General features: G+C 38.7%; 1 protein-coding gene across 1 annotated transcript; it reads left to right on the top strand.

Annotated features, from left to right (window-relative positions):
* The first annotated feature begins 19856 nt into the window (after positions 1–19856).
* LOC100989442 (putative zinc finger protein 66) lies at positions 19857–56838 on the top strand. The gene is given in 5 exon segments (XM_008955513.6): positions 19857–20223; positions 36269–36395; positions 37518–37613; positions 48731–50303; positions 50305–56838. Coding segments are annotated over 5 exon segments (2190 nt in total). The 5' UTR covers positions 19857–20040; the 3' UTR covers positions 50516–56838.
* The last annotated feature ends 15251 nt before the right edge of the window (positions 56839–72089 follow it).

The raw sequence follows: 72089 nt of genomic DNA on the forward strand, positions 1-72089 counted from the left end.
ACCTCTTGGGCTTAAGCAATTCTCCTGCCTCAGCCTCCCAAGTAGCTGGATTACAGGCGCCCACCACTGTGCCTGGCTAATTTTTGTATTTTTAGTAGAGATGGAGTTTCACCATGTTGGCCAGGCTGGTCTCAAACTCCTGACCTCATGATCCACCTACCTCGGCCTCCCAAAGTGCTAGGATTACAGGCATGAGCCACTGTGCCTGGCTGAGAAGTGTCTATGTCTTTGCTCATTCTTTGATTGGATTGTTTATATTTTGCTTGTTGATTTATTTATGATTCTTTATAGATTCTGGATATTAGATCTTTTTCAGATGCATAGTTTGCAAATATTTTCTCTCATTCTGCAGGTTGTCTGTTTACTTTATTGATAGTTTCTTTCACTGTGTAGAAGCTCCTAAGTTTGATTAGGTCCTGCTTGTCAGTTTCTGTATTTGTTGCAATTGCTTTGGGAGTCAACATCATGAAATCTTTGTCAAGACCTATGTGCGGAATGGTATTTCCTAGGTTTTCTTCAAGGGATTTTACAGTTTTAGATTTTATATTTAAGTCTCCAATCAATGTTAGGTTGATTTTGTACATGGCAAGAGGGAGAGGTCCAGTTTCAAACTTCTGCATATGGCTAGTCCATTATCTCAGCACCATTTATTGAATAAGTTCTTTCCCCATTGATTGTTATTGTCAACTTTGTCAAAGATCAGATAGTTATAAATGGGTGGTTTTATATCTGGGTTCTCTAACCTGGTCCATTGGTCTATGTGTCTGATTTCTTACCCGTACCATGTTATTTAGATTTTTGCAGCCTGTAATGTAGTTTGAAGTCGGGAAGTGTGATGCCTCCAGGTTTGTTCTTTCTGCTTAAGATTATTTCAGCTATTTAGACTCTGTTGATTTTATGTAAATTTTAGAATGAATTCTGGGGATAATATTATTTGTAGTTTGATAGGAATAGCATTGAATCTGTAAATTATTCTGGACAGTATAGCCTTTTTAACAATATTGATTCTTTTTATTCATGAGCATGGAATGTTTTTCCATTACTTTGTGCTTTCTCTGATTTCTTTCAGCATTGTTTTGTGATTCTAATTGCAGAGATCTTTCATCCCCCTGACATAATTTTATTTGATATTTTGCATTCACAAATACTAATTTTCTCCATATAATTATGATAATTCAGTTTCTCTATGCAATATTTTACAAATTTTACATTCTACTCATGTTTCCCTTTTCTTTTCTCTTTTTTTTTGAGATGGAGCCCTGATGCCAGGCTAGAGTGCCATTCTCCTGCCTCAGCCTCCTGAGTAGCTGGGACTACAGGCATGCACCACCATGCCCAGCTAATTTTTGTATTTTTAGTAGAGACGGGGTTTCACCATGTTGGCCAAAATTGTCTCAGTCTCTTGACCCCGTGATCCGCCTACCTCAGCCTCCCAAATTGCTGGGATTACAGGCCATGGTGCCTGGCCTCAAGCCCCTTTTCTTAATAGGCATTCCATTATGTGCTCCTTCTTGGTTAAGTTGAAAAAGTCTTCTGTTTTAATTCCAAGAGGAAACCATTTTTGCATTTGATAAATTCCACTTATTTTAAGATGATGCTAAATCAGAACATTTATATTCTCCTTGAATCTTTGAATCATTATAGATAATATTTGCCAATAAATTATGCAATCCTATTTAAATTTTAAATTTTCATATTGCAATATTAAATAAATATGTACAAACATTCTTTAAACAACTAACAAGAGATACAAAAATGTTTTTAAAATATGTGGATTTTTAAAAAAATATGTCTGATGTTGAGACAGCATAATAGTTAAAAGCATCTTCAACTCCTGAAACTGCCTCCTACAAGGAGGTGATTTTAGAAATGTCATTTATCCTATTTTCGTCTAAGCCCTCCTCATAGGTAAAATCAGAATAATAAACCACTTCATAGAGTTGTTGTAAAAATTGTATGTAACATATTAATATAACACATTAATATAGTAGTTTTATAATGCTATATATATAAGGTTATCACACTATATATAGTTATAATAATAAAGAAAAGCCAATGGCATTCTCATATTAAGGGTTTTTCCAAGAAAAGCCAATGGAATCTTTCATATTAAAGGTTTTTCCAAGAAAAGCCAGTGAGATCTTTCATATTAAAGTTTTATATTTGATTCAAGTGTAAAATAATATAGGTGAAAACTAAATTACTAAAATAGAAAATGCCTGACAACATGTGAGCTAGATATCAACCACTGGAATTTATTTTGAAAAGCACAGGCCTAATGCAAATAATTTATAAATATATATATGTGTGTTTATGTGTGTGTGTGTATATATACACATATATATAGAGAGAGAGAATAGAAAAAATCTTAGTGAAAGAAAAGTGGAATTTAAAAACAAAGTTTTAAGTTGGAAACAATGGTATGTGAACAATAGTCCATTTCAGTTGCCACAATAAAACAGACCTTATGTGTCAATGCAGGATATTCTCACTCTGAATGAAAATATTAGTAATTGGAAAATAATGAAAGGCCTCCAAGAATTTGGAAATAGGAATGATCTTCTTTTCTCAGACAACAGTTGGATTATTGAGGAATTTATTTTTTTGCCACTTTGTTATACCAGGTGGATATTAAAGTCCACAGATTTGATTCTCAAGCACCTGGCTATAGCCAACATCTTGGTCATATTCTCCAAAGCAGCTTCACAGACAATGACTTCTTTTAATTTCAAGCATTTCCTCAGTGATATTGCATGCAAACATGTTTTCTATGTTCACAGAGTGGGCAGAGGTGTGTGCTTTGCCACCACCTCCCTCTTGAGTATCTTCCAGCCATCATTGTCAGCCCCATGAACTCCAGGTGGGCACAGTTGAAACTACAAACCCCCAAATATATTGGGTCCCCCAACATCTTGTCCTGGATTGGAAATACACTGATAAATACCATTTTTTCTATGCATGTGATTGGGAAATTGGACAGTAAAAACAATTCAAAGAAAAAAGATTTAAGATACTGTTCTTCATTAGATAATAACAGAATTACAAGATTACTATGCACAACATTATCATCATTCCATGGTGTTTGTGTGTTAGATACAGTTAGGTTCCCTCTTCAAATAGCTTATCCAGTTTCCCCATTCTCTATTCTATAATTCCAACTATTCCTTACCTCAACTGTGCACCAACTTACCTAACTATGCCTAGACATGCATGAAATTGCTACAACCCAAGTCCCAGTCTGCATTCTTTTCCTTATTAGAGAATAGGTTGCTTTCCTAGTTCCCACATAATGGACCCCATTCTCTCTCTCTTAACTCCCTTACGTGACTACCTTATCTAAAAAATTTGAAGTATTTAGCCAGTTGGGACTAGTTGAGACTGTGCAGTCCAACCCTAACTGATAGAGGAAAGACACAGAAGTAGAAGCTGCATTAGAGATAATAGAAACTCGCACTTCCTTTGTTTTGTGTGCCCTTGCCATTGCTTAATTTACGAGGTGCACCCTTTTATAGAAGTAAATTTGCCTTGCTGAGTGCTATTTCTTGTGGAGCACCGAAAATCTGTTTGTAACATGTGTTTGAGACTCATAATCTGGACCAGTGGCTCCAAGATTTTTATTCTGTGCAAGTGGCCAATGAGCACATGAAAAGATGCACAACACCTTTATTCATTAGAAAGATGTAAGTCAAAACCACAGTGATATGTCACTTCATACCTATGGGTACAGATATATTTCAGAAGACAGATCAGTGTGGGTGAAGATGTGGAAAAACTGAAACCCTCATAGAGTGCAAAATTAGGCAGCAGTTTTGGAAAACATTTTGGCAGTTCTTCCTGAGGTTAACATAAAGTTACTACATGTCTTAGCAATTCCACTTCTGAGTATATACTCAATTGAAACCAAAATAGGTCCACACAAAAACATGTATATGCATGTCCATAGAAACATTATTTGTTATGGCCAAAAGGTGAGAGCAGTGCAAATGCCTATCCATGGAGGACTAGATAGACAAATGTGATGTAGTATACAAGGCAATAGTATTCCGCCAGAAAAAGGAATGATGTGCCAATATGGGGCACAACATGGATACATATTAAAGACATTATGCTTGATGGAAAAAGCTATACAAAAAGGGTCATGTACTTTATGAATCCATTTGTATAAAATTCCCAAAATAGGCAAATCCTTTGAAACAGAAAGTGGATTAATGGTTGCCAGAGGCTGGTAGGGAAAATAGAAAGTGGCTGAATGATGGGTGTGGAGATTTTTTTTTGTTAATTATACAGTTCTAAAATTACATATTGGTAATGATTGTAAAGCATTGCAAATACACAAAAAGATACTGAAGTGTAAACCTGAAAATAATTAATATATTGAATTTGATGTTATGTGAATTTTATCTCGATAAACATAATTTTATAAACAAACTTCAAGCCACTGTTGCCAATGATAAAGACTAGATAATATGCTCTAAATGCAGCAGAAAAACACTGAAACACTAAGTTAGCTGAAAGGAAAATTGAAAGTAAAATGAAAACAGAGTCCACAAAGTTCTACTGAAGCTTTAGTCACCTAGATATTCAAATAAAAACACCCAGGTTCAACTGTGTAACCTTCTGTCATAGAAGTCTGGGTGCTTTTGGTAGATAAATCCATTGGGCATATCCGTGTGACATAAAAAGTGCTTAAAACATAGTTTTTTAAAAAAATTATAAATTCGTGACACTCATAAAGATAGGAACACATATTAAAATATTTATTTAACATCTGAGGAATCAGCCGATATGATAACCAGTGCAAAAAAGAGTCAAATGGCCAGGCTTACACCTGTAATCACAAAACTTTCAGAGGCCCAAGTGGGCAGATCACGAGTTCAGGAGTTCAAGACCACCCTGACAAATATGGTGAAACCTGGTCTCTACTAAAAATACAAAAATTAGCTGAGCATGGTGGCTGTAATCCCAGCTACTCAGGAGACTGAGCCTGTAATCCCAGCTACTCACACCTGTAATCCCAGCTACTCAGGAGACTGAGCCAGGAGAATCTCTTGAAGTCAGGATGCAGAGGTTGGACTGAGCTGAACTCATGCCACGTCACTCCAGCCTGGGCGACAGAGTGACACTCTGTCTAAAAACAAACAAACAAACAAACAAAGCAAAAAAATAGCCGGGCACGGTGGCTCATGCCTGTAATGTCAGCACTTTGTGAGGCCGAGGCTGGTGGATTACCTGCGGTTCAGAGTTCGAGACCAGCCTACCCAGCTACTTAGGCGGCAGAGGCAGGAGAATCATTTGGACCTGGGAGGCGGATGTTGTGGTGAGCCGAGATCGTGCAATTGCATTCCAGCCTGGGCAACAAGAGCAAAACTCGGTCTCAAAAAAAAAAAAAAAAAAAAAGAGGTCAGGAGCGGTGGCTCATGCCTCTAATCCAAACACTTGGGAGGCTGAGGCGGGCAGATCACCAGGTCAGGATATCAAGACCAGCCTGGCCAACATGGTGAAATCCCATCTATACTGAAAATACAAAAACATTAGCTGGGCGTGGCTGCGCACGCCTGTAGTCCCAGCTGCTCAGGAGGCTTAGGCAGGAGAATTGGTAGAACCTGGCAGGTGGAGCGTGCAGTGAGCCAAGATAGCGCCACTGCACTCCAGCCTGGGTGACAGAGAGAGACTTCTTCTCAAAAAAAAAAAAAGAAAAAAAAATGCAGATTCACCTTCTTAGCAAGAGCAGAGCTGCAGTTCTCCATGATATGTTTGGACACCTCTTGTGGGAGATCTGCTGTGCCCAGTGCCTGGACTCTTCCATGCTTATGTTTCTTGCTGCCACTCTTGAGTACCTGATGCCCCATATCCTGGAGCTGGTGACCAATGAAGCTCATAATAGCCACAGAAGGTACAGTTACATTACCATCTATATTACATATGATTATCTATGTGTGTATTATATATATACATATATTCTATATATTATATAAAATGTATATATATGTTTTGGACAAAGACATATTCAAACAATAGTTAATAGTTTGTAAATATTCAGAATCAAAATTATTTATAAATATATTTTATTACAAACACAATTATTCATCTTATTCATAGCCAAAACACCTGATCTGTCTAATAAGCACATATTTCACAGAACTACATAGAGTTGTCAATGGCTAAATACATTTTATAGGGAAAAGTATACTCTATAGAAATTCTGCCTTAATTGAAGAACTCAAAGCCCCAAATGTTATAAACACTTTTATGGCTGCACTAAGTTAAAAATAAGTGTTCCATCAAGTGTTGGGTCAATCTAACTCCTTCCTCCTGAGTATCAACATTTGAAATTTTCACCTATTCACCAAAGACTCAAAGGCCACCCTCTGGTATCTCTGGCCTTTTCATAGACAGATGGTAAGAAGCTGCCCAGCTCATTTCAAGTTCAAGGTCAGATGGTTTCTTCTAGAAGTTCCAGTTTACCGTGTATCAGCCATGTGATTCTGTATATTCATTTATTCTCTCTAAGCAGCAGTCTCCATCTGTGTAAAATCAGGATGATGAATTTCTCTATCTTTGGGTTATCCCAAATAAGAAGTCAATTTGAGCTTAAGTTTAAGCTTAATGCGATGCTTGGCACCACAAGGCATGACACAGGATGCTAAACTAGGCACCTGTATTTTACAAAACTAGAAAACTTTGAGTTTCTTCCCTCTCCTGCATTTTCACATGTATTTGGTTTAATCTCTAAATCTGTTGAAGTTGAATAGACGTGTAGACAGGGATTGAGATTAATAATCTCATTTACAAAAACATAAAAAAGAATAAAATACGTAGAAATAAATTTATTGAAAGAGGTAAAAGATCTATACACTAAAAACTCTAAAATATTAAATAAATTGAAGGAACTAAAAAATTGAAAGATACACCATGCTTATGAATTGAAAGAATTAATATTGTAAAAATGTCCATACTACCCAAAGTGATCTACAGATTTAATGCAATCCTTATAAAAATTCCAATTATATTTTTCTCAGAATTTAAAAAGTAATTATCAAATCTCTATCAATTCATGAAAGACCCAGAATAGCCTAAGCAATATTGAGGAAAAACAACAAAGCTGGAGGCATCATACTACCTGGTTTCTGAATATATTACAAAGCTACAGTAAGGCCAGGTGCAGTGGCTCACACCTGTGATCCCAGCACTTTAGGAGGCCAAGGTGGGTTGCTTGAGTCCAGGAGTTCTAGACCAGCCTTGGCACCATAGCAAAACACCATCTCTAGAAAAAATAGAAAAATTAGCAGAGTTTAATGGCACAAACCCGTAGTCTCAGCTACTTGAGATGCGGAGGTGAGAGGATTCCTAGATCCTGTGAAGTTGAGGCTGCAGTGAGCCACGGTGAAGCAACTGCACTCCACCCTGGGCAACAGACTGAAACCTGTCTCAAAAAAAAGCTACAGTAAGCAAATAGCATGGTACTGGATAAAAATAAACACACACAAATGAAGCATAATACCAAGTCAAGAAATAAATGTATCTACTTCATTTCTGGTAATGAAGGAACAACGTTTTCACCAGTAGGCTTCACCTTTCAGTGTTCTATCAATGAATATTTATCGGTAGATTATTTTTAATCTAACTTCAAGCATTCTGTAGCAGGCCAAATGAGGGCAGATCAGATGAATGTTAACATGAAAATTTTGTGGATTTATAGTTAATGAGTAATCATTTATGAAAGACTTACCCTATATTTCTGCAGTTGAATTATTTGCAATTAGTCTAGTGGTGAGCACAGTCAATAAGAAACAGATAAATAAATAAATAAATGTATAATAAGAAATTAAATCAGTAGCCTGAAGAAAAAGTAGAGTTCTATTTGAAACAATAAAGAAAGAGAGAGAATGCTTACTGATCTTTTTTTTAAAATCTGTGATGAAGAGTCAATCAATATTTCTCTCTCAGAAGGCAAAAAAAAAAAAAAAAAAAGGTAGTCAGGAGACAGGATTAATTTGTATCTCCTGCTTGGATGGACAGAACAGCATGTGGAGACTCTCATCATGAACTTTTACTCCAAGAACTACCATAGGAACATACCAGGAAAACCAAAAGAATGCACAGACTCTTTGAAAGAAGTGGCTTGCCACTGCAACCTCTGTGAGACAACTGAAAAACAGCAAGTGCCAAAAGTGTAAGAGAAGGAACATTCACCTCTAAACACACATACTCAAAACCTGAAAATCCAGATCACCAGAGAAGGATTTAGCCTTACCTAGGGCCGAAATGAATTTAGAGAGCCAAGCAAAATATAAAAGCAGAAGCAGTGGGAAGAGCCCCATAGGCACTCTTGATCCTCAGGGAAGCCATTTCTGACTTTATCTCACAGGGGTCCTTGGGAAGGGCTGCCAGTGGAATTGGGGAAGGGCCACAGGGAGAAGAAAACTTCCAGCTAAACCCTGTAAGAATTTTGACCTAGTGTCAATGTTCCTTGGCAGAATCGATGAGGGGACAGTGAATGAGAAGCACAGATACGGGCACAAAAGCCATGGCAGGTGGTGAGGGGTGGCGCCTGAAAGCCCAGGTTGCTTTCTCAATGGGGAGGCTTATAGCCTGGGGCAAGATCTCAGTACTGCTCACTGACTGGATACAAACTTGGTGCTGTTTGTGGGGTAGGGTGTGAGTGAAACTGGCCTTGCTGGCTTCATGGGAGCTGAGTGAGGCCTGTCACTGCTGGCTTTCCTTCACTTCCATCCTGACCTGTATGATACAGCAGAGGCAGCCATAATCCGCCTGGGAGCATAACTCCATTGGCCTGAGAACCATACTCCCAACCCCACAGCAGCTGCAGCAAGCCCCACCCAAGGAGGGTCTGAGCTCAGACATGTCTAACCTTGTCCTCGCCTGATGCCCTTACTCTACCCATGCTGGTAGCTGAAGACAAAAAACATACTCTCTTGGGAGCTCTATGTTCCCACCCATTGCCTGAGAAACCTGAATACTTATCCAGGTGACCCAATGGCAAGCTTGCCTACACCCTATACTACCACAGCTGATGCCGTATTGAAAATCCCACCTCCAGGTTGGAGGCCAACCAACTCAAGCCATTACATCAACTCATCAAAGAACCCCAACCAGGTGGTGTGGCTCACACCTGTAATCCCAGCATTTTGGGAGGCTGAGATGGGTGGATCACCTGAGGTCAGGAGTTCCAGACCCCCCTGACCAACATAGAGAAACCACATCCAGTTTCTACTAAAAATACAAAATTAGACAGGCTTGGTGGTGCATGCCTGTAATCCCAGCTACCTGGGAGGCTGAGGCAGGAGAATCCCTTGAACCTGGGAGGCAGAGATTGCGGGGAGCCAAGATCGCATGATTGCACTCCAGCCTGGGCAACAAGAGCATAACTCCATCTCAAAAAAAAAAAAAAAAAAAAAAAGAACAACCTCACTCCAATAAAGGAGAAAACAACAGCTAATTCCATCACCTGTAACATCCTGGCTAACCAGAAGTCCTCAGTCTTTCATGTGACAACTTCACTGCTAGAACAACCAGCATCCAAAAAAAGAAAAAAAAAAAAAAAAAACCAGTGCACTAAACAGAACTACAACCAACCACCCTCACAGAGTCCACTTTACTCCCCTGCTACCTCTACCAGAGCAGGTGGTAGAATCCATGGCTGAGAAACCTGAAGACAGATCACATCACAGGACTCTTTGCAGACACTTCCCAGTACCAGCCCAGAGCCCAGTAGCTCCACTGGGTGGTTAAACCCAGAAGATCAATAACAATTCCTGGCTCTCAGGAAGCCCCATCCCAAGGGAAAAGGGGAGACTATCATGTCAAGGGATCACCCCATGAAACAAAATAATCTGAACAGCAGCCTAGAGCCTCAGCTCTTTCCTCTGACATAGAAAACCCAAATGAGAAGGAACCAAAAAAACAATTTTGGTAACATAACAAAGGAAAAATTTTTTAACACCTTGGAAAGACCACACTAGCTCCCTAGCAATGGATGCAAACCAAGAAGAAATCTCTGAATTGCAGAAAAAAGAATTCATAAGGTCCATTATTAAGCCATTTAAAGAGGCACTGGAGAAAGATAAATACTAACTGAAAGAATTTTTTTTTTAAAATACAGGATATGGGTGAAAAACATTACCAGAGAAATAGATAGCATAAATAAAAAAAATCACAACTTCTGGAAATGAAAGGCACACTTAGAGAAATGCAAAACATAGTAGAAAATTACAAAAATAGATCCAAACAAGTAAAAGAAAGAACTTCAGAGCTCAAAGACAAGGCTTTTGAATTAACCCAATCTAACAAAGACCAAAAAGAATTTAAAAAATGAACCAAACCTCCAAGAAGCTTGGAATTATGTAAAAAACCAAACCTAAGAATAATTGGTGTCCCCAGGGAAGAAGTGAAATCTAAAAGTTTGGAAAACTTATTTGAGGAAATAACTGAGAAAAACTTTCCTGGCCTTACTAGAGATCTAGACATCCAAATACAAGAAGTTCAAAGAACTCCAAGGAAATTCATCACAAGAAGATCATCACCTAGGCACACAGTCATCAGGTTATCTGAAGTCAATATACAGGAAAGATTTTTAAGAGCTGTGAGAAAAAAGCATCAGGTAACCTATAAAGAAAAACACATCAGATTACCAGCAGATTTCTCAACAGAATCCCTACAAGCTAGAAGGGATTGGGGTCCTATGTTTAGCCTCCTTAAACAAGACAAGCATCAGCCCAAATTTTGTATTCAGTGAAACTAAGCTTCATAAATGAAGAAAGATACAGTCTTTTCCAGACAAACAAATGCTTAGAGAATTCACCACTACCAAGCCACCACTGTAAGAACTGCTAAAAAGTGTTCTAAATCTTGAAACAAAACCTCAAAATACACTGAAATAGAACCTCCTTAAGGCATAAATCTCACAAGGCCTATAAAACAATAACACAATATAAGAGGTATTCAGGAAACTACTGGCACAATGAATAGAATAGTCCTTCACACCTCAATACTAATGTTGAATGTAAATGGCCTAAATGCTCCACTTAAAACATACACAATAGCAGAATAGATAAGAGTTTACCAATAAAATATCTGCTGTCTTCCAGAGACTCACCCAACACATAAGGACTAACATAAACTTAAGGTAAAGGATTGGAAAAAGATATTCCATGTAAACGTACCCTGATACCCTGAAAGCAAGCAGTAGTAGCCATTCTTACATCAGACAAACAAGCTTTAAAGCAAAAACAGGTAAAAAATAAAAAACACAAAGAGGGACATTATATAATGATAAAAAAGGACTAGTCCAATAGGAAAATATCATAATCCTAAATATATATGCACCTAACATTGGAGCTCCCAAATTCACGAAACAATTACTACTAGATCTAAGAAAAGAGATAAATGGCAACACAATAATAATGGGGAACTTCAATACTCTACTGACAGCACTAGACAAGTCATCAAGACAAAGTCAACAATAACAACAAAAAACACAATGGACTTAAACTATACCCTAGAACAAATGGACTTGACAAATATTTACAGAACATTCCACACAGCAACTGCAGAATATACATTTTATTCATCAGCACATGGAACATTCTCCAAGATAGACATATGATAGGTCACAAAACAAGTCGCAATAAATTTAAGACAATCAAAATTATATCAACTACTCTCTCAGACTGCAATGGAATAAAATTCAAAATCAACTCTAAATGAACCATCAAAACAATGCAAATACATGGAAATTAAATAAATTGTAGAAATTAAATAAATACATGGAAATTAAATAAATAATTAAACTTAAGATCAACCTGGTTCTGAATGATCTTTGGATGAAATCAAGATTGAAATTTAAAAATTCTTTGAACTGAACAATAATAATGGCACAACCTATCAAAACGTCTGGGATACAGCAGAAGTGGTGCTAAAAGGAAAGTTCATAGCATCAAGTTCTTCCATCAAAAAGTCTGAAAGAGCATAGGTTGACAATGTAAGATAACACCTCAAGGAACTAGAGACACAAGAACAAGCCAAGCCCAAACCCAGCAATAGAAAAGAAATATCAAAGATCAGAGCAGAACTAAATGAAACTGAAACAACAACAACGAAAATCCAAATGATAAGTGAAATGAAAAGCTGGCTCTTAGAAAAGATAAACAAAATTGATAGACCATTAACAGCATTAACCAAGAAGAGAGAAGATCCAAATAAGCTCAATTAGAAATGAAACGGAAGATATTGCAACCGCTGCCACAGAAATACAAAAGATCATTTAGGGATACTGTGAACACCTTTATGTGCACAAATTAGAAAATGTAAAGGAGATGAATAAATTCCTGCAAATGTACAATCCTCCTAGATTAAAAAAAAAAACTCTGAACAGACTAATAACAAGAAGCAAGATTGAAATAATAATTTAAAAAATTGCCAACCAAAAAAAAATGTTCAGAATCAGGTGGATTCACAGCTGAATTCTATTAGCCTTTCAAAGAAAAATTGGTGGGGGTAAGGGAGGAGACCACCCCTCATATTGTCTTATGCCCAATTTCTGCCTCCAAAGAAAGAAAAAGTAAAAACTAAAAGGCAGAAATGAAATCCACAAGCAGACAGCCCAGCGCCACACCCTGGGCCTGGTAGTTAAAGATCAACCCCTGACCTAATTGGTTACGTTATCCATACATTACAGACATTGTATAGAAAAGCACTGTGAAAATCCCTATCCTGTTCTGTTCCATTCTAATTACCAGTGTATGCAGCCCCCAGTCATGTACCCCCTGCTTGCTCAATCGATCATGACCCTCTCACGCAGACCCCCTTAGAGTTGTGAGCCCTTAAAAGGGACTGGAATTGCTCACTCGGGGAGTTCAGCTCTTGAGACAGGAGTCTTACCGATGTCCCCGGCCGAATAAACCCCTTCCTTCTTTAATTTGGTGTCTGAGGAGTTTTGTCTGTGGCTCATCCTGCTACAGGGGCAGGGCCAAGATGGCTGATTAGAAGCGGCATCCCATAAAAAAGAGCCATAACAGTGTGTGAATGCTGTACCATAACCTGAGGTATCCATGTTCTTTCATCAGAACTGACTAGGTGGCTGGCGTGATCCATGGAGAGGAAGGAAGAGCAGTGTGGTGTGGCAGCCCACCTGACACCCATATGGGCCTGGGGAGCCCCCACCCCACAGCCAAGGGATGCAGTGAGTGAGCATGCTACCCATCCTGGGAAACTGCTTTTTCCATGGAACTATGCAACCCACGGATTAGAAGATTCCACTCATGAACCCACACCACCGGAACCTAAGGTCCCAACTGTTGGAAGCAAGAGCTCAGAGTCGCAAAGAACATGAGCACTGAAACAAGGAATTTCTCAGCAAGGCAAGGCACATTTACTTCTGCAGAAGGGTGCCAGTCATGTCTCTGGCTGTTTTGAGAGCACAGCATACAAGGGAGGGAAGGAGTTTTTATCCCTAACACAGTCCCTACTTCTGTGTGCTGCCCCCATCGGCTGGAGTCAGACCACACAGTCTAAGCTAACTTGATGGCTATTTTAAATCGAGACTGGCAGGAAGGTTGTTTACAGAGCAGGTAACTAGGAGTGAGGAGGACTTCTTCCAAATAAGGAAGAGATGTGGGGTACGGATTGCGACTGGGGAGAAGAGATGTTTACAGAGCAGGTAGCTAGGAGCGGGAAGGTATAAGGAAGTTGATTTTGAGAACAAACAACAAGGAAGTTACCCTTTGAAGAGGAACTTATTATGCCTGACACAACCCTGGAGCTGAGCAGATTATGAACAGCCTGTCAGGTAGAATCTGCTTAAGCCTGCCGAGTTCCCACGGTGGGGGAGACCAGCACCACCATTGCAGTTGGCTGCTGTCTAAGCTGTTTGAGCTCCTTGAGGGAGGGACAGCAGCCAGCACTGGGACTCGAAACTGCCTAACAGGCTAAGGTCCCTGGATGGGGAAAGGGAAGCAGCCATCTCTATAGCTCCTGGCCTCACTTTTCCTCTGCTAGATCCAGGAAAACTGGACAGCTTGGTCTAAAGAGGTGTCCCCCACAGCCCAACACATGGGCTGTGGCAGACTGTGGCCAGAATGTCTCTTCAGGCCTGACCCTCACCCATCTCTCCTCACTGGTCAGGGCCTCCCTGCAGGAACTCTAACATCTCCAGCCAGGGGCTCAGGGACATAACTCTGATCTCCCTGGGCCTGAACCCCTAGGGGGAGGGGTGGCTGCAGTCTCTGTGGACCAGCAGACTTAGCCTTTCCTCCTGCTAGCTCTGAGGAATTTGAGCAGCCCAGATGAGTGGGTTTCCCCCCAGCAAAACACCCCCCTCCACCAAGGAACAGTCAAAGTGCTTCATTAAATGGGTTCTGCTCCCCATGCCACCCAACTGGTGACACTTCAACAGGGGTTGTCAGACACCCTATACAGGAGCGATCTTACTGGCATCAGGTTGGTGCCTCTTGAGATCAGAGATCACAGAGGAAGGAGCAGACTCTGCTTTTCTCCAACCTCCTTGAGTGACATCTCCAGGCATGGGAGTGAACCAGATTAATAGGGCCTGAAGTGAACCCCCCTCAAACTGCAGAAGCCCTACAGAAGATGTACCTGACCATTGAAAGAAAAACAAACAAACAGAAAGGAACAACAGCATCAACAACAAAAAAGTACCCACAAAAACCTCATCCAAGGCCAGGCATGGTGGCTCACACCTGTAAAAAGGTTAACGTGTTTTTGTGATTGGCTATTGTTTTTCAGTAACTAACGTATAGGAATAGATTGAAACAGAAATTTCTCTGAAACAGTGCCGGATGAATGCCTAAAGGGGCTCACACAACCTGCTCTGAGACTTGGTGACCATTATTTTTGTCCACGTTCAATTGAGTTCAAATTTAATATTTAACTTTTCCGCTACATTCGGCCTCAATTGGATATTCAATTGTATTAAAATACCCTTACGGATACATCGGGAAGGCATAGTTGATATAGATTACAGATACAGGGTAAGCCCAGGAGAATTAAAGGCACAATTAATAAAAATTAAACCCCACATGGCATTGCAAGCAGAGTAATATTGTGAGACTTGCCAGGAATATACACACAACATTTAGTATGCAGTAAGGCGCAAACCCCTCCTTGGGCTGTGGTAAGCATATCTAATGCCATTTGATTTTGCAACACAACAATACACAGCTGAGCAAATTCATCTGATAACAACATAAGTCCAGTGCTACTATCATTAAGAGCTTTTTCTGCATGTAAGCTAAATATTATAATTTGTTGGTGAAGCAAGATTGTACCAGCGGCAGGGGGAGAATACTGTGATAGGGTACCACCACCAGAGAGTCCAGCACATTTGTAACCAGCGATGTTTGTAAGCATCTAGATTACTGGGGAGGGGAATATTATCCTGGATGGTGAATAGAATTAATGGTCACCCCCAAGTGCATCTCCCCATCCAAAGTGGGGGCAGTATCACCACCGATAGGATCTGCATACCCAGAGGGCCCCCCAGGGGACAGCAATGGAGCTACTGTAATCATAGTGTACTAATCTCTTATTAAAATAGGAAAGAGATTGTGGTTCATTGGGTGCAATGTTGTTGATTTGGAGTATGTGTTGACAATTGAGTGGAGAAACCCCAGAGTAACATTAGAGGAGCCATTTAAGGCCTCTAGACAAAGCAGGGGCTATATGGAATCCAGCCACCAGCACAGAAGTTTCGTAGTATATACCATCCCAGGAACATTGGGCAGAATACCAAGGCTTTCAGTGCAAGGTGAGGGTGGAGTTCATCTTTTGTCTGACTTGGCAAAGATTGATTTTTTAGTGTGGTCAAATGAAGTCCAGGTTGGATTGCAAGTGCTGTTGTTGCAGCCCCATTGGTAACAACATAGCCATTCAGAAATGTTGTCAGGGATGATTCTCCAAGGTAGACCATTTTTGGCGGCCTCTAGCAACTCCACGTATAGCCAACATTGATTGCAGTTGGCTTCTGTTGCAGCGGTGGCTAAAAAGTTGATGAATTTATTCTTGGCCTCAGACACAAAGACACAGGTGCTGACCATTAGTAGATAGGTTACTCCCTGTAATAACAAAAACAGAGGGGAACATCATATTGTTTTTCATCTTTTGGAAATTGTACTATGCCTTCATTTTCTGCTTTCATAGCTACAAGGTCACCAGCCTTAGGGTTGGGATCTGATGGACGCTGTACCCATATTTTGGCTCCAGGATTTAAGCTACTTGTACCAGGGGATCTGAATCCCCAAGTTCTGTATGTAGCCTCTGTTGGGCAAAGATTTCCTCAGGGGTTAATTGTGGACAAGGTACCACTAACAATTGAGCAACCAGCATCTGTGGTTTTATAGCAAAAGAATCTGGAGTGGTATTGTATAAAATGTCCTTTAACTCTCCCCGGTAATCACTATCAATTATTCCACCATACATTATTATGCTTCTCATTGCAAGGCTTGAACATGTTGTAATCCATTTACCCACATTCAAGATCACAGTTATGGTGGAAATTTTTGCCTGTTGATCTTCCTGCTGATTAAATAGTCTGTCAAGAGGAAGCAGAGACACACTAGCATCAACATGGAAAACAGGGCCAGGCACAGTGGCTCACACCTGTAATCCCAGCATTTTGGGAGGCTGAGGTGGGCAGATCACAAGGTCAAGAGATTGGGACCATCCTGGCCAACATGGCAAAACCCCGTCTCTAAAATTACAAAAATAAACTGAGCATGGTGGCTCATACCTCTAATCCCAGCACTTTGGGAGGCCAAGGCCTGCTGATCGGGAGGTCAAGAGATGGAGACCATCCTGTCTAACATGGTGAAACCTCATCTCTACTAAAAATACAAAAATTAGCTGGGTATGGTGGTGTGTGCCTGTAGTCCCAGCTACTCGGGAGGCTGAGGCAGGAGAATTGCTTGAACCTGGGACATGAAGGTTGTGGTGAACCCAGATTGTGCCACTGCACTCCAGCCTAATGAAAGAGTGAGACTGCATCTAAAAAATGAATAAATAAAAAATAATACAAAATTAGCTGGGTGTGGCAGCCTGTGCCTGTAATCCAAGCTACTTGGGAGGCAGAGGCCAGAAGAATCACTTGAACCCTGGAGATGGAGGTTGCAGTGAGCTGAGATTGCACCACTGCACTTCAATTTGGTGACAGGGCTGGATTCCGTCTCAAAAACAAAAAACAACAAAAAAACATGGAACACAGTGATGATGGGAGTATGCACCAGGATTCAGATACCTTACCAATATTGTTTTCCCCAAACCTCTTTATTCCGCATTAACCATTTGTTTCGTTGCCACTTGGGCACCCAGGTAGTAAGACCATTTGCTACTGACAAAGAGTTGATATAAAAGTAACAAATCCCTCTGGCCTCCTCCTGAATAGCTCGGAGGAACGACTACTAGTTCAGCTAACTGGCTGCTCCCACCCCTTCCTTCATCAGAAATGCTTATGTTTTTAACAGGATTATAAGCCACAGCCCTCCAGCATTGGGTCCCACCAATGTATTTGGTGGATCCATCAGTAAACCAAGCATGTTTCTGATCCTCTGGGCTTAGTTCTTTAAAGGATTTGCCCCATTTGATGTGTGTGTGTGTGGGGTGTTTCTTTCCCTATCTGCAGGACTTGCTCGGTTGTTTCCTGAGCTCGCAGGTTTTCCACATCCTCATGTAAAAGTGATACCCCCTATGATTTTGGCTTAGCCTGGTTTTGTATGTCCATTTTGTATGTCCCATTTCCATTTTATGATGCTACTTTCTGGGCATGCCCTATCTGGTGGGTTTTGGGGGAACTCATGACCAAAGTCATAATAGAAATTTCAGTCCTCATAAAGACATCGTGGTTGAAGCAGAGGTGTTCCATTTCCAGCAAAGCTCAATAGCAAGCTAACAATTGCTTCTCAAAAGAGGAATAAGCTTTTCCAGCCTCTGGCAGTTTCTGGGTCCAAAACATGAAAAGTACCCTCTTTCCATCTTGTTTCTGCCTAAGGCTCCAATTAGCATGTTGATCTAGGACAGTTCCTCGCAGTTCGTCAGGCCCATCCCATATAGGCCATAGATCCAGGGCCACTTGCACTGCTTGTTTAGCTTGTTCAAAAGCCATGCTGTCTTTCTCTCCACAGTGAGAGTCATACCTTTTTCTAGTGGCTGCATGCAGAGGTTGTAAAATGTTACCCGAGTAAGGAATATGATGTGTTCAGAATCCAAACAAGCCAATACATTTCTGGGCCTCCTTCTTAGTGGTAGGGGTTGCAAATTATAGTATTTTAGCCTTAGCCTTTGGTGAAGTGGACGATTTCTTTGCATTCCATAGGATGCCAAAGAATTTTACACTTTGTGCAGGTCCTTAATTTTACTAGGCTTAATTTCCCATTTTTGAGATAGGAACTGGGTTTTTACATGCTCCAAGCCCCGGCTGACTGGTTCTTCAGTTTTACCCTGATTGGGCCACCTGGACAGCTGCTTTTTTCAGCAATAGGCTGATAGCTTTGAGCCTGATCAGTCAAGACATTGACTGGCATTGGGCCAGGGCCAGTCCGGAAGTCAGATTAGCATTTTCCTTTTCCAGCTTACATTTCTCTTGTAGCAACCAGCCCCTATCTTGACACATTAACTTATAAGCAGCAATCAAACACTATCCACTTTGTGAGATTTCCCTCAGCATCTCCTTTGGTGACTGGAATCCCCCGCAGCACTTCACACACAGTCAAAGGTTTAAATTGCACTAACTTAGATTCCCAATTCCCACAAAGGCCAGTTCCCCTGAACCATTCAATCACAAAGGAGAACTGGGAGTGATCCCATCCCAGGATATGGGAAGTCCTTGAGCCTCCAGCCCTATCCTTCTGGTCAAAAAGGGGCCCACTTTTGTTTTCAAATCCTGTTTGTGATGCCAAAAATGTTCTGTGTGGGAAACGAGTTGTTTGGCATAAGGCCCAGTGAGGAGGGCCATTTGGGACTTGCCTCACGGAACACAAAAGGGTCAAGTTGTTTTTGTGATTGTCTATTGTTTTTCAACAACTAATGTATAGTAATAGAATGAAATAGACATTTCTTTGATACAGCTCTGGATGAACACCTCAGGGGCTCACAACCAGGACCTGTTCCAGGACTTGGTGACCATTGTGTCCACGTTCAATTGAGTTCAAATTTAACATTTAACTTTTCCTCCACAAATTCTCCTGTCTTCATGAATTGGCTCTGTCTAGGCAAAGGGCAAAATGAACCCCTTGGGCTGTTACATAACCTCCACCTCCTGGGTTCAAGTGATTCTCCTGCCTCAGCCTCCGGAGTAGCTGGGACCACAGATGTGCACCACCATACCCAGCTAACTTTTTACATTGTGAGTAGAGATGGGGTTTCACCATGTTGGCCAGGCTAGTCTTGAACTCCTGACCTCAAGTGATCCACCCACCTTGGCCTCCCAAAGTGTTGGGATTACTGGCATGAGCTACCTGTGCCTGACCCTAAATTATTTCTATCTCTTATAGCAGTTTGAAATTACTTAAAGGTTGTTTCAAGTTGAAAAAATAAGAAGAATGTGGATAAAAATAAAATATAGATAGATAAAAAAATTACAGGGATTACAAAATATATATGTAAATCTGGAGTGGTCAAAAATGACAAATTTGATTTATTTATAAGGTTTTATTAAAATTAGCTTTAATCGTTAATACACTATTACCAAAGTAAAAGCTGATTTTCTCTTGAACAAAAATTTTATGTATTATTAATATGACAGCAAAATACTTCTGTTCACCTTTGAATACATTCAACAAGACAGAGAGTAAAAAAGAGATAAAATGTTCCCATGCTCTGGCATGGACCAGGCTCAGCTCTGGGAGGAAGCCCTGCCTGAAAAGGCTGCAGCTTAGGCTGTCACTCTTTTCTTCACTCCGCCCAGCAGCTGATCACATCTTCTGTCACTCAGTGTCTGAGGGGGCGGGACCTTAAGCATTAGCCAATCAGAGACGCTGGGCTGGAAACCGTCCAATCAGGCACGGAGCTGGAATGAACAGGACGGCTTCCGGATTTGGCGGGGTCTTTGTCTCTCCCTGCAGCTGGAGCTCCAGGTCGTGTCTTCACTGCTCTCTGTCTTCTTCTCCTAGAGGCCCAGCCTCTGTGGCCCTGTGTCCTGCAGGTATTGGGAGATCCACAGCTAAGACGCCAGGACCCCCTGGAAGCCTAGAAATGGTGAGAGTGCCGGTCCAGCATCCCGAGAGAGGTGAAGTGTCTGTGGCGGGACTCAGGCCTCCCCTCAGTCAGCTCCACAATCTGCACCCCGAATTCTCCTTACCCAGCTCTGCCTCAGTCCCGTTCAGCCATAAGATGGCGGCTACGCTGACAGCCTGGCCCCTGGGCGTCCTGTCGCTTCCCCGCGCGGTGACTGTGCCCCTGGCCTGGAGCGCTCTGTGGGCAGCTCTGCACCCGCAGTGCCGTGTCTCTCCCAGATTGTGCAGGGACCACCGGAGGGTCTTCAGGGGAGAATCCTGACTCGCGGTGCGGGTTCATGAATGGGAGGAGCTTTGGTCTGTGGGGTTCACAGTTTCTCTTTTCTGCTATTAAAATTGTATGGGGCCGGGCGCGGTCGTTCACGCCTGTAATCCCCGCATGTTGGGAGGCCGAGGCGGGCGGATCACTTGAGGTCAGGAGTTGAAGACCAGACTGACCAAAATGGGGAAACCCCTTGTCTACTAAAAATACAAAAATTAGGTGGATGTGTTGGCGAATGTCTGTAGTCCCAGCTTCTCGGGAGGCAGAAGTGAGAGAATCGCTTGAACCCGGGAGGCAGCGGTTGCAGTGAGCTGAAATCCTGCCACTGCACTCCAGCCTGGGCGACAGAGCAAGACTCTTGTCTAAAAAAAAAAAAAAAAAATTATGGGAGTCACTGCAAAAATATCAAACAATTTAATCAAAGAGTGATTCAAGAATTGTAAAGCACCCAGCTATAGTTTGTAGTTTGTGGTCCATGGGAGAGGCTTGAAGAAAAGACATTTATAAAATGCATGATGAGGAAAACCAAATTCAATAATTTGTTAGGTTTAGTAATGTAGTTTCTTAATTTGTACAATCAAGGTGGAAATTTCCTGGTTATGTAATTAGAGCTTAATTGGCAGTTTATAGTTGCTGAAGCCTGAATTTTGTTTCCCCTAATGTAGTAATTTGCCAAAAAATGCACTTGAGCTTAGATTTTTTTTTTTTTTAGAAATAGAAATCCGGGGACTAGAGCCTCTTCAGTCTAATTGCCTGCCACTTAATTATTTTCACATCCCACAGGGGACTGATTTTCCCTGGCATTTTTCACATGTGTCCCAAGCGGGGCCTCAAGTGTCCCCCATGTTCCTCAATTAATTATTATTATTATTATTATTTTTTGAGACGGAGTCTTGCTCTGTCGCCAGGCTAGAGTGCAGTGTCAGATCTTGGCTCACTGCAACCTCCACCTCATGGGTTCAAGCGATTCTCCTGCTTCAGCCTCTCCAGTAGTTGGGACAACAGGCAAGCGCCACCACTCCCAGCTAGTTTTCATATTTTTAGTAGAGATGAGGTTTCACCATGTTTGCCAGGAATGCTAGTTACCAAGGAAAAATATAGGGAAAATCTCTCTTCCATTTTGGCTGTAGACAATGAATATATTTCCACAGGAAAATGTGGTAGATAATTGAGGAGTTACATGGATTCATCAACACATTAGTTCCTCTTTTTGCAGGGTAAATTTTTTCTATATCCTTTTATTTTGAGTTCTGAGTTAAATGCTAAATTTTAAGTGATGAAACATGGTACCTTCTAGAAATGTTCCCATATGACTAATTTTTTACTACATTATTTTATTTATTTACTTATTTTTTTGAAACAGAGTCTCACTCTGTCACCAGGTTGGAGTGCAGTGGCGTGATCTCGGCTCACGCAACCTCTGCCTCCCAGGTTCAAGCAGTTCTCCTGCCTCAGCCTCCCAAGTAGCTGGGATTACAGGTGTGTGTCACCACGTCCAGCCAATTTTTTTGTGTTTTTAGTAGAGACAGGGTTTCACCATGTTGACCAAAATGTTCTCAATCTTCTGACCTCGTGATCTACCCACCTTGGCCTTCCAAAGTGTTGGGATTAGAGGCGTGAGCCACAGTGCCTGGCCTACTGCATTATTTTTAAGATAAATAATAAAATAATACATATATTGTCTGAAAGAAGTAGATATATATGCTTTTCTTATAGGGGTATAAAATGCAAGCATCTTAGCCAGGTGCAGTGGCTCATGCCTGTAATCTCAGCACTTTGGGAGGCCTAGGCAGGTTGATTACTTGAGGTCAGGAATTTGAGACCAGCCTGCCCAACATGGTGAAACTCATCTCTACTAAAAATACAAAAGTTAGCCAGGTGTGGTGGCATATGCCTGTATTCCCAGCTACTTGGGAGGCTGAGGAACAAGAATGTCTTGAACCCGGGAGGTGGAGGTTGCAGTGAGCCGAGATCATGCCATTGAACTCCAGCCTGGGCCACAGAGTGAGACTTCGTCTCAAAAAAAAAAAAAAAAAGTAAGAACCTTAAAATTTCCTTCCCTTATGTAAACACCGCGTTTGAGTAATTTCCCTGGATTTTTCAAACACATAGTTTCAAAAACTAAGTGAATAATTCTGACATGGAAATTAAAGCTTGAACCTAGTGACTCCAAGCTAAGGCTAATATTAAGCCTGCAACTGGATATTGAAGACTCAGTTTTTTCTGGGGAGCCTCCCCTGCAGGTGTCCAGCCTGCTCACCCCAGCCATAGAAGGAGGCTTTATCCTGAGAGAAGCTACAGAGCCCTGGAAAGCTGGGGTCCCACAGGCAGATGCAGTTGAGGTTAAGATGAAAGGAAACTGAGAGGGTCTTACTGATGATGCAGTCGTTATGTTTTGTGGCACTTTATATACTTTGTAAAATAAAAACATTAGATTTATGTAAAAAAAAATGAATTCCAAAAAATTATTGCAACAGGAGAAAGTACCAACTAAATATAAGATCTTTATGGCTTGCAAAGATGTAGGCAGAAAAGGGCTTTCTTTTTTAGGGAGAGGTAAACAAGATAAGAAAGGAGGTGGGAGGTGAATGGCAAATGGAGAGTGAAAAAGTCAGATTTTAGATCAGAGGATGTCTTATCCTGAAATCAGCATGTTCTTAGGAGGAATGTAAAATGGGGTTGTATGTTGACTCAGACTGAGGGTAGCTCAAAGTTCAGGAGCCTGAGGGAGGGAAATAAACTTAAGAAAAGTATGATTAAGAAATATTTTATTTTAATCCGGGCCCAGTGGCTCATGCCTGTGATCTCAACACTTTGGGAGTCTGAGGCAGTCGGATCACCTGAGGACAGGTGTTTGAGACCAGCCTGGCCAACATGATGAAATCCTGTCTCTACTAAAAATACAAAAATTACTGGAAGGCTGAGGTGGGTGGATCACCTGAGGTTGGGAGTTTAAGACCAGCCTGACCAACATGGAGAAATCCCATCACTACTAAAAAAAAAAAAAATTCAACAGGTGTGGTGGTGCATGCCTGTAATCCCATCTACTCGGGAGGCTGAGGCAGGAGAGTCGCTTGAACTCGGGAGGTAAATGTTGTACTGAGCTGAGATTGCACCAGTGCACTCCAGCCTGGGCAACGAGAGTGAAACTCTGTCTCAAAAAAAAAAAAAAAAACACCAAAACAACAAAAATTCGCCAGATGTGGTGATGGGCACCTGTAATCCCAGCTACTTGGGAGGCTGAGGCAGGATAATTGCTTGAACCCGGGAGGTGGAGGTTGCTGTTAGCCGAGATCGCATCACTGCACTCCAGCCTGGGTGACAAAGTGAAGAAATATTTTATTTTGAGCACTGAAGACAAATTCAGCTGTTTTTTTAATGAGAAAAAGGAGAAAATGTGCAGAGCGTGTGTCTGCCTGTGTGATAGGTAAGAAAAGAGAGCACTATCTTAGTCATAATGGGAAGAGTGTTTGTTTGCATAAATTGTTCCTGGAGCACACAAAGAATGGAGAATTTTATTAATCACAAACATTTTCCAGTATTATCTATGTGTTTCATCTTTCCCCATTTCTTTTCTTTGTTCTATGCATTTCTCCCATTTGGCTTTTCCTGGGCTGCGTCTCACATATTAAACTGGTAAACATAACTACAGTGTTTTGCTAAGTTCTGTGAGTAGCTCTACCAGATTATTAAAATTCAGAGAGGTTATGGGACTAACAAGTTTTTAAACAGTAGCTCAGAAGCATAGATGGGCCCATGGGGTTTTTGACTGGCATCTGCAGTGAGGACAGTGTTGTGGGACCAAGCTCTGAATCAGGGTCTGTGTTGACTCTGGGTGGTGTCAGAATTCAAATGTTAGACAATAAGTTGGTGTTGGAGAATTGTTTAATGTTCAGCTAACTCTACAGATTTGGTGCCAGAAAAAAGATATCACAGAGGCCTGGCCTGGAATAAAACTCTAGGTGTTTGGGAATGGGAGCTCTGCTTTCCCATACACAGGCTGTCACACTGCCCATTGTCCTGTGATTCAGGTCTTCTCCCAGGGTGACAGATGACTGAAAACTTAGAGGACAGGAGCTCGGATTACAGATCCCCTTTTCCCACAGCTGCCACCACAAGATTCCCACCCACTCAGAAACACACACACTAGACATTGACACGTCCACACTCCTCCCAGGACTAGGCACCACCCTCAGAAACTTCACCATGGCATTTTTGACCCTAGTGTTTCTTGCCAAGAACCCACAAGTCTCTGCAAGTCTCCTGGCATATCCCCATCCACAGATGCTAAATCTGCAGCAGCAACCAGTTTTCTCCACCAACCTACCATTTTGGATCAGCTGTTCATAATCTCATCTGCCTGCACACAGTAATAAATCAGAGTATGGCTGCACTGGGACCACTATCTGCAGCAAAAATCAGTCCTCTCACCTGCATTGCACTCTCTCCTGCCCAGGGATTTAATTTTTTATTTTAGCTTTTATTTTTGATTCGGGGTACACGTGGGTTTCTTTTACAGGTAAAATTATGTCATGGGGGTTTTGTGTGCAGATTATTTTGTTAACTTACATACTAAGCATAGCACCAAACAGGTATGTTTTCTGATCCTCTGAGTTCTCCCACCCTCCACCCTCAACTAGGCCTCAGTGTCTGTTGTTCTCCTCTTTGTGTTCGTGTGTTCTTATTATTTAGCTCTTACTTATAAATGATAACACATTCATTTGGTTTTCTGTTTCTGCATTATTTTATCTTTTTTTTTTTTTCTGGAGACGGAGTTTTACTCTTGTTGCCCAGGCTGGAGTGCAATGGTGTGATGTAGGCTCACCGCAACTTCCACCTCCCAGGTTCAAGTGATTCTCCTGCCTCAGCCTCATGAGTAGCTGGGATTACAGGTGCATTCCACCATGCCCAGCTAATTTTGTATTTTTAATAGAGACGGAGTTTCTCCATGTTGGGCAGGCTGGTCTCCAACTCCTAACCTCAAGTGATCAACCCACCTCAGCCTCCCAAAGTGCTGGGATTACAGGTGTGAGCACTGCGCCAGGCCTCTGCATTTGTTTTCTAAGAAAAATGGTCTCCAGCTTCATTGATGTTATTGCAAAGGACATGATTTTTTTTTTAATGGCCACAGAGTATTCCATGATGTTTATGTACCATATTTTGTTTTGACTAAATCTTTTATTTTATTTTATAGTTGGAGACAGAGTCTCACTTATTGCCCAGGCCAGAGTGCCATGGCGTGATATTGGCTTACTTTAACCTCAACCTCCCAGGCTCAAGCAATTCTCTCCTACCTCATCTTCCCAAGAAGCTAGGACTACACCTGGGCGTTACCACACCTGGCCAATTTTTCTTTTTGTATTTTCCGTGGAGACAGGATTTTGCCATGTTGCCCAGGCTGTTCTCAAACTTCTAAGTTCAGGCAGTTCACCTGCCTTGGCCTCCCAAAGTGCTGGAATTACAGGCATGGGCCACCGCTTCTGACCATACCATATTTTCTTTATCCAGTCTACCATTGATAGGCATTTAGGGCCTGTCCTTGTCTTTGCTATTGTGAATAGTGCTGCAGTGAACATGCATGTGGATGTGTCTTTATAATATAATAATTTATATTTCCTTGGGTATATACCCAATTATGAGATTTCTGGGTCAAATGATAATTCTGTTATTAGTTCTGTGAGGAACCGCCACACTGCTTTTTACAGTTGTTAAACTAATTTACACTCCCACCAGCAGAGTATAAGCATTCCGTTTTCTCTGCAACCTTGCCAGCATCTGTTATTTTTTGACTTTTTAAAAATAGCCATTCTGACTGGTGTGAGGTGGTATCTCATTGTGGTTTTTCTTTTAATTTCTCTAGTGATTAGTAATGAGCATTTTTTTCATATGCTTGTTAGCCACATGTATATCTTCTTTTGAAAAGAATCTGTGTTTTTGCCTACAATTTAATGAAGTTGTTTGGTTTTTTCTTTTAAACTTGTATACGTTTTTAATAAATTCTGGATATTAGACCTTTGTCAGAGGCAAAGTTTGCAAATATTTTCTTTCATTCTGTAGGTTGTCTTTTTCCTCTGTTGATAGTTTCCTTTGCTGTGAAGAAGTTCCATTTGTCAATTTTTGCTTTTGTTGCAATTGCTTTTGGTAGCTTCATCATGAAGTCTTTGCCAGTTTCTGTGTCTAGAATGGTGTTTCTTAGGTTATCGTGCAGATTTTCTTATAATTTTAAGTTTACATTAAAGTGTTTAATTTATCTTGAGTTGATTTTTGTATATGGTGTAATGAAGGGATCTAGTTTCAGTCTTCTACATAGTGCTAGGTAGTTATTTTAGCACCATTTGTTAAATAGAGAATTCTTGCTGCATTCCTCTTGTCAGCTTTGTCAAAAATCTGATGGTTATAGGAGGGTGGCATTATTTCTGGGCTCTCTATTCTGTTGCATTGGTCTTGTGCACTCGTGGATTTTTTATAACATCTTTCTCTCTTCTCCTTTTTCCCCATAAACATTCTTTGAAGTGCATACAGTGTGAAAAATTCAGATGTCCAAGAGTTCAAAACTCTTTAAAAAGTTCCAAAACAAATTTTGCTATTCTGTCTGTTCTTAAGGGATTTAGATTATATGTAGATGTTTTTCTCTGCTTTTTTGAAATATATGTAAATCATATTAACCGCTAAATAAACCTTTTTCATTTTTTATGACTCCAGATTATCTTTATCTGGTACTTCAGATTTATTGCTTTGTTTTTGCTTCTGAAAAGTTTATTTTTTTCATTTTTAGTCCTTTAAGGTAGACACAGATTTGTTTAGTTAAAACTCATTTAAGAGCACACAGAAGCATAGCACAAAGATAAAATTAAATTTAGCAATACAGAATGATAAAGACTAAAAGATACTAAGTTTCTTTGACAGAAACCTGATTATCCAAGGTAATTATCCAATATTTGCAGGCTGAAGTACTAATACTGCAAATGCAAGAACAGTTCAATGCATGAACTCAACAGTGGAATCTGTAGTTGTACCTTGTTTTCTATTTATTACTTCAGAACAATTAGCATAGTTATGTTTAGTGTTTGTAGACAAACTGCATTCATATAAATTAAACAGTGTTTCCTCTTTTTTGAGACAGACTCTCACTCTGTTTCCCAGGCTGGAGTGCAGTGGCGTGATCTCAGCTGACTGCAACTGCTGCCTCCCAGATTCAAGTGATTCTCCTGCCTCAGCCTCCTGAGTAGCTGGGATTACAAGTGCACACCACCATGCCTGGCTAAGTTTTTGTATTTTTAGTAAAGATAGGGTCTCACCATGTTGTCCAGCTTGATCTTGAACTCCTGACCTCAAGTGATCTACCCATCTCAGCCTCAAGTTGCTGGGATTACAGGGGTGAGCCATAAGCAGTATTTTCTACAATATTATGAATATAAAGCCACAATACTTACTTTGAATCACTTAAATGGTTATTTTAATATTGTAATTTATACTTTTGAAATATAAAGTGTTTTAACTGAAGTATAGTTACAGTTTTTAAAAATGGTACATATACTATGACGTTCATTGAAATTATTCATACTTAGATATTTATATCTAATAGCCAGAGAAAATTTACTACCAAATTATTACAGTAGATATTTGTCTGACATATTTATTACTTTATTCAATAGGGATAACAATGAGTAAACACAATTTAGGTATCTTTTATTTCACTAAATTGGTATGTTCCTATTACAGGACAGATAAAGACAGGTGATGTGGCCACCCCAACACCATAATACCTCTTCAGTTAGCTATGTTGCAAGTTCTAATATGTTCCACTATACGAACACAATCAGATTCTATTTCTTCATCAAAAAGTGTTGTTTGAAGTTGTCAGATGTATTTCAATATAGAACCCCCATTCAATGGCTAGAAGATGAGACAGCAGCAGAGATGGAAAAGAAACTTTATAAAATTATTCTTTCTGAAAATCTGCACCCTCCTAATGCTCATGTTTCTCATGGTGAGAGTAGCTATACACTTTGAGTGTTTCGAGAGAAATTTATTTTAGGAGAATATTTTCTGGCTGACTTAACAATCTTATATCTAATCTGACCTTTTTCTTAAGATCTTTTTAACTTCCTTCTCTCAAAATTATCTTGCTCAGAGGGAGATCTGTTTTTCTCTCCAATGCTTTGTCTGTTTCAGAAGCCTTACTAGTATCCCGTGGTGTCTGAATGAGGTGGGTTGTCACAGTGAAAACTTCTGATGTTATCTCTATCTGGACTCATGTTGGAAATTCAATATTTTTTCCATGTCACCATTATAAGTAGAAAGTGAGGCTGAAACACTGCTCCCAGTTTCATTATTGTGAAGATATGATTCTACCTAGGAGGCCTGCAGGCTCTCCTCCTGCAGCTCAGGCCTCACTCTCTGTTGTGACATTAGAGTGTTGCTGTGGCAAATGTAGTTCACATAAAATGTGAGCTGTGCTCTGGGCTGTGCCTCAGTGGCAGATAGTAGAGGTCAAGAGAGGAGACCAGCAACCAGGGGAAAGCAAGCAGGAGTGCTGTAGCCCAGGGCCAGGGAGTACAGAGCCACTGCTCTAAAATGTAAATAGCCAAAGAGAGAATCCTATTCAACCATTTTTGTAGCAGAGTGAAAGCCTACCTTCAGCAGCCACTGGGCTTCAAGCTGCTAAACTACCTCCTGTTCTGAAGATGTGGAAAGTTTATTTGTCATTGGATATAAGCATTTAGCATACCCAGATGCCCTCTTCCATCTCCAGGTGATTTTAGGATGAACTATGTGTGACATGGTGCTATAAATTCTTCTACTTGTGGACTAATTATGGTGACCATCTTTCCATCTTTGTAATCTGTTAAACATATTGACCATGATGTATGTCACTTTCAAGTTTAATTTTGTAAGAAAGCCATTTTCTTTCTCTGGGGCTGAAGAAACCATTTTCTTTTTCTGGGGCTGGAGCTTCTCTGGGGCTGGAGAAAATTTTTCTTCTTTTTCTGTTTTTTTTTTTTTTTTTTTTGAGATAGAGGTCTCACTCTGTCACCAAGGCTGAGTGTAGTGGCATGATCTCAGCTCACTGCAACCTACAGCTCCCGGGTTCAAGTGACTCTCCTGCCTCAGCCTCCTGAGTAGCTGGGATTACAGGCACCTGCCACTGTGCTGGGCTAATTTTCATGTTGTTAGTAAAGGGGTTTCACTGTGTTGGCTAAGCTGGTCTCAAACTCCTGACCTCAGTTGATCTGCCCACCTCAGCCTCCCAGAATCCTGGGATTACAGGTGTGAGTCACTACTCCCAGCCCAATTTTTCTTTTAATTATTGTTTCCAAACACTGTCTAGAATTACCAGATGTGATATAAACACATAAGGTGCCAACCAGAATTTACTCTAGAGGGGACTTTCCCTCTCAGGCTTCCAGTCAACTTATACTTGTGCAGCAAAGTGCACGCTGTCCCCTAAATATGCAGGCAGAATTGTGTCTCTGCCTATTTGGTATCTAGAGTTCTCTACAATCACTTCTAGAGAGGCTAGATCAAATTTCTACAAACTTCACGGGCAGCAATCAATCATTTTACCTCTTTCACTGACTCTTGTATCTTCAGACTGAAACTGATTCAGAGAATATGGAGCCCAGAAACCCAATCAGAGTAACATGTGTGCATTGAGTAGACATAGAGACATGAGAATCTCCACTTTCTTCTTCCTCCTCTTGCCAAAATGCCCACAAATGTACAGGTAATACCTGCTGCTACTCCAGCCATTCAGGCCATAAATCTGCAGCTTCAAATTTTGAATCCAGGTCGTGAGATTTGAGAAATAAAAAACTTTTATCTGAAAAATGCAAGTCCTTTTGGTTATCAAACTCAGAGAGACATTAAAATAAAAGTGCAGTTACATCTTTATCCTCCTATTAACTATGTATTAATCTCTTGAAACTGTTCCCTATTGGCACAAGTAGCTATAAATGACACTAATAATGCCACATTGGACACTATATTTTTGTTTGTTTGTTTTTGAGATGGAGTTTCACTCTTGTTGCCCAGGCTGAGTGCAATGGCACAATCTTGGCTCCCTGCAACCTCTGCCTCCTGGGTTAAAGCAGTTCTTCTGTCTCAGCCTCCCCAGTAGCTGGGATTACAGACATATGCCACTATGACCAGCTAATTTTGTATTTTTAGTAGAGATGGGATTTCTCCATGTTGGTCAGGCTGGTCTTGAACTTCTGACCTCAAGTGATCTGCCCACCTCGGCCTCCCAAAGTGCTGGGATTACAGGCTTGAGCCACTGAGCCTGGCCTGGACACTATATTTTATACCCTAAACCATTATGATATATATCTAATTAATAATCAATGCTATTTCTATAAATAAAAATTTCTGAAAAACAACTTTGTGTCAGCCCACTCTCTGTCCCTCTGTTGTTGTCTTTACAAATCCTCTTGTAATTGCTCCTAATTAAAGTGTAGATTCCAGGCAACTTGAATCTTTGCTCCCAGGTTATGATCCTTAAACTTGACCCAAATAAACTGTCTACTTATGTTCATGTTGTGTCAGCCTTTTCTTATATATATATAGACTTATCATTTAGAATGTGCTAGAGCAGCCTTTATGAGGGGATCTCTACTTAGATTGTATTCCACTTGTTGTAACATCAAAGGATGCAGAGCCAGGTTGATCCTACCTAGAATCTGCAATTAAGGTCTGGCCTCTGCCTGGGATTTACAAAAAAGCCTGGACTTTGGATAGAAAATGTACAGAAAACTAACAAAAGGCATTTTCTGCGTTGTGAGATGTCAACCTAAACATCTTACAGCCCCATTTTGGGAGTGTGGCTCTTTGAGATTTTTCACATCTTGTTCATTGACCTGCTACAGTGATGTGAGAGGCTCCAGGAGGAAATAGAATCTGATGGCAGAATTTGTAAGTGTAAATAAGCATCTTAGGCATGAGAGATCAAGGCCACAAAGTATCCAGAGCCATGATCACAACTATAATTACCTGTAAAGTGGAATACTGGAGAAGAGTTATTTTTGTTATTTCCTTTACCCAAGAGCTAGCAAATCAGAATGGGTGTTCCAGGTTCTGGAGTTCCACCAGGGCAGTTCCATTTTCTATTTAGAATCAGCCTGAGTCTCTCCAGCCTGGTTGATCATTGGGCCATCAGCCCAGGGTCACTGGGAATTCCCTCAAAATCACCTAGGTGTCTTTGAGGTATTTGAGGATGTTCAGAGCAGAATTGTGTTAGACTGACAAGAGTGGTTAATTCTGCTTCTGTCTCAGTGTAAGAGAAATGAGTCATCCTGTGTTTTTTCATCCCCTCATACAAGAGGTATCTTTGGTTGCTACCCAGATGAGAGTTTCTCCAGTTTCCTGTTACTTGGATGATAAAGAAGGAGGAGATCTGGAGACCCAAACAGATAAACTAGTTGCTTCAATTTCATATAGCCATTAAAAAACCATGAAGCAGTCATGGTTCCTACAGTCCAGAAATGTTTAGTCTAGACTAGCAACTGGATAAATAATTATGCATCATATGGTTGGTACAATAAACACATGTGTCCAAAATCTTGGGCTTTATTTAGTCTACTTTGTTTATATTGCGACTTCTGATGTCTACATCTCAAGGCATATTTATGAACAGAAGGATTATTATAATTTTTATTTTGAGACGGAGTCTGTGTCACCCAGGCTGGAGTACAGTGGTGTGATCTTGGCTCACTGCAACTTCTGCCACCCTGGTTCAAGTGATTCTCCTGCTTCAGCCTCCTGAGTAGCTGGCATTACAGGTGCTGGCCATCATGCCCAGCCAATTTTTGCATTTTTAGTAGAGACAGGGTTTCACCATCTTGGTCAGACTGGTCTCAAACTCCTGATGTCGTGATCTACCCGCGTCATCCTCCTGAAGCGCTGGGATTACAGGTGTGAGCCACCACGCCTGGCCATATAATTTCTATTTCTTTTACCTTGCTAAGTGTACATATTTATTTTCTAATAAAATTACCCTAGAAAGGCTGGGCATGGTTGTTCATGCTTGTAATCTCAGCACTTTTGGGGGCTAAGGCAGGTGGATCACAAGGTCAGGAGTTTGAGACCAGCCTGACCAATGTGGTGAAACGCCGTCTCTACTAATAATACAAAAATTAGCTGGGCACGGTGGCACACATCTGTAGTTTCAGCTACTCGGGAGGCTGAGGTAGAAGAATCACTTGAACCCAGGAGGCAGAGCTTGTAGTGAGCTGAAATGGCACCACTGCACTCCAGCCTGTGCAATAGAGTGAGACTTCATCTATTTAAAAAAAAAAAAGTTACCCTAGAAAACCTTAAAGGATTTGTTTAAATTGCGTATTAGTATGTAGCATAAAGTTGACAGGACAGTGGCTAGAAAATATTAAAATTACAGAAATTCTGGGATTTAAGTTTTTCTTTTAGGTAACCTTTGAAAAAAGAAAACTGGTAGTACTGCAGTGGCATAGAGGGAAGAATTCTACATAGAGTCCCCACCCTGCCTCAGACCTGTTCAGATTCACCCTTTTTGGAGGCCTTACTTTGGTCTGACCATACCTTGGAGTCTTTCCTCAGAGAACTGATTAGAAGAGATCAGAGTTTTGGCTGGTGAATCCTGTTGCCTTTCTAGAGCTGGTGTTCACAATTTCTTGAAACCCAAAAACAGATAAATGGGATAAATAACGTATGTATTTTAGGGTCCTAGATTTTAAATGTTCTATTAAAACCAGTGTTTGCAGAGACATTATATTTAGACACTTGTTTTCTATTCCTGCAGATCCAGTAGTTGCTCCATAAGTCACAAAAAAGTAAATATAAAGAGAATAAAATTTTGTCTAAACTACATTAACCTCTTTCTTTCTGTATCTCTTTCATCTGTCTGTATTTAGCTTTTATTCCTTACAATTTAAAAAAAATTGATGACAGAGGAACAGAAGAAGAAATAGAGATTCTGGGCCCTTTTTTGAAATCCTGGAAATTATTAAACCCTTAGTACCAGCTCCCAGGATGTTATGAGAATTAAATCACATAATGTGTTATGCCCAGCACAGTGCTCTGTATCATGCTCTTGAGCACACAGTATCTGTTTAATAAACATTGCATTAGTACATGTGTACATGTTGTTTTTAAAATACAGACTTATTCAGACATTGCTGCCTTCTGTTTCCTCTCCTTGTTTGTACCAGAAGTATTTGGTTGTGACAAGAGTGCTAAGTGTAAGGGATCCTGTGCTGTGCCTGCTTCTCTAACTAATGTAAATAATGCACCAATGGGGAGCAACATCAGCTTTGACAGGGGACTTGTTTAAAACACCCATGCATAGACCCTTTTCAAACCTGCAGAATTACATTACATAAAGTGGGGCCAAAATTACCAAGTGATTTATAAGCTTGTTAAAGCTTGAGAGGCAATGCTTAGCTTAGTGATTATCAGCCCAGGCTTCTCATTAGGATCACATGGCCAATTTGCAGAAATCTCTTGTGCCCTCCCCACAGCTTCTGTTTATTGTTCTGGGTGGAAGCATCCACGTTGTTTTAATGAAGGGCCTCATGTGACTCTAAGGTGAGGCCAGAATCAAGTATGAAGGCTTCAAAATACATTCATGAGAGTTAAATTCCACCTTTGCGCTAAAGGGTGGTCACAGGGCCTATTCTATTTGGGTTTGGTAGGGACAGGTCAGTGTGGTGCATATTTCCATTACTGTGGCAGAAATTGCTGGTGTCTGTGGCAGGGGAGGGCACCTGAGGACAGGAAAGGAGAAACTTATATTTTCATCTTCATGGAGCAGCTCATTGCTCCTGAATCTCTTCTGTTTTAAAGGATAGAAATGGATGGATTTTTCTGTCTTTTTCTGCCAATTGATGCCATGCTAGCTGGTAAACATGTGGCACTGACACCTTTAAAGGCATATTCTCAAGATGCAGGGGTAATTTGTCCAGAGAATCTCATCTGAGAAGGAATTCCAGAGAAGGAGGAGATACAGAAAGAGAAAAAAAAAAAAAGGCTTCAGGTAAACATGCCTCAGCTGAAAAGCTATGTCCACTCTGCCTCCTGGAATGCCATGTATCTAGTACTTGAAAACTTTTACTTCTCTACTTGTGTTTTTCCTCCCTAAGGAGTTTGGTTTAAGTACTTCTTAAAATTCTTATGATAGTCAAACGTGTCTGAAAAATATTTCTTCCCTGTATCCCAGAGCCTTCTCTTCATTCTGTACATCATAACTTATTATACGCCATGCAGATTTATCAACAGGAATTTATGATCTGCAATATTAAAAATGTTCCCTTTGTGGCTGTTGAACATGGAAAGATGTGGATACTCAAGATTTCTATTGGGGAAAACTGTGGTCCTTAGTAAAGATGGAGAAAATATAATGTTGAGGCTCCATTCATGTGTTCCATTAGCTGTATGCTGAACAGGATTAAGGAATTGCTTATTTAGGTCGGGCGTGGTGGCTCATGCCTGTAATCCCAGCACTTTGGGAGGTCAAGGCAGGCAGATCGCCTGAAGTCAGGAATTCGAGACCAACCTGGCCAACATGGTGGAACCCCGTCCCTACTAAAAATATAACAATTAGCCTGGCGTGATGGCAGGCACCTGTAATCCCAGCTACTTGGGAGGCTGAGGGAGGAGAACCACTTGAACCCAGGAGGCGGAGGTTGCAGTGAGCTGAGATCGTGCCATTGCACTCCAGCCTGGGGGACAAGAGTGAGACTTAATCTCAAAAAAAAAAAAAAGAAAAGAAAATTGCTCATTTAAATGTGATGGCATTTATTACCCAGAAATTCTGAAAAAAATTATTAGGAGATACCTGCTTTCTAGGGTGTTAATGAAGCCTGCTTAATATTACTACTAAAAATTACAGAACATAGGAGGTATCTGTATTTTGAGGTTTGCATAAAACTGATGATTCTTTTTGATTACATTCAGATTTTATTTGCTTTTTTTAAAAAGGAATATTTCAATAGTGATGCTGTATTCTTCTGTATGCATTAACACATCATAAAAATTTGTCATAGTGCAGTTAATGGTTAATGATTCACTTGCTTAAATAAGTCTCTGACAGACTTTTTTTTACTATATAGCTAATTATTTTTCTCTTCATTATTAAGTTTCATTATGCAGCTGATGTGAACAAACAATCATATTTAATCTGGCAGCTGTTCTTTTTTCTTTTTTTCTACATATTTTTCTTTGGAAAATTAAGGCTCTTATCTTTGTTTACAGGCCAGAAAAACTGGAAAAAACACAGGCTCTTCCACTTACTGGATGTTTGACAAAATATCCTTCTTGGGCCAAAAACATTGACATTATTGGTTAGCTTGCTAGAAATTCAAAAAATCAGACTTTATTCCAGATCTTCTGGAAGAAAACCCTGCATAACAAGGTCTTCAGCTTATTGTACATATTAAAACATGCCTTTTTCATCTGAAAAATATTCACAACTCATTCCATATGATGTAAGTATAGCACTCAAAAATGTACATGTTTGTGTTCATGCCCTTAATTTTATAGTTTATTTTCTAGAAAAATATATGAACTGATGTTGTGGATCTTATGTTCCTTTATTTTCTCAGAGTTAGAGAATACTTTAGAGAATATTTCTGTGTTGAAAATTATTTTATAGGATAACTTTAGTCAGTCCTATAAGTCAGAACCAGTTATCTTTACTCTCTCATATCACCTTAAGTCAAATTAAAAATTCCGCCCATAACCACTTGGTGAAAATGTGTGTGTGTATATTTTTCAGGGGCCATTGCAATTTAGAGATGTGGCCATAGAATTCTCTCTGGAGGAGTGGCATTGCCTGGACATGGCACAGCGGAATTTATATAGGGATGTGATGTTAGAGAACTACAGAAACCTGGTCTTTCTTGGTGAGAAAAACTTTAATACATAACTCATAATATACACAAATTGTTTTATTTCTCTTTTTTGTAGAATGTTAGTAATTTATTCTTTTTATAAAAGAGTTTCAGATCCAGTTTTTCAAGAAAATCTTCAGAATTTGTTCATTTAGAAAAGAATTACTTTGGTGCCTCATGCCTGTAATCCCAGCACTTTGGGAGGCTGAGGCAGGGGGATTACCTGAGGCCAGGAGTTTGAGACCAGCTGGCCAAAATGCTGAAACCCCAACTCTAATAAAAGTACAAAAAATTAGCTGCGGGCTGTGGCATGCACCTATAATCCCAGGACTCAGGAGGGTGAGGCAGGAGAATCACTTGAACTCAGGAGGTGAAGGTTGCAGTGAGTTGAGATCATGACATTGCACTGCAGCCTGGGCAACAGAGCAAGATTCTGTCTCAAGGAAGAAAAAAAAAAAAAGAAAGAAAAAAATTTCTTCAAGATATTTCATCTTAATACAAACTTTCCACATTTCTGAGGTGAGTTATATTCTTCACTCTAAATTAGTGGTAATTCCAGAAATTTACTGACTTAAAATATTGTAGCTTCCACCTGAAAATCTACTTGCCACCACCAAGTTTTGATTCAGTAGTACCAGGTAGTAAAATTAGGAAACCTACAAATTGAAAGTATTTTCTTTTCTTTTCTTTTTTTTTTTTTGAGACAGAGTCTCACTCTGTTCCCCAGGCTGGAGTGCAGTGGTGCAATCTGGGCTTACTGCAACATCCACCTCCCAAGTTTCTCCTGCCTCAGCCTCCCAAGTATGTGGGACTACAGGCACACATCACTATGCTCGGCTAATTTTTGTATTTTCAGTAGAGATGGGGTTTCACCATGCTGGCCAAGCTGGTCTCAAACTCCTGACCTTAGGATCTGCCTGCCTCGGCCTCCCAAGGTGCTGAGATTACAGGCATGAGCCACTGCACCAGGCAAATTGGAAGTATTTTCTAAATATTTAGAAATCTCTGTTACAAATTTGTATTTTGTTATTAATTTACTAGAATATTTTATCACATCATCTTTCCTGAGCACATTACTAGCTTGTAATTGGAGAATGTGAGCAAGATTCATGTTATTTATTTTTGATAAAACAGGTATTGTTGTCTCAAAGCCAGACCTCATCACCCATCTGGAGCAAGGAAAAAAACCTTCGACTATGAAGAGACATGAGATGGTAGCCAACCCCTCAGGTAGGTGTGAGTGAAAATGAATACAACAGACAACACAGTAAGAAGTCCAAGGTCAAAGAGAAAGCCAGTCCTTAAGGTGTGATTCTGGAAGCTGTGTTCCAAAGGAACTTCTGGGCAGCTGTTTTTTTTGTTTTTTGTTTTTGTTTTTGTTGTTTTAAATTTTGCTGTCACAAAGGGGCATATTGTCTTATGCTTCTAAATTCTCTAAAAATTCTACTTTTCTCTCAGTGAGCTTCCTTCACATTCACAGTGAGAGCCAAAGTCCTCTTCATGGCATATAAGAGACAGCACAATCCAGCTGCTTTTTCATTGTTTTGGGGATACACAAATATCTTCCTAATTTTGAGAAACTGAAACTATTTTTTAGTTTTCTTTGTGTATCTGGTCTGAAATTTGTGAGAGTAGTAGTTTCTGTTGCATTTTTTTTTGTTCATTTTTGTGCACAGTCCATTCTATTTTTATTACTATATAGTCTTGAAATATAGTTTGAAATTGTAAGTACGATATTCTGTTTTCTTCTTTTTCCTCAAGATTGCTTTGGCTATTCAAAGTTTATTTTAGTTTCATGTAAATTTTAGAATTGTATTTTCCATTATTGTAAAAAAAAACACTGCAATTTTAATAGGAAGATTATTGAGTCTATAAATCACTTTGGATAATATGATACTTTAATAATATTTATTTTAATTCATTGACATAAAATATTTTAAAATTAATTTTTATCTTCTAATTTTTTTATTTTGTTATTGTAAACTTTTTTTTACCTCCTTGGTTAATTTTTTTCTCAGGAATTTATTTAATGCTATATTAAATAAGATTTTTTCTTCCTCATCAGATAGTTTGTTTTAAGTGTAAGAAACCATACATATACTTGTGTGTTTAATTTTATATTTTGCTAATTTACTGAGTGTATTTATTAGTTTAGACAGGTTTTAATGTACTGTTTATGGTTTTTTAAATATAAAATTGTGTGATCTACAACCAGCAACTTTTTTTTTTTTTTTTTTTTTTTTTTTTTTGAGAGGGGCTTTCACTCTTTTTGCCCAGGCTAAAGTGCAATGGTGTGATTTTGACTCACTGCAACCTTCGCCTCCTGGGCTCAAGTGGCTCTCCTGCCTCAGCCTCCTGAGTAGCTGGGATTACAGGTGCTCACCACAACACCCAGCTACTTTTTTGTATTTTTTTGGTAGAGACGGTGTTTCACCATGTTGGCAAGGCTGGTCTCAAACTCCTGACCTCAGATGATCTGCCCGCCTCTGCCTCCCAAAATGTTGGGATTACAGCCATGAGCCACCATGCCTGGCTAGATTTTTTAATTTCTGTGAATAATTCTTCTGCCACATACTTCCATTACTACATTCAAATAGAAGCATTGACAATGGACACAATATAGTTTTGTATTGGTGTCTGAATTTGATGGAGTAAACACCTCTTCAAGTTTTCATAAACTGATTTTAGAAGCATTTCCTTAGGGAACTGTGTGGGTTTCTTTTTTCTTTTTCTTTTTTTTTTTCGAGATGGAGTTTTGCTCCTGTTGCCCAAGATGGAGTGCAATGGTGCGATCTCATCTCACCACAACCTCCGCCTCTTGGGTTCCAGTGATTCTCCTGCCTCAGCCTCCCAAGTAGCTGCAAATACAGGCATGCGCCACCATGCCTGGGTAATTTTGTATTTTTAGTAGAGAAGGTGTTTCTCCATGTTGGTCAGGCTGGTCTTGAACTCCTGACCTCAGGCGATCCGCCTGCCTCAGCCTCCCAAATTGCTGGAATTACAGGTGTGAGGCACTGCACCCTGCCCAATTGTGTGGGTTTCTATGTAGGCAGAACTGACCATAAACTTGGCTCAGGTAACTGAAACTGAGTCATAGAACCGCTTCAGGGATCCCAGTAAAGTCCAAAGTCTGCAGGCCTGCCTACATTGTTGTAAATGGGTGCCTTCATCCAGGTCTCTTGAATGTCAGGACCTCTGCCAGACTCTGACTGGGAGGAGTTTGGATTGGTTACAGAGTAAGTTCAGAATTCTCAGTGGGACCAAGTTGGGTGAACCCTATCTGGTCTGTAGCCATGAGTAGGGGTCCTGCAGTTTCCCACCTGACTAAGGGCAGGTTCTCTTCTGAATAGAACACTTCTCAATCTTAAGCTTTAGCAGCATTTCACAACTCCCTCCCTGGATCTCAAATCTCTCTTAGAGGCGTGTATTTTGGAGATGGGGTCTTGCTACATAACCCAGGCTGGTCTCAAAATCCTGGCCTGAAGCAGTTCTCCAACGTTAATGTACCATGTATCTGTCATTACAGGTGTGAGCCATAATGCCTATTTCTCTCATAAAGGCATTTTTGTCAGAGATGGCTGACTTTTTTTTTGCGTAAGGGAATATGAAAATAGGGACTTTTAATCTTTTCATCTTACTGATGTCACTCTCCCTATACATTTTTACTTTCTATTTTCTCTTTCAGATTTGTCTGTAAATTTAGATTCAGATATTTAGGACAATGTGCTAGAATTTGCATGGTATGCCTGAAGTAAATTAGATAACTCATAGGGACCCATATTACTAAAATTAAATTACTTATGAATTTAAGTTTGCTGCAGGCAAAAAGGAATTAAAGGATTTTCATCTTTTTTTTAGCCTATATCTAAATAATAACATAGTTTATTTCTCAATATTTGTTTTACATATCAGAGGGTCTAACCCTATTCTGCAAATTATATAATTTTAAATTTAACAATGTAAGGCTACTCTTTGCTTCTAAAGTTTGATTATAGCTGCTTTATTTTGTGTAAAAATACCATATATTTAAAACATTAAAAGTAACTAGTTTCCTTAAAATGCTAATTTTTAAGTTTCTCATTAGAATCTTCTATTTATAATTATACTGCATATTCTCTGAAATTTTACTGCCACACAGGGCATGCCAATGATTCAAAATACCTGCATTTAGTGAGTACACACTAACAGTTAAATATTTCAGTTACCTAGAAACATTTTTATTTTTTTTGAGATGGAGTCACACTCTGTCACCCAGCCTGCGGTGCAGTGGTGTGATCGTGGCTCACTGCAACTTCCACCTTCCAGGTTCAAGCAATTCTCATGCCTCAGTCTCTCAAGTAGCTGGGGTTACAGGCATGTGTCACCACCCCTGGCAAATTTTTGTATTTTTAGTAGAGACAGGGCTTCACCAAGTTGGCCAGGCTGGTCTTGAACTCCTGACCTCAGGTGATCTGCTTGCCTTGGCCTTCCAAAGTGTTGAGATAACAGTTGTGAGCCACCACACCTGGCCTGACAATTTTTTAATAATACATCAATGTTGCATGCTAGATTTTATGAGTAAACATTTATTATTGTTTTGAAGTTTTATATTAGTGTGTTTTTTCAGTGTAGGTTTTTTTTTTTTGGGATGGAGTCTTGCTCTGTCACCCAGGCTGGAGTGCATTGGCGTGATCTTGGCTCACTGTAACCTCTTCCTCGAGGGCTCAAGTGATTCTTCTGCCTTGACCTCCTGAGTAGCTGGGACTACTGGCGTGCGCCACCATGCCTGGCTAATTTTTGTATTTTTAGAAGAGATGGGGTTTCACCATATTGGCCAGTCTGGTCTGGAACTGGTGACCTCGTGATTTGCACACCTCAGCCTCCCAAAGTACTGGGATTACAGTTATGATCCACTGCACCTGGCCTCAGTGTAGGTTTCTTACCATTAGTTTATTGGGTGTTTTGGTTTTACTTATGTATTATAATTTTAGACAATTTGCAATTCTGCTTGTATACTTTAAGTCAATTTTAGGTTTAAGAGATAAATTATGCATGTCTGTCACAATCAGGTTACATATGTATGTCTGTTTATCTATAAATATGACACCAATTTTAGTTATGGCTTATCTTATACTCTTTCTTAGCTTATTTTCCATGGTAGTTTTATCTTGTCTAAGTAAGTACTCATGGGGATAGTCTTATTTTACCATGTGTTTAGTGATTAATATGTATTTCCTTTCGTGAGAGAAACATTTTTGTGATTTGAAGGTAATTTTCAAAAAAATATGTAATTTTTTTTTCAGTTTTTCTTTAAAAAAAAATTGTTTTAAAAACACATAATGTAAAATTTACCATCTTAAATCTATTGAAGTGTACATTTCAAGGCCAGGCGTGGTGGTGGCTCTGATCTGTAATCCCAGGATTTTGGGAGGCCAAGACAGGAGGATACCTGGAGCCCAAAAGTTTGAGACCAGCCTGGGCAGCATATGGAGACTCTCCTCTATAAAAAAAATTAATAATAGCCAGGCATGGTGGTGTGCAGCTGTGGTCCCAGCTACTTGGGAGATTGAGGGGGAGTCAAAATTGTGCCACTACACTTTAGCTTAGGTGACACAGTGAGACCCCGTCTCAAAAAAAGAGCTGTTCATTTCAGGCATGTTAATTATATTCACAGTGTCATGCAAAAGGCTTCTAGAAACTTTACATCTTGTAAAACTAAAACTCAATGCCCATTAAGTAACAACTGCTCATTTTACACTCTTTCCAGCCCTTGACAGACAAACCTTCCACTTTCTGATTTTATGATTTTGACTACTTCAGATATCTCATATAAGTGGAATCATACAGTATCCATAATTTTGTTACTGGATTAATTCAGGTGGCATAATATTTTCAATGTTCATCTTAAAATGTGACAAGATTGTTCTTTTTAAAGTGGAATAATATTCCATTGTATGTGTATGTTATATTTTTTGATGTGTTTATAAATCAAGAGATATATGGTGGTTTGGCCTTTTGGCTTTTGTGAATACTGGTACAAAATACATGTATTTTCAATTATGTCTTCCAGGTCCTGTGTTGCATATTTTGTTTTTTTGTTGTTGTTTTCTTTCTTTCTTTCTTTCTTTTTCTTTCTTTTTTTTTTTTTTTTTGAGATGGAATCTTGCTCTGTTGCCCAGGCTAAAGTGCAGTGGTGCGATCTCGGCTCACTGCAAGCTCTGCCTTCTGGGTTCAAGTGATTCCCCTACCTCAGCCTCCCAAGTAGCTGGGATTACAGGTGCACGTCACATCGCCAAGGTAATTTTTGTGTTTTTAGTAGAAATGGTATTTCACCATGTTGGCCAGGCTCGTCTCAAACTCCTGACCTCAGGTTATCTGCCCACCTCAACCTCCCAAAGTGCTAGGATTACAGGCTTGAGCTACTGCACCTGGCCTGTGTTACATATTTTAGATATAGATTTATAAATGAGGAATATTTATAACATTTAAAATAATGGCTGTGTCTTTGTTTTCCACCAGCAATCAACATGGATTTTATTTTTATTACACCTAATGAGTGTGAGGCGATTTTGTTGGTATTGTGTTTTTTGTTTTCATTTCTCTACAAATTAGTAATTTTGTGTGTTTTTTCAAATGCTTTTTCCCATTTGTTTATTTTTATGTCTAAGTATTTTATTTAAAATATATTATTGTATCATTCAAGGAAATAATCCAACTTTATTTTGTCAGTGTTGACATTCAGTTTTCAACATCATTTTTTGAAGAGATTATTTCTCTCTATTTTGTATGCATGGCAACTCTGTGGAAGATCATTTGATCATATACAGAACGGTTTATTTCTGAGCTCTCTATTCTGTTCTTTTATCTGTTTGTCTTTGTGTATCACATTGTTTAAGTTCCATAGCTTTTAACTGTAGGTTGTATTGACATCTTTGAAAAATAAAATTTGTTGCCCCCTGAGCAAGAATATGTTGAAGAGTGTGTTTCATATTCACATATTTGTGAATCTGCCAGTTATAATCTGCAATATAAATCCTCAATGTTGGGTGTGGGACCTGGTGGGACATATTTGGGTCATGAGGGTGAATTTCTCATGAATGGCTTGGTACATACTCTTGGCAACCAAAAAGATTAGACTCTATCAATTCAAATAAGAGCTGGTTCATTAAAAGAACATGGCTTCTTCACCTCACACTTGCTCTGTCTCTTACCATATAATATATCCAGTTATTCCTTACCTTCCACCATGATTTTAAGCTTCCTGAAATCCTCATTAGAAGCACATGCTGACACACACACTTCTTGTACAGTCTGCTGAGCTGTGAGCCAAATAAACCTTTTTTCTTTATAAATTATGCACTCTCAAGTATTGCTCTATATGCAAAATAATTAATATGGTCTATAATATTGTCACAGTTTTCTCTTTCTTAGTTTTTATCTGAATTTTCTATTTATTAATTGCAAATGGGTTCTTGCTGTCTACAATTATTATGTTGCTATGTATGCCTTGCTTCACTTTTGTCAATATTTGCTTTATATATTTTGGAGCCCTGATGTTATATACACATATACATATAGATAGATAAATATTATAGTTATAGATTCCTGCTAAATCAATTCACTTTACCATAATATAATATCAGTCATTGTCCCATGGTCGTACTTGACTTAAAGCATATTCTGTCTAATATAATTATGACCACCTTACTCAATTGTGGTTACTATTTTCATGGTACATAACTTTTTTTCATTCTGTTACTTTCACCCTATTTGACTCAATGCTAAAATGAGTCTCTTGTAGGGAGCATAGTGTATGCTTTTTTAAAAACCACTCAGGCATTCTATATCTTTTTAAAATATTTTCATTATGCATATATTCATTTATTTTTTATTTTATTTTATTTTATTTTATTTTATTTTTTGAGATGGAGTTTCACTATTGTTACCCAGGCTGGAGTGCAATGGTGCAATCTCAGCTCACTGCAATCTTCACCTCCTGGGTTCAAGCGATTCTCCTGCCTCAGCCTTCCAAGTAGCTGGGATTACAGGCACATGCCACCACACCTGGCTAATTTTTTGCATTTTTAGTAGAGATGGGGTTTTCCCATGATGGCCAGGCTCATCTTGAACTCCTGACCTCAGGTAACCTGCCCACCTTGGCCTCCCAAAGTATTGGAATTACAGGTGTGAGCCACTGCGTCCGGCCTCATGTATTTTTGAGATAGGGTCTCACTCTGTCAACCAGGCTGTTTGCATGGCTCACGGCTGCTCGAACCTCCCAAACTCAGATGATCCTCTCATTTCAGCCTCTCAAGTAGCTGGGTTACATGAATGTGCCCTCACACCCAGCTAGCTTTTTTTGTATTTTTCATAGAGACAGAGTTTTGCCATGTTGCCCAGGCTGATCTTGAACTTTTGGGATCAAGTAATCGGCCCACCTTGGCCATCCAAAGTCCTAAGATTACATTTCAAAGATTACATTTCATTTCATTAAGTAGTTTAATGAGAGTCCTGTATTTTTGTATCTACTGAATGATTTGGTGACAGAAATTTGCATTGCTTTTACTATTAGCTTTCAGTAACAATGCAGTAATTATGCAAAAGCTAATATATGTGCTGCCTTCTGTTTTATTAGTTTACTTTTTCACCTTTATACTCATAACATTATTTTAATTCTGTAGCTTTTTGATGTGTTTTGAAATCAGAAATGGTAATGCCTCCAACATTGTTCCTTTTTGGTAGATTGTTGGGTACTTTATTGTCTCTTTAGATTCCATATACTTTTGGATTTGCTGTTTTTATTTCTTCAAAAATGCAATGAGACATTTGAAAAACATTGAATTAAATCTGTAGATTAAATTGAGCAGTACAGACATCTTCACAATATTATTTCTTTTTCAGTTTGTTTTTGAGGTGGAGTTAAAATCACTCACCTCGACCTCCCAAAGTGCTGGGATTACAGGTGTGAGTCACTGCACACAGCCCAGTTTTCTGAACAAGTGCATGCTCAAGAGTGTGTTTTCTCATTTCCATATATTTGTAAATTTATCAATTATTTATATTATTGTTTTATACTCTAATTCCATTTTTGTCATAGAAAGTAATCTATAAAATTTCAGTTTTAAAAAATGTGTTAAGGCTTCATTTTTGGCCTAACTTGTGGTCTATATAGGAGAATGCTGTATGAGCTATTGAGAAGGCTGTGTATCCTGATGTTGTTGAGGAGTGTTCTCTATACCTTCATTAGAAATAATTGTTTTTTACTGCCTTCTAGTCCTCTGTTCCCTTATTAATATTCTGTCTTGTTTTATTATTACAGAAAATGAAGTATTGAAATATCCTACTATAATTATATTGCTCTCTGTGTGTATTCAATTTTGTATTTGCTTTATATATTTGAAACTCTAATCTGAGACACACACATGCAAATACATACATGTATAAACAAATTTGTCATAGATTCGCAGTGAAAGAATACATATATTGTTTAAAGCCCTTCTTTGTCTTCTTGAAGTTTTGACTTAAAGTACATTTTATAAAATATGACATTTTCTTACTTAAGATGCAGCTTGTGTAATATTATTTTGAGCTCTTTTGCTTAATATTTACATGAAATTTCTACTTCCATCTTGCCACTTTCGGTCTTTTTTTATCATTAGATCTCAATTGACTCTTGTAAAAAGGCAAGTTGAATCTTGATTTTTAAAATTTTTTAATAAACCTTTTTATTTAAAGTATGTCTCTTGATTTGGAGAGATAATTATATATATTTAAATAGTTTTCTGCAAAAGAAAAACTTATGTTATTTTATTGTTTTATTTTATTCTTGTGTCTTTGTCTCTCATTTTCTCTGTCTTTTTTTTTATTTTTGTATTGACATGCTTTCAGTTTCTTTCTTATTTTCTTTTGTGTATCTGTACAGACATTTTCTAAGTGGTACCTTCTGGGATTACATAAAACCTCTAAAAGATCCAACAATATATTTAAATGTGGTAAAAAATCAACTTCAGTTTCATACAAAAATTTTTCATCATTACATCTGCCTTCTATTTTGTTATTGAGTTTGCCAATTATATTTTTTATGTTTGTATATTCATTAACATGTTTATAATAATTTCTATAGTTTTTATCTTTTAAATTTTAGAGAACAATTAAAAATGTTTTCTGCACCATTATGATAATGTTAAGAAATTCCATTTTTGTGTATGTGCATATCTTTCCCAGAAAGTTACATATTTTCATATGATTATGGGTTGTTTTCTTTCACTATGTTATTTTCAGTGGAGGAAACTCACCATCTTTGATATGTCAGACATATGCAGTGGCAATATACATTCTCAGGATTTGGTTATTTTGGAAGTGCTTCCTTCTATTTGGTAGTAAAATTGTGGTGATGCTATTATTCTCACTTGACAGCTTTTTTAAAATTATTATTTTAACTTTAACAATATCACAGTTTCCTTCTCACTTGCAAAAATTTTTTTGATAAATTCACTTGTTATATCATGAGACTATGCTTATAAATGACACATCATTTTTATCTTACAGCTCCCAAAATTCTCTTATCTGTGATTTTTGAAATTTTGCTTATTATGTGTGTTTGTTATAAATATCTTGGTGTGTACATTTTTAAAGAAATTTTCCAATTATGTTTTGTATTTTTATATGCACGATTTTTGTTTTTTGCTATTTAAATGTTTCTGGTTGTTATTCTCATTTTTCTGATCTTCAGTAGTTGCCTGTGTTCCTGTTTAACTTACTGAATATTATTCAATTTATTTTATTTTATTTTATTTATTTTATTATTATTTTCTGAGACAGAGTCTGTCTCTGTCACCTCAACTGGAGTGCAGTGGTGCAGGCTCACTGCAACCTCCATCTCCCAGGTTCAAGCAATTCTCTTGCCTCAGCCTCCTCAGTAGCTGGGATTATAGGTGCTCACAACCACACTTGGCTATTTTTTTATATTTTTAGTAGAGATAAGGTTTCACCATGTTGGCCAGGCTAATCTTGAACCTCTGACCTCAAATGATCCATCCACCTTGGCCTCTCAAAGTGCTGGGATTACAGGTGTAAGCCATCCTGCCCACCCTATTTTATTATATTTTTGAGACAGGCTTCCTCTGTTGTCCAGGCTGTAGTGCAGAGGTACAATCTTCACTCACTGATGGGGCCATGTTGCTCTAATATTTTGTATTCATTGTAATCTTTGATTGAGCTTTGGACATTAACAAAAAGCTACCTGTTAGAATCTTTAAGATATAACTTTATTCTGGCATAGTCTGAAATCAATTGTCATGGCTAGAGATTTTGGGAATTTCTCAAACATGTTTTTAGGTTGTGTCTTGTCTAAAATTTTGTGTTTATTGTTTAGTTAAATTGGCTTATTCATATTTCTTCTTAATAATCAGTAATCACTTGCTAGACTTATTCCCTGTTTGGGGTAGGGCAGTATCTCTGCTTCTGTGACATTTATGTTTAGACTCAGCAGACTCAAACTGTTAATCCAACTTATATCGTCATTTCCTTCAGCATTTTATGTCATGGGAGACATTTACCAGTGTCTAGAAAAGCCCCTAAAAGCCAAAAATTAAGATGTATGTGCCAATATTTTTCCTGTTTTTTAAAAGAAACCAGGATTTGGCAGTTTACATTTGTGTGTGTATGTGTGTGTGTGAGAGAGAGAGAGAGAGAGAGTCTTGCCTTGTTACCTATGCTGTAGTTCAGAGGCATGATCTTGGTCACTACAATAGCTGCCATTACAGAGTCTCACTCTGTCACCCAGGCTGGAGTGCAGTGGTATGATGTCAGCTTACTGCAACCTCTGCCTCCTGGGTTCAAGCAATTCTCTGCCTCAGCCTCCTGAGTAGCTGAGATTACAAGTGCCTGCACCATGCCTGTCTAGTTTTTTGTGTTTTTAGTAGAGATGGGTTCTCACCATCTTGGCCAGGCTGCCTTTGAACTCCTGACCTCATGATCAACCCATGTCAGCCTCCCAAAGTGCTGAGATTACTGGTGTGAGCCATCACGCCTGACCAGCAATTTACTTTTAAAGGCACAATGTTATACTGGAGAGCAGGAAGAGCTCTGTTGGGTATAAGTAACAGACTTTTTTATTTCTTCTATGTGGCTCTTTGCATTGTACTCACCTTGGGCCCTTCATACACTTAACTCATTTATAAATTTTTTACAAATGTATTTTGGGCAGTATGTTTTTGTTACATTTATATGTCCAGGAAGAAATTACAGCTTGTGATATTTTGCTACGTCATCTTGTTTATGTAGTTTGTATAATTTTATAGGTTAGATTTGTAAAGTATATTTATCTGAGTCTAGCAAGTGAAGTGTGTTTTTATGGTTTCTTTCAGTTTTGTGTTCTCATTTTAACCAAGACCTTTGGCCAGAGCACAGCATAAAAGATTCTTTCCAAAAACTGATACTGAGAAGACATAAAAAATGTGGACATGATAATTTGCAGTTAAAAAAAGGCTGTGAAAGTGTGGATAAGTGTAAAGTGCACAAAAGAGGTTATAATGGACTTAACCAATGTTTGACAACTACCCAAAGCAAAATGTTTCAATGTGATAAACATGGGAAAGTCTTTCATCAATTTTCAAATACAAACAGACATAAGACAAGACATACTGGAAAAAACCCTTTCAAATTTACAGAATGTGGCAAAGCTTTTAACCAGTCCTCAACCCTTACTACACATAAGAAAATTCATACTGGAGAGAAACCCTATAAATGTATAGAATGTGGCAAAGCCTTCAACCGGTCCTCACACCTTACTACACATAAGATAATTCATACTGGAGAGAAACGGTACAAATGTGAAGACTGTGGCAAAGCCTTTAACCGCTCCTCTAACCTTACTACACATAAGAAAATTCATACTGGAGAGAAACCCTACAAATGTGAAGAATGTGGCAAGGCCTTTAAGCGCTCCTCTATCCTTACTACACATAAGAGAATTCATACTGGAGAGAAACCCTACAAATGTGAAGAATGTGGCAAAGTTTTTAAGTACCTTTCTTCCCTTTCTACACATAAGATAATTCATACTGGAGAGAAACCCTACAAATGTGAAGAATGTGGCAAAGCCTTCAATTGGTCCTCACACCTTACTACACATAAGAGAATTCATACTGGAGAGAAACCCTACAAATGTGAAGAATGTGGCAAAGGCTTTAAGTACTCCTCTACCCTTACTAAACATAAAATAATCCATACTGGAGAGAAACCCTACAAATGTGAAGAATGTGGTGAAGCCTTTAAGTACTCCTGTTCCCTTACTGCACATAAGATAATTCATACTGGAAAGAAACCTTACAAATGTGAAGAATGTGGCAAAGTGTTTAAGCACTCCTCTCCCCTTTCTAAACATAAGAGAATTCATACTGGAGAGAAACCCTACAAATGTGAAGAATGTGGCAAAGCCTTCAGTCGGTCCTCTATTCTTACTACACATAAGATAATTCACACTGGAGAGAAACCCTACGAATGTGAAGACTGTGGCAAAGCCTTTAACCGCTCCTCTAACCTTACTAAACACAAGAAAATTCATACTGGAGAGAAGCCTTACAAATGTGAAGAATGTGGCAAGGCCTTTAAGTGCTCCTCTATTCTTACTACACATAAGAGAATTCATACTGCAGATAAACCCTACAAATGTGAAGAATGTGGCAAAGACTTTAAGTACTCCTCTACCCTTACTAGACATAAGAGAATTCATACTGGAGAGAAACCCTACAAATGTGAAGAATGTGGCAAAGCTTTTAATCATCCCGCAACCCTTTTTTCACATAAGAAAATTCATACTGGAGGGAAACCACACAAGTGCAATAAATGTGGCAAAGCCTTTATTTCATCCTCAAACCTTAGTAGACATGAGATAATTCATATGGGAGGGAATCCCTACAAATGTGAAAATGTGGCAAAGCCTTAGACACTCCTCTGCCCTTATTAGACATAAGATAATTCATACTGGAGAGAAACCCTATGAGTTTGATGAATGTGGGAAAGCCTTTAACCAGCTATCAACTTTTACTAAATATGAGAATTTATGGAACACAAACACTACAAATATAAAGAATGTGACAAAGCTTTTAGGAAGTTCTCAACCCTTATTACACATAATTCATACTGGATAGAAACCCTACATCTGTGAAGAATGTGGCATAGCCTATAACAATTTTCAATCAATTCTTTTTTTTTTTTTTGAGATGAAGTTTCATGCTTGTCACCCAAGCTGGAATACAATGTGATGATCTCGGATCACTGAAACCTCTGCCTCCCGGGTTCAAGCCATTTTCCTGCCTCAGCTTGTCTAGTAGATGAGATTATGGGGGGTGGAGCCAAGATGGCTGAATAGGTACAGCTCCTGTCTACAGCTCCCAGCCTGAGTGACGCAGAAGATGGGTGATTTCTGCATTTCCGTCTGACGTACCAGGTTCATCTCACTAGGGAGTGCCAGACAGTGGCTGCAGGACAGTGGGTGCAGTGCACTGTGCATGAGCCAAAGCAGGGCGAGGCATTGCCTCACTCACGAAGCGCAAGGGGTCAGGGAGTTCCCTTTCCTAATCAAAGAAAGGGGTGACAGATGGCACCTGGAAAATCGGGTCACTCCCACCCTAATACTGCGCAATTCCAATGGGCTTAAAAAATGGCACACCAGATTATATCCTGCACCTGGCTCAGAGGGTCCTATGCCCATGGAGTCTCACTGATTGCTAGCACAGCAGTCTGAGATCAAACTGCAAGGCAGCAGCGAGGCTGGGGGAGGAGCACCTGCCATTGCCCAGGCTTGCTTAGGTAAAGCAGCTGGGAAGCTAGAACTGGGTGGAGCCCACCACAGCTCGAGGAGGCCTGCCTGCCTCTGTAGGCTCCACCTCTGGGGGCAGGGCACAGACAAAAAGACAGCAGTAACCTCTGCAGACTTAAACGTCCCTGTCTGACAGCTTTGAAGAGAGTAGTGGTTCTCCCAGCACACAGCTGGAGATCTGAGAACGGGCAGACTGCCTCCTCAAGTGGGTCTCTGACCCCTGAGCAGCCTAACTGGGAGGCACCCCCCAGTAGGGGCAGACTGACACTTCACACGGCTGGGTACTCCTCACACAAAACTTCCAGAGGACCGATCAGGCAGCAGCGTTTGCGGTTCATAAAAATCCGCTGTTCTACAGCCACTGATGCTGATACCCAGGCAAACAGGGTCTGGAGTGGACCTCTAGCAAACTCCAACAGACCTGCAGCTGAGGGTCCTGTCTGTTAGAAGGAAAACTAACGAACAGAAAGGACATCCACACCAAAAACCCATCTGTACATCACCATCATCAAAGACCAAAAGTAGATAAAACCACAAAGATGGGGAAAAAACAGAGCAGAAAAACTGGAAACTCTAAAAACCAGAGCACCTCTCCTCCTCCAAAGGAACGCAGTTCCCCACCAGCAACAGAACAAAGCTGGATGGAGAATGACTTTGATGAGTTGAGAGAAGAAGGCTTCAGACAAACTACTCCGAGCTACAGGAGGAAATTCAAACCAAAGGCAAAGAAGTTAAAAACTTTGAAAAAAAATTAGACGAATGTATAACTAGAATAACCAATGCAGAGAAATGCTTAAAGGATCTGATGGAGCTGAAAGCCAAGGCTCAAGAACTACGTGAAGAATGCAGAAGCCTCAGGAGCCAATGCGATCAACTGGAAGAAAGGGTATCAGTGATTGAAGATCAAATGAATGAGATGAAGTGAGAAGGGAAGTTTAGAGAAAAAAAATTAAAAAGAAACAAAGTCTCCAAGAAATATGGGACTATGTGAATAGACCAAATCTACCTCTGATTGGTGTACCTGAAAGTGAGGGGGAGAATGGAACCAAGTTGGAAAACACTCTGCAGGATATTATCCAGGAGAAATTCCCCAATCTAGCAAGGCAGGCCGACATTCAGATTCAGGAAATACAGAGAACGCCACAAAGATACTCCTCGAGAAGAGCAACTCCGAGACACATAATTGTCAGATTCACCAAAGTTGAAATGAAGGAAAAAATGTTAAGGGCAGCCAGAGAGAAAGGTCGGGTTACCCACAAAGGGAAGCCCATCAGACTAACAGCTGACCTCTCGGCAGAAACTCTATAAGCCAGAAGAGAGTGGGGGCCAATATTCAACATTCTTAAGGAAAAGAATTTTCAACCCAGAATTTCATATCCAGCCAAACCAAGCTTCATAAGTGAAGGAGAAATAAAACACTTTACAGACAAGCAAATGCTGAGAGATTTTGTCACCACCAGGCCTGCCCTAAAAGAGCTCCTGAAGGAAGCACTAAACATGGAAAGGAACAACTGATACCAGCCGCTGCAAAATCATGCCAAAATGTAAAGACCATCGAGACTAGGAAGAAACTGCATGAACTAATGAGCAAAATAACCAGCTAACATCATAATGACAGGATCAAATTCTCACATAACAATATTAGCTTTAAATGTAAATGGGCTAAATGCTCCAATTAAAAGACACAGACTGGCAAATTGGATAAAGAGTCAAGACCCATCAGTGTGCTGTATTCAGGAAACCCATCTCACTTGCAGAGACACACATAGGCTCAAAATAAAAGGATGGAGGAAGATCTACAAAGCAAATGGAAAACAAAAAAAAAGGCAGGGGTTGCAATCCTAGTCTCTGATAAAACAGAATTTAAACCAACAAAGATCAAAAGAGACAAGGCCATTACATAATGGTAAATGGATCAATTCAACAAGAAGAGATAACTATCCTAAATATATATGCACCCAATACAGGAGCACCCAGATTCATAAAGCAAGTCCTGAGTGACCTACAAAGAGACTTACACTCCCACACAATAATAATGGGAGACTTTAACACCCCACTGTCAACATTAGACAGATCAATGAGACAGAAAGTTAACAAGGATATCCAGGAATTGAACACAGCTCTGCACCAAGCGGACCTAATAGACATCTACAGAACTCTCCACCCCAAATTAACAGAATAAACATTTTTTTCAGCACCACACCACATCTATTCCAAAATTGACCACATAGTTGGAAGTAAAGCACTCCTCAGCAAATGTAAAGGAACAGAAATTATAATAAACTCTCAGACCACAGTGCAATCAAACTAGAACTCAGGATTAAGAAACTCACTCAAAACTGCTCAACTACATGGAAACTGAACAACCTGCTCCTGAATGACTACTGTGTACATAACGAAAAGAAGGCAGGAATAAAGATGTTCTTTGAAACCAAGGAGAACAAAGACACAACATGCCAGAATCTCTGGGACACATTCAAAGCAGTATGTAGAGGGAAATTTATAGCACTAAATGCCCACAAGAGAAAGCAGGAAAGATCCAAAATTAACACCCTAACATCACAATTAAAAGAACTAGAAATGCAAGAGCAAACACAGTCAAAAACTAGCAGAAGGCAAGAAATAACTAAAATCAGAGCAGAACTCAAGGAAATAGAGACACAAAAAACCCTTCAAAAAATTAATGAATCCAGGAGCTGGTTTTTTGAAAGGATCAACAAAATTGATAGACCGCTAGCAAGACTAATGAAGAAAAGAGAGAAGAATCAAATAGATGCAATAAAAAATGATAAAGGGAATATCATCACTGATCCCACAGAAATACAAACTACCATCAGAGAATTCTACAAACACCTCTATGCAAATAAACTAGAAAATCTAGAAGAAATGGATAAATTCCTCAACACATACACCCTCCCAAGACTAAACCAGGAAGAAGTTGAATCTCTGAATAGACCAATAACAGCCTCTGGGGTTGAGGTGATAATCAATAGCTTACCAACCAAAAAGAGTCCAGGACCAGATGGATTCACAGCCGAATTCTACCAGAGGTACAAGGAGGAGCTGGTACTATTCCTTCTGAAACTATTCCAATCAATAGGAAAAGAGGGAATCCTCCCTAACTCATTTTATGAGGCCAGCATCTTCCTGATACCAAAGCTGGGCAGAGACACAACCAAAAAAGAGAATTTGAGACCAATATCCTTGATGAACATTGACGTGAAAATCCTCAATAAAATACTGGCAAACTGAATCCAGCAGCACATCAAAAAGCTTATCCACCATGATCAAGTGGGCTTCATCCCTGGGATGCAAGGCTGGTTCAACATACACAAATCAATAAATGTAATCCAGCATATAAACAGAACCAAAGACAGAAACCACATGATTATCTCAATAGATGCAGAAAAGGCCTTTGACAAAATTCAACAACACTTCATACTAAAAACTCTCAATAAATTAGGTATTGATGGGATGTATCTCAAAATAATAAGAACTATCTATGACAAGCCCACAGCCAACATCATACTGAATGGGCAAAAACTGGAAGCATTCCCTTTGAAAACTGGCACAAGACAGGGATGCCCTCTCTCACCACTCCTATTCAACATAGTGTTGGAAGTTCTGGCCAGGGCAATTAGGCAGGAGAAGGAAATAAAGGGTATTCAATTAGGAAAAGAGGAAGTCAAATTGTCCCCGTTTGCAGATGACATGATTGTATATCTAGAAAACCCCATTGTCTCAGCCCAAAATCTCCTTAACTGATAGGCAACTTCAGCGAAGTCTCAGGATACAAAATCAATGTACAAAAATCACAAGCATTCTTATACACCAACAACAGACAAAGAGAGAGCCAAGTCATGAGTGAACTCCCATTCACAGTTGCTTCAAAGAGAATAAAATACCTAGGAATCCAACTTACAAGGGATGTGAAGGACCTCTTCAAGGAGAACTACAAACCACTGCTCAATGAAATAAAAGAGGATACAAAGAAATGGAAGAACATTCCATGCTCATGGGTAGGAAGAATCAATATCATTAAAATGGCCCATACTGCCCAAGGTAATTTATAGATTCAATGCCATCCCCATCAAGCTACCAATGACTTTCTTCACAGAATTGAAAAACACTACTTTAAAGTTCATATGGAACCAAAAAAGAGCCCACATTGCCAAGTCAATCCTAAGCCAAAAGAATAAAGCCGGAGGCATCACGCTACCTGACTTCAAACTATGCTACAAGGCTACAGTAACCAAAACAGCATTGTACTGGTACCAAAACAGAGATATAGATCAATAGAACAGAACAGAGCCCTCAGAAATAATGCCGCATATCTACAACTATCTGACCTTTGACAAACCTGACAAAAACAAGCAATGGGGAAAGGATTCCCTATTTAATAAATGGTGCTGGGAAAACTGTCTAGCCATATGTAGAAAGCTGAAACTGGATCCCTTCCTTACAGCTTATACAAAAATTAATTCAAGATGGATTAAAGACTTACATGTTAGACCTAAAACCATAAAAACCCTAGAAGAAAACCTAGGCAATACCATTCAGGACATAGGCATGGGCAAGGACTTCATGTCTAAAACACCAAAAGCAATGGCAACAAAAGCCAAAATTGACAAATGGGATCTAATTAAACTCAAGAGCTTCTGCACAGCAAAAGAAACTACCATCAGAGTCAACAGGCAACCTACAAAATTGAAGAAAATTTTCGCAACCTACTCATCTGACAAAGGGCTAATATCCAGAATCTACAATGAACTCAAACAAATTTACAGGAACAAACAACCCCATCAAAAAGTCGGCAAAGGACATGAACAGACACTTCTCAAAAGAAGACATTTATGCAGCCAAAAGACACATGAAAAAATGCTCACCATCACTGGCCATCAGAGAAATGCAAATCAAAACCACAATGAGATACCATCTCACACCAGTTAGAATGGCAATCATTAAAAAGTCAGGAAACAACAGGTGCTGGAGAGGATGTGGAGAAATAGGAACACTTTCACACCGTTGGTGGGACTGTAAACTAGTTCAACCATTGTGGAAGTCAGTGTGGCGATTCCTCAGGGAGCTAGAACTAGAAATACCATTTGACCCAGCCATCCCATTACTGGGTATATACCCAAAGGACTATAAATCATGCTGCTATAAAGACACATGCACACATATGTTTATTGTGGCACTATTCACAATAGCAAAGACTTGGAACCAACCCAAATGTCCAACAATGATAGACTGGATTAAGAAAATGTGGCACATATACACCCTGGAATACTATGCAGTCATAAAAATGATGAGTTCATGTCCTTTGTAGGGACATGGATGAAACTGGAAATCATCATTCTCAGCAAACTATCGCAAGGACAGAAAACCAAACACTGCATGTTCTCACTCATAGGTGTGAATTGCACAATGAGAACACATGGACACAGGAAGGGGAACATCACACTCCGGGGACTGTTGTGGGTTGGGGGGAGGGGGAAGGGATAGCATTAGGAGATATACCTAATGCTAAATGATGAGTTAATGGGTGCAGTACACCAACATGGCACATGTATACATATGTAAGAAACCTGCACATTGTGCACATGTACCCTAAAACTTAAAGTACAATAATAATAAAATAATTAAAAAAGATTACAAGTGCCTACCACCATGCCCAGCTTATTTTCATATTTTTAGTAGACATGCAATTTTATCATGTTTTTCAGGGTGGTCTCAAACTCCTGACCTCAGGCGATCCACCTGCTTTGGCCTCCTAAAGTGCTGGAATTACAGGCATGAACCATGATGCCTGGCCACCATTTCTTAATTCTTAAGAGATTTGGTGATAATTCCTGCTGAAAAAGAACTCTACAAACCTAAAAAACATGTGACAGTGCTTTTACCAACACCTCCAAATTCTCTATATATAACAATAATTATTATGGTGTGAAACCCTAGAATTATATATAATGTGACATAGCCTTTATGTGGTTGCCACACTTGATTGTAGGTAAGACTGCAAAACTACTGTCATACTGGCAAAACTCCTACAAGTTTGAAGAATGTGGCAAAACATTTAATCAGTTCTTACCCCTTATTTCACAGGAAAGCTATTATCCTTGAGAAAAATTGTACAAATATAAGGAATATGGAAAACCCATTAATTCCTACTCACATCTTAACATAAAAAGGTTCCTTTTAATAAAAGCATTAAAAGTGCAATTACTGTCTAAAAAATCTTTCAGAATCTATAAGCCTTTAAAATGAAGAAAAGTATTTATTTTGAAGACAACTATTACAACTATAAAGGGGGTTATAGCGCATTTACTTGTATCACAGATCTTATTGCACACATTTGTACCAGAGGAAAACAGTGAAGCAATTGCTCAAGCTTTGTTCAACATCAGGGAATTTATATTGGAGATTAGTCCTGCAAATGTAATAAGTTTAGAAACACTTTTTTTTTTTTTCAGAAACAACAGCTTAGAAAACACCAGAGAGTTTATACTAAAGTATAATTTTGCAGATGCAGTAAATATAAAAACAATTCAAAATAGAATGTATATAAATGTCAGAATTTACAGTAGAATAACTAAGGCACTGACACTTAAGACATTACACTAAATCAGAGTGTTGAGTATAAAAACTAATCCACAACTACAGTTTTTAGATAAATGATTTGTATGTAACTTTAAAAAGAGATTTTTGGAAGCATTGTAATTACATTGAAATTACACTTGTTTCCTTGAATAAAATTTTTTGAAAACTGAATAATGATATAATACAGCTTTCAAATTACTTCATGCTGTTAATTTATTCCTGTTTTATTCACATGTGAAAGCATGTGATCAATTGCTTCTGCATTAGAGATATTAGATATTTTAAAAAATTATTTGGACATTATGACCTTTTCTATAAAAGAATAAGGACATTAAAATGTAAGATGCGTAATGAAAATATAAGTGGAGAGGTTCTTTGTAGTAAACCTCTATTAAGTATAAGGTAAATGTTCAGAGCAATACTTTTCTACATTATAGTGTCACAAGGAAATAATTATAGTTAAAAGTATATTAAAATAAAATAGTATATTATTTTACTAATTATACTTTTATGTAATGAAATACAGTACATTTAAAAATTGCTAGGGCTGGGCTCAATGGCGCATGCCTGTAATCCCAGCACTTGGGGAGGTCGAGGTGGGTGGAACACCTGAGGTCAGGAGTTCGAGACCAGCCTGACCAACATGGAGAAACCCCATCTCTACTAAAAATACAAAAAATACTAAAAATACTTAGGAGGCTGAGGCAGGAGAATTGCTTGAACAAGGGAGGCAGAGGTTGTGGTGAGCCAAGATCTTGCCATTGCACTCCACCCTGGACAAAAAGAAAAAAACTGCCTCCACCCCCCCAAAAAAAGTTAGATTATGTGTGAACTTAATTTTATTATTTTTTAACCATGTTAATACTACTGTGCATTTAATGAAGCATTATTATGCCACTAACTTTAAACGATCCTACCTTACTCAAGGGTGAAGCTACAAGATGGTAACAATACACAATTTGGCATATAGTGGAATAACATTTCTAGTAATCACTTTGCCCGTGGCTTTAAACTGCAAATGAGTTAAAGAATATTGTTCCCACAGATTAAATTTTTACTCTATTTTCTTCTTGAAATTTGTTATTTGTATTTGTGCGTATATAGTATGTGTATGTATTTATGCCTTATATGGCATCTTTTGACTCAGGCCTACAATATGCAGTAATTACATTAGGGTAAATAAGGTGTCCGTCACCTCTAGCGTTTATCCTTTGTATTACCAAAAGTGTAATTATATGCTTTTGTTCATTTTAAAATGTACAATTAAATTGTTATTGACTACAGGATTTTTTTATGGTTATAATAATTATACAAAAATACAAATAAAATATGTCCAGGTGCAGTGGCTCACGCCTGTAATTCCAGCACTTTGGGAGGCCAAGGCAGGTGGAATGCTTGAGGCTAGGGATTCAAGACCAGCCTGGCCAACATGGTGAAACCCCTTCTCTACTAAAAATACAAAAATTGACCAGGCATCTTGGTGCACACCTGGAGGCTGAGGCAGGAGAATTGTTTGAACCCGGGAGGTGGAGGTTGCAGTGAGCCAAGGTCGCACCACTACACTCCAGCATGGATGACAGAGTGAGGCTCCATTTCAAAAAAAAAAAAAAAAAAAGAAATAGAAATAAAGTCCATACATTTCTGAGTTCTGAAAGTTTATTAATAAATATTTGTTATATAGCTGTCTTTGAACATGTGGTCTCTCTGCCTGCAAGCATATAGACTTTTAGTTTTAATTTACATAGGGTTAAATATACTCATATTACTCTGAAGATAAACCTTAGGTGTATGAAAATTATGAAGCGAGTGTTTTTGTGAGTATGAGTTTGTACATATTTTCAGAAGGAAAGAGCAATTATTGCAACAAAACAAATCATTTTAATTAGATGATTAACAAAACTAAACACCTTGAAAATGCTAAAAGCAAATCTATACTTTCTGGTTTGTATTCAATTTATTAGTGTAAAATGTTATGGCTTATGATTCGGATTCTCCCCGGAATCTGCTTATTAAAGCACAGGCAACTTTGTCTCCAGAAACAACACTCTTGAGTACAACAATAAAACCCCTCTTCAAACAAACAAACAAAAAAATCATTTTAACACCTATTTGAATGAACATTCAACCAAAATTGAATAATTGAATATATTTTTATTGTTCTATGCGTGTGTGAACATATAAAATGGTGCATAAAGGAAAAATGAGCCAGAAAAATATGTTAAGATTTGTAGTGAATAAAACTGGAAAGTAGTTAATTATTATATCCAGTTGATACCTTTGTTTATGTAGATAACAAAAGCAGCAGAAAGACTTTTTTTTTTTCCTTTTTCAAGATGGAGTCTTGCTTTGTCACCCAGGCTGGAGTGCAGTGGCATGATAGCCCACTGTAACCTCCACCTCCTGAGTTCAAGCAATTCTTGTGCCTCAGCCATTTTAGTAGCTGGGATTACAGGTGTGTGCTACCACGCCCGACTAGTTTTCATATTTTTAGAAGAGACGGGGTTTCATCATGTTGGCCAGACTGGTCTCAAACAGCTGACCTCATGATCTGCCTGCCTCAGCCTCCCACAGTGCTGATATTACAGGTATGAGCCACTGTGACAGGCAAAAGACTATTTTAAAAGTTTATTTATGTGGGTAGACAACGTTCTAAGATAATACCCTGAATTTCCAGTCTGTTACACACCAGCTGTGTAATACTTTCTTCTTGAGTGTAGAAACGTGTGACTGTGGTGGGAAATCACTCATGAAATTAGGTTACTCATGTGTTGCCTTTGTGTTTATCAAAATGGAGATTATCCTGCTTGTGCTAAACTTAATCAGATGTGGTTTTGAGAGAAAGAGACACGTCATAGAAAAACACCCCTGCTGGCCTGAAAGTAAGTGACTTCTTGGTGGAACATGTTGTAAGCTGCTTATGGTGGCCACATAACAGGAAACATGTTTGTATATTGTCATCATTCCTGCCTCCTGCATGTTGATTTCAGTAAGGAGAATAAGAGGATCTTATGGCAGAGGGTAAAAAAGGGACTTTCATTCATGCAAGAAATAATCACCTCTCATCTGGGATAGCTTAAGAGAAACAGGAGACCACAACAGGACCACATTAATGGTAGGAAAAGGGTAACCTGAGTAAAAGTGTTCACTGGCATCATAGAACAATATTTAGTAAGCTGTAGTGAATGATCAGCCTCTGGGATACTGATAGTCTACCAGCAATGCTGAACTCACTCTGTTTTAATCAGCATGTCTGCACCATTCTGGTGACCCAGTTTTATAGTACTCATTACAGAAATACCATGAAGACCAGTGGGTAATGTCCTAGAATTGTACTTATTTCAAAAAGTGTACCTAATTGTTTTCACATTTCAAAAACCTTAAAAACAATGAATTTATAATTAACTTCTAATTATAGAGGATTCTACTATACTGTAATACAAGATTAAACTGTAAACACCTTAATATGAATATTTTTTGAATGTATGATTAGTTAGTAGACAGTTTCTTTTAGAATCACAGGACAAAATAACAACTAGAGAAAACATTTGAAATGGGATAAAATTAACCAAAACCACATCTTTTCAATGGCTTGGCTAAACTAAACACCTTGAATATTGTCATCTTTTCAATGGCTTGGCGTAATTGCCATACTTACGGAAATGGCCAGATGACTAATGAGAAACAGAAAGATTTTGGCTTTGCTCAATGATTGTTTTTGACCTTTTGAAATCTAAAATCCTGGATAAACTATTCAAAGGGAATATTTTATAGGTGGCTTCCCAGGGTTTCTAAGTAAATGAAGGATGGATTCTCTCTCTGTCACCCAAGCGCAGTGCAATGGTGTGTTCTCATTTCACTGCAAACTCTGCCTCCCTGGTTCAAGCGATTCTCCTGCCTCAGCCTCCCGAGTAGCTGGGATAACAGGCAACCACCATTATGCCCGGATAATTTTTGTATCTTTAGTAGAGATGGGATTTCACCTTGTTAGCCAGGCTCATCTTGAACAGCTGACCTCAGAGTGCTGTGACTACAGGTATGAGCCACTGTGCCCGGCCAGAAGAATTTTGATAGGCAGGAAAATGCACATTATATACACACATTGCTCTACTCTGATTTACTTCAACACTGAAAAATTGAAGATTGTAAATGTAGTCTCAATTTAGAGTGAATTAACAAAAGATTTGTTTTTCAAAAAAGCAAATGGATAAAATTAATGGGTAACAGATGCCATTAGCTGCTAAAAAATAGTATGACTAAATTTAGTAAGTATCTAGCTATGCAAATAACAGCCCAATTAAATTAAGACCCTAATAGGTGCATGTGGAAAGCACTGATGTGCAGTGTGGTGCACCTCCACTCAGCATTTTCTTCTACCTTTTTACAGAGATACCAATTCTTCCTCAGTTACTCAGGGTGCATACTGGGTTAGAAATGCTTGTTCTCTGGTGCCATAGGGAAATAGCACTCGAACATTAATTTTCTTAGCAAGGCCATTTTTACTTTTTGCGGAAAGTGTACACTCTTCAGCAGTTTTGCCATCAAAGTACATCAAACAAAGGAGACAAGGTCATTTATAACCTGACGCATCCTTTCTACTACTGTGTCTAGTTTTCATTGGCTGAAACAAGACCTCAAATTCTGTATTTCCCCCCATTGTTTAGCGACTTAGAACTTTTTAAAAGAGGCAAAGGCAGAGGAGAATGAAGGAAGGAGGAAGTAACTTGTGGATGCTGAGAAAGGTAAAAACACCAAATAAGGAAGAGGAACAGGCTATGACCTAATGCTTGCTTGGACTAGTATAAGCATGCCAGGGCAAATATTTAGGCTAAATTGTGGGAGCTAAGAAGAAAGTACATTGATTTTTTTATTATGGCTAGCAGATATTTGAGAATGTTAGCACAGGACTTTGAATAAATTTTGCTTCTAAGAGAAGTTACTGTTTATTCCTAATTAGATGGGGAGGAAAGTCTTTGAAGAGGAACCTCTACTTTACTTTTTGCACTTGGAACAGAGAGTGCTGTGTTCAGAGTGATTACCGAAAACATGGCTAATACACATCTTCCATATGATAATAAAATGTTATAAATCTTACTCTGCCTCAGAAAAGCTTTTACTAAAAGATTATCTATGGTAATCAATTTGAGTTCATGGAAAATTTCAATATTCCAGATAATTCAGAGAGTTAAATGTCAATGAAATCTCAAAACATTTGAATAAGATAAAGTCTTCTTAGTGAAGAATTTTATATTACCGGTAGTTAGAAAAAAAAAAAAAGAAAGAAAACCAGGCTGAATGTGGTGGCTCATGCCTGTAATCTCAGCACTTTGGGAGGCTGAGGCAGGTGGATCAGCTATGGTCTAGAGTTCGAGACCAGCCTGACTAACATGGTGAGACCCCCATCTCTACTAAAAATACAAAAAATTAGCCGGGCATGGTGGCAGGTGCCTGTAATCCCAGCTACTGGGGAGGCTGAGGTAGAAGAATTGTGGGAAACTTGGGGACACAGGTTACAGTGAGCCAAGATCATGCCATTGCCCTCCAGCCTGGGCAACAAGAGCAAGACTCCGTCTCACAAATAAAATAAAATAAAAACCAGTACCTTAAGCCAAATAACATTGTTTGACATGGGAGTACCAACCAAACAAGTGCTATTCATGATTTCATAATAACTTTTTTTTTTTTGAGACAGTCTCACTAGGTCACCCAGGTTGGAGTGCCATGACATGATCTTGGCTCCCTGCAACCTCTAACTTTCTGGTTTACATGATTCTCCTGCCTCAGCCTCCCTAGTAGCTGGGAGTACAGGTGCCCACCACCATGCCCAGCTAATTTATTTTTTTTTAAGAGGAGTCACTCTGTCATCTTGGCTGGAGTGCAGTGGCACAATCATGGCTCACTGCAACCTTGGCCTCCAGGTTCCAGTGATTCTCCTGCCTCAGCCTCTTAAGAAGCTGGGATTACAGGCACCTGCCACCACGCCCAGCTAATTTTTTATATTTTTAGTAGAGACCAGATTTCACCATGTTGCCCAGGCTGGTCTCAAACTGCTGACCTCAAGCAATCCACTGCCCTCCACCTCCCAAACTGCTGGGATTACAGGCATGAGCCATTGTGCTCAGCAATTTCTGTACTTTTAGAAGAGACAGGGTTTCACCATATTGGCCAGGCTGGTCTCGAACTCCTGACGTTGTGATCCACCCACCTCGGCCTCTCAAAGTGCTGGGAATACAGGCGTGAACCATCATGCTCGGCCTGATCATTGTTAAAGTAGCAATAGCACCTTGTGCTTTCCTAGGACTTGCTGGCCTGTTTTTCACTGATATAAAGTGAAGAAAGCATTCAAATATTGCTGAGAAGTGGCTGTCCTCCCAGAAAATAGCTATTCTCGGCTGTACCAACATTGACTAATAGTAAGAGGAAGTGAAGTGGATAAAAGGCAAATGTGTCTTCTCTGTATCTTTTTTCAACCATTGGCTGAAGAACAGGAGAATGCAGAAAATTAAAAAAAAAAAATCCCTGAAAGATCATGAAGAAGCTCTCTTTATCAGACAAAAAACCTCTTAGGGGATTTTTTTTGTTTCATTATTGTACTGTCTGCTTCTATGAGTTTAAATTTTTTTTTACACTTTACATAGAAATAGGATTATATGAGTCAGGCACAGTGGCTCATGCCTGTAATCCCAACACTTTGAGAGGCTGAGGTGGGTGGATCACTTGAGGTCAGGAGTTTGAAACTAGCCTGGCCAACATGGGAAAACTCTATCTCTACAGAAAATATAAAAATTTGCTGGGTATGGTGGCAAGTGCCTGTAATCCCAGGTACTGAGGAAGCTGAGGCAGGAGAATCTCTTGAACCTGGAGGCAGATGTTGCAGTGAGTGGAGATGGTGCCACTGCACTCCAGCCTGGGTGACAAGAGCAAAACACCTCAAAAAAGAAAAAAAAAAGGATTATGTTTTCTGTTTTTTTCCGTGTTGACTTATTTTACTTAGTATAATGTCTTTCAGGTTCATGAATGGTGTTGCAAATAACAAGACCTTATTTTTAAGGGCTGAATATCATTTCATTGTGTACACATACCATATTTTCTTTTTCCATTCACCTATTGATGGACACTTAGGTTGATTTCATACCTTAGCTATTGTGAGTAATCCACTTCCTTCCTTCTATTTTGATTTTGTTTTTGTTTTGCTTTGTTTGAGATGGAGTCTCATTCTGTCGCCCATGCTGGAGTGCAGTGGCGTGATCTCTGCTCACTGCAAACTCTGCCTCCCAGGTTCAGTGATACTCATGCCTAAGCCTCCTGAGTAGCTGAGGTTACAGGTGTAAGCCACCACACCAGGCTAATTTTTGTAATTTTAGTTGAGGCAGGCTTTCACCATGTTCACCAGGCTGCCTTTCATTTGTTTGTATATTTCTTTCTCCTTTCCCGTCTTTATCTCTAGAAGTATTTTAATTTTAATATATAAATTATGACTGTTAACCTTCATTTCTCTGTTTTTGCATACTATTATGGCTGATTAAAAGATAAGTTTTTTGAAATTTCCTGGATAAAGTTTATTACTTCATTATTAAGATAACTTGAGACAATATGGAAATGAAAATCAACATTTGTTAGTAAAACAGAAATTAGCTACTGGTAGTCATTTAATCTCTCACCCAACATGAACGCTACGTCTTTGTGTCATCTCTCCCAGTTGTATGTAAGAGGCTACTGAGCAAACTGGTCAGCATAAAATTTTGTGAAGTTTAACATATATGTTCTGAAAATTAAGTTGATCCATTACCAGAAAAGTAGGTTTTCTGATGTGTATAATTTTACTCTATTTAAATTCTTCAGAAAAATGAAACTGACATTATGTAAAAGTTTTTTTTGGAAATTAAAAATGCTTAAGAAATATTTATAGAAACTAAAAGTAAAAATAGTTTTAGATTCCTAGAGAACATCTTTAAAATACTTCAAGTTATCCTCTGACAGTATATATATATAAAATATATATAATATATAAATATATAATATATAATAAATATAATATATAAAAATAATATATAATATATAATGTATAAAATATATATTTACATTATATAATATATATTTATATGTTTATATATTAAATATATAATTATATTTAAATTATATATTAAATATATAATTATATTTAAATTATATATTAAATATATAATTATATTTAAAATATACATTTAAATATATAATTATATTTAAAATATACATTTAAATATATAATTATATTTAAATATATATTTAAATATATTATTTAAATATATAATTATATTTAAAATATTATATTTATATAATACATAAATATATGATATGTCATATATAAATATATATATAATATCATATATGATATATATGTATATATGATATATATGAGATATTTATGATATATATCTCATATATATGAGATATATATCATAATGAGATATATATCAAATATATGATATATCATATATTTATATATTATATATAATATATAGAAATATATATTATATATAATATATAGAAATATATATGTAAATATATATTTAATATATATGTATATTTATATATGAATATATATTTTGTATATGTAAATATATATTATATATAATATATATTTTTATATAATATATAATGTATATTTTCATATAATATATAATATAATATATTATATATATTTTTTTCTTTTTTTGAGAGAAAGTTTCACTCTTGCCCAGGCTGGAGTGCAATGGCACAATCTCGGCTCACTGCAACCTCCACCTTCCGGGTTCAAGTGATTCTCCTGCCTCAGCCTTGCCAGTACCTGGGCTTACAGGCGCCCACCACCACACCTGGCTAATTTTTACAGTTTTACTATAGATGGGGTTTCATCATGTTGGCCAGGCTGGTCTCGAACTCCTGACATCAAGTAATCCCTCTGCCTTGGCCGCCCAAAGTACTGGGATCACAGGCATGAGCCACTGGCTGGGCCAAGTGTTGAACTTTTCTGAATAAATTATCTCAGCTCAGATAATTTAAATCAGCCAATTAGCTTACCTCTGGGGATTCCAAGCAGCCCATTAGCACATCCCAGGAGAATCCAATCAGCAAATTAGCTCAGCCCAGCTGATTAGCCCAGGTAATTTTTAAGAGCCAGCTAACTTACTCCAGGTGATATTAATCAGCCAGTTATCTCAGCTGATGTGAATCTTATAAGCCAATTAGTTTAGCACAGGTGATTTTAAACCACCGAGTCACTCAGCCCAGGTGATTTCAATCAGTGAATCAGCTTAACCCAGGTGATTTCTATCAGCCAATTGATCAATCCAGGTGAATTCAATTAGCTAATTAGCTCAGTCCAGGTGATCCCAATCAGCCAATTATCTAGCAGCTGCCAATTCATTAAGGCATGCCCAAAATGGTAAATATAAATAGCCCAGGCACACCAAGAAGAAATGCAGGGCCCTATATGCTAAGCTGGACAGTATGTACCACACAGCTTTACTGTCAGCTTATTTACAAGACCTGAAACCTGAAGCTGAAGGTTTTTGTTTATATAAACAACATTGTATGGCTATGTTTTATTCTGTTATGCTATTGAAAAAAACAGAAGGCAATTAATTCTACATCTGCATCCTTAGTATATGCTCTATATTTTAAAAAGTGGGAAAATATTTTATGTATACATTAATATTTACATAGACACATTCATATAAGTTTGCGTTTATGTATCTACCAGGTGTGTACATATATTCATATATATACCTAAGTATATATAAATATATATATATAAAATATCTGAAGCTGTAACAATCTTTGTATTTATATTCATACAGAATAAAGATGTTGACTGTGGAAGTATTGATAGGTATTGCTACAAACAGTAATACAAAACCTTTCATACATGCATAAAATATTTTCCCTGTAGAATACTATTTCTAGAATAGTACAGAAATAGAGGAATGCTCTGATATACATCCTGCTGCACTTAATATATTCAAAGGAAGCACTGAACTTTGTTGTGCACTTCTGGATGATACAAATTTTCTAAGGCCATTGGAGTTATTTACTGCCATATCAGGGTTGACTTTTCTTTTATTGTTGTACGTAAGGTCAGAGATGAGCCAGCCCCAGTCCAAAGGTTCTAACCTAAATATGAGAATACTTACTCTTTCTCTTTAGAACTTTCATCAAGACAAGAACTGTGTGTATTCCCCAGAGTGTGCCATGTAAAATCACACTCTTGTCTTTTTGTCTTTGTGGCAGAAGTTGGGTATTTATGGTAAGAAAATATTAGTCTGGGTCTCTTTTTAGAAGACAGGTGGTGATCATGGAAGCAAATATAAGGGTACATGGTACTTGGCCACATTTCAAATGGGTGATAGTGAACATTCGCTGAAGTGTCACAGGTGGCTCTATTTGCCAGGTCAAATCTTTGTGAGGAAGGCTCAGCCCACTGGTGTCAAGCATTTCTGGCAGTTTCCAGAAAGATGAAAAGAAGCTCACCGGGCTGGTTTAATGAGACCAGAATTAAAAACACCCAGGAGCCACGTTATTAAACACATTTTTACATTTATTTTAAAAAATGTGGTGTATGGCTTGGTTTGAATAAATCTTCACTGAGCTCAGTAGCTGATTGAATTTATCTAACCTGTTCGGAAAGAAAATGGAAATAACCTCTGATCAAGTTTATTTTATAGGCTTCTTTCTGTACATACAGATATAAAATAGGTGGCTCGTTAAACATATACACACAAAATGAGTCACATGGTTATGTCTATGTAATGTTTATTTCTGCATACGACTCTCAGAAAAAAGCCACAGAAAAAAAGTAGGTCAGAAGACATCTCTGTATGCTACCCCTGAAGCCAAGATCAATTAAATAAGTAAATGAGCAGAAACCGGGTGATTGCAATCAGCCAATTTGCACAGCCTTGGTGATTTCAACCAGCCAAGTAGCTCAGTCCAGGTGGATCCAATCATCCAATTATCTAAATGGTGACTGTGACTTTGTCAAGACAGGCGCCAAATGGTGCATGTGAACGGAACATGTACCAAATGCAGGGTGCTGAAATACTGTCCTGGACAGATGTGTTACATGACTTTATTTTCAGCTTATTTCTGTGGACTTGCCCTTGAAGATAGAGCTTTGTTGATATGTTCCATTCTGAAATGTTATTTAGCTAAAGAAGGAAAAATTAATTCTACATTAGCATCTTTAGAGCATGCTAAAAGGTTAAAAATATCGCTTGGGGAATATGTTTTGTATACATAAATATTTATATAGAAATATTTATATAATTCTCTGTGGGTTTTTGTCTTCCTATGTATATTTATATGTAGATGTGTCAATCTTTGTATTGATATGAAACGTTGTGAATAGTGAGATAAAAAGTAACTTCCAGTTGGATGCTGTGGCTCACACCTGTAAGCCCAGCACTTTGAGAGGCTGAGGTGGGTGGATCACCTGAGGTCAGAAGTTCAAGAACAGCCTGGCCAACATGGTGAAAGCTTATCTCTTCTAAAACCAAATCTACGTCTGATTGATGTACTTGAAAGTGATGGGGAGAATGGAACCAAGCTGGAAAACACTCTGCAGGATATTATACAGGCTCAAAATAAAGGGATGGAGGAAGATCTACCAAGCAAATGGAAAACAAAAAAAAGGCAGGGGTTGCAATTGTAGTCTCTGATAAAACAGACTTTAAACCAACAAAGATCAAAAGAGACAAAGAAGGCCATTACATAATAGTAAAGGGATCAATTCAACAAGAAGAGCTAACTATCCTAAATATTTATGCACCCAATACAGGAGTACCCAGATTCATAAAGCAAGTGTTAGAGACCTACAAAGAGACTTAGACTCCCACACAATAATAGTGGGAGACTTTAACACCCCACTGTCAACATTAGACAGATCAACGAGACAGAAAGTTAACAAGGATATCCAGGAATTCAACTCAGCTCTGCACCAAGCAGACCTAATAGACATCTACAGAACTCTCCACCCCAAATCAACAGAATATACATTCTTCTGAGCACCACACCGCACTTATTCCAAAATTGAACACATAGTTGGAAGTAAAGCACTCCTCAGCAAATATAAAAGAACAGAAATTATAACAAACTGTCTCTCAGACCACAGTGCAATCAAACTAGAACTCAGGATTAAGAAACTCACTCAAAACCGCTCAACTACATGGAAACTGAACAACCTGCTCCTGAATGACTACTGGGTACATAACGAAAGAAAGGCAGAAATAAAGATGTTCTTTGAAACCAATGAGAACAAAGACAGAACATGCCAGAATCTCTGGGACACATTCAAAGCAGTGTGTAGAGGGAAATTTGTAGCACTAAATGCCCACAAGAGAAAGCAGGAAAGATCTAAAATTGACACGCTAACACCACAATTAAAAGAACTAGAGAAGCAAGAGCAAACACATTCAAAAGCTAGCAGAAGGCAAGAAATAACTAAGATCAGAACAGAACTGAAGGAAATAGAGACACAAAAAACACTTCAAAAAATCAATGAATCCAGGAGGTGGTTTTTTGAAAAGACCAACAAAATTGATAGACCACTAGCAAGACTAATAAAGAAGAAAACAGAAGAATCAAATAGACGCAATAAAAAATGATAAAGGGGACATCACCACCAATCCCACAGGAATATAAACTACCATCAGAGAATACAACAAACACCTCTACGCAAATAAACTAGAAAATATATAAGAAATGGATAAATTCCTCAACACATACACCATCCCAAGACTAAACCGGGAAGAAGTTGAATCTCTGAATAGACCAGTAACAGCCTCGGGATTGAGGTGATAACTAATAGCTTACCAATCAAAAAAAGTCCAGGACCAGATGGATTCACAGCTGAATTCTATCAGAGGTACAAGGAGGAGCTGGTACTATTCCTTCTGAAACTATTCCAATCAATAGAAAAAGAGGGAATCCTCCCTAACTCATTTTATGAGGCCAGCATCAATATGATACCAAAGCCTGGCAGAGACACAACAAAAAAAGAGAATTTTAGACCAATATCCCTGATGAACATCGATGCAAAAATCCTCAATAAAATACTGGCAAACTGAATCCAGCAGCACATCAAAAAGCTTATCCACCATGATCAAGTGGGCTTCATCCCTGGGATGCAAGGCTGGTTCAACATATGCAAATCAATAAACATAATCCAGCATATAAACAGAACCAGTAACAAAAACCATATGATTATCTCAATAGGTGCAGAAAAGGCCTTTGACAAAATTCAACAACCTTCATGCTGAAAACTCTTAATAAATTAGGTATTGATGGGACATATCTCAAAATAATAATAGCTATCTATGACAAAGCCACAGCCAGTATCATACTGAATGGGCAAAAACTGGAAGCATTCCCTTTGAAAACTGGCACAAGACAGGGATGCCCTCTCTCACCACTCCTATTCAACATAGTGTTGGAAGTTCTGGCCAGGGCAATCAGGCAGGAGAAGGAAATAAAGGGTATTCAATTAGGAAAAGAGGAAGTCAAATTGTCCCCGTTTGCAGATGACATGATTGTATATCTAGAAAATCCCATTGTCTCAGCCCAAAATCTCCTTAACTGATAGGCAACTTCAGCAAAGTCTCAGGATACAAAATCAATGTGCAAAAATCACAAGTATTCTTATACACAAATAACAGACAGAGAGCCAAATCATGAGTGAACTCCCATTCACAATTGCTTCAAAGAGAATAAAATACCTAGGGATCCAACTTACAAGGGACATGAAGGACCTCTTCAAGGAGAACTACAAACCACTGCTCAACGAAATAAAAGAGGATACAAACAAATGGAAGAACATTCCATGCTCATGGGTAGGAAGAATCAATATCATGAAAATGGCCATGCTGCCCAAGGTAATTTATAGATTCAATGCCATCCCCATCAAGCTACCAATGACTTTCTTCACAGAATTGGAAAAAATTAACTTTAAAGTTCATATGGAATCAAAAAAGAGCCCACATTGCCTTGTCAATCCTAAGCCAAAAGAACAAAGCTGGAGGCATCACGCTACCTGACTTCAAACTATGCTACAGTGCTACAGTAACCAAAAGAGCATGGTACTGGTACCAAAACAGAGATATAGACCAACGGAACAGAGCAGAGCCCTCAGAAATAATGCCCCATATCTACAAGAATCTGATCTTTTGCAAACCTGACAAAAACAAGAAATGGGGAAATGATTCCCTATTTAATAACTGGTGCTGGGAAAACTGACTAGCCATATGTGGAAAGCTGAAACTGGATCCCTTCCTTACACCTTATATAAAAATTAA

This window comes from Pan paniscus, chromosome 20, assembly GCF_029289425.2.
Source record: "Pan paniscus chromosome 20, NHGRI_mPanPan1-v2.0_pri, whole genome shotgun sequence".
In the NCBI taxonomy this organism is placed as follows: domain Eukaryota; kingdom Metazoa; phylum Chordata; class Mammalia; order Primates; family Hominidae; genus Pan; species Pan paniscus.